We start from the raw sequence: 72089 nt of genomic DNA on the forward strand, positions 1-72089 counted from the left end.
ATAGTAGCTTCTTTCTGTGAATCTTTTGCTACTTATGTTGATATCCCCAAGGAGAAGTGGTTTAAATATCATCCTCCCATAGAAGTAAAAGTAGCTGCACCTATTAAAGTTGAAGAAAAGATTGTCACTTATAATGATCCTATTGTTCCTACTTCTTATGTTGAGAAACCCCCTTTCCCTGTTAGAATGAAGGATCATGCTAAAGCTTCAACTGTTGTTCGTAAAAGCAATATTAGGACTTATACACCTCCTGAGCAAGTCAAAGTAGAACCCAATATTGCTATTTTTAAAGATCTCTTGTCTGATAATATTGATGGGCATGTTATTCAATTCACTGGTGAAACTGCTAGAATTGCTAAACCCTATGATAGAGATAAACATAGACTTGTGGTAGGCGTGCCTGTTATTTTTGTTAAAATAGGAGATCATTGTTATCATGGCTTATGTGATATGGGTGCTAGTGCTAGTGTTATACCCTTTGACTTATACAAAGAAATTATGCATGCGATTGCACCTTCTGAGTTAGAAGATATTGATGTTACAATTAAACTTGCCAATAGAGATACTATATCTCCAATGGGAATTGTTAGAGATGTTGAAGTCTTGTTTGGGAAAACCAAATATCCCGCTGATTTTCTTGTTCTTGGTTCTCCACAAGATAGCTTTTGTCCCATTATATTTGGTAGACCCTTCTTGCGTACTGTTGATGCTAAGATAGACTGCAAAAAGAATGTTGTTACTGTTGGCTTGGACGATATGGTCCATGAGTTTAATTTCTCTAAATTTTGTAAACAACATCGTGAGGAAGAATTGCCTAGTAAGGATGAAATTATTGGTCTTGCTTCTATTGTTGTACCTCCTAGTGATCCTTTAAAACACTATTTGCTAGACCATGAAAATGATATGTTCATGAATGAAAGAAGGAAAATAGATGAAGTATTCCTTAAACAGGAACCTATTCTGCAACACAATTTGCCTGTTGAAATCCTAGGGGATCCTCCTCCACCCAAGGGTGATCCCGTGTTTGAGCTTAAACCGTTGCCTGATAATCTTAAACATGCTTATCTTGATGAAAAGAAAATATATCCTGTTATTATTAGCGCTAACCTTTCAGAGCATGAAGAAGAAAGATTATTGAAGACTCTGAAGAAGCATCATGCCGCTATTGGATATACTCTGGATGATCTTAAGGGCATCAGTCCCACTCTATGTCAACATAAAATAAATTTGGAAGCTGATGCCAAACCAGTTTGTGATCCTTAACGATGTTTGAATCCTAAAATGAAAGAAGTGGTAAGAAAAGAAATACTCAAGCTTCTGGAGGCAGGTATAATTTATCCCGTTGCTGATAGTCAGTGGGTAAGTCATGTCCATTGTGTCCCTAAGAAGGGAGGTATTACTATTGTCCCTAATGATAAAGATGAATTGATTCCGCAAAGAATTATCATAGGTTATAGGATGGTAATTGATTTCCACAAATTAAATAAGGCTACTAAGAAAGATCATTACCCCTTACCTTTTATTGATCAAATGCTAGAAAGACTATGCAAACATACACATTATTGCTTTCTAGATGGTTACTCTAGTTTTTCTCAAATACCTGTGTCGGCTAAAGATCAATCAAAGACTACTTTTACATGCCCTTTTGGTACTTTTGCTTATAGACGTATGCCTTTTGGTTTATGTAATGCACCTGCTACCTTTCAAAGATGCATGATGGCTATATTCTCTGACTTTTGTGAGAAAATTTGTGAGGTTTTCATGGATGACTTTTCCGTCTATGGTTCCTCTTTTGATGATTGCTTGAGCAATCTCGCTCGAGTTTTGCAGAGATGTGAAGAAACTAATCTTGTCTTGAATTGGGAAAAGTGCCACTTTATGGTTAATGAAGGTATTGTCTTGGGGCACAAAGTTTCTGAAAGAGGTATTGAAGTTGATAAAGCCAAGGTTGATGCTATTGAAAAGATGCCATGTCCCAAGGACATCAAAGGTATAAGAAGTTTCCTTGGTCACGCCGGATTTTATAGGAGGTTCATCAAGGACTTCTCAAAAATCTCTCGGCCTCTAACTAATTTATTACAAAAAGATGTACCATTTGTCTTTGATGATGATTGTGTAGAAGCATTTGAAATACTTAAGAAAGCATTAGTCTCTGCACCTGTTGTTCAGCCACCTGATTGGAATTTACCCTTTGAAATTATGTGTGATGCTAGTGATTATGCTGTAGGTGCTGTTCTAGGGCAAAGAGTTGATAAGAAATTGAATGTTATCCATTATGCTAGTAAGACTCTAGACAATGCTCAAAGAAATTATGCTACTACCGAAAAGGAACTTTTAGCGGTTGTATTTGCTTGTGATAAATTCAGACCCTATATTGTTGATTCTAGAGTAACTATCCATACAGATCATGCTGCTATTAAATATCTTATGGAAAAGAAAGATGCAAAACCTAGACTCATTAGATGGGTTCTCTTGCTTCAAGAATTTGATTTACGTATTGTTGATAGAAAGGGAGCTGAGAACCCCGTTGCAGACAACTTGTCTAGGCTAGAGAATGTTCTTGATGACCCACTACCTATTGATGATAGCTTTCCTGATGAGCAATTAAATGTCATAAGTACTTCTCGTAGCACTCCATGGTATGCTGATTATGCTAATTATATTGTTGCTAAATTTATACCGCCTAGCTTCACATACCAACAAAAGAAAAAGTTTTTCTATGACTTGCGACATTACTTTTGGGATGACCCACATCTTTATAAGGAAGGAGTAGATGGTGTTATTAGACGTTGTGTACCTAAGCATGAACAGTAAGAGATCCTACGCAAGTGTCACCCCGAAGCTTATGGAGGACACCACGCTAGAGATAGAACTGCACATAAGGTATTGCAATCCGGTTTTTATTGGCCTACTCTCTTCAAGGATGCCCGTAAGTTTGTTCTATCTTGCGATGAATGTCAAAGAATTGGTAATATTAGTAGACGTCAAGAAATGCCTATGAATTATTCACTTGTTATTGAGCCATTTGATGTTTGGGGCTTTGATTATATGGGACCTTTTCCTGCCTCTAATGGTTACACTCATATTCTAGTTGCTGTTGATTACGTTACTAAGTGGGTAGAAGCTATTCCAACTAGTAGTGCTGATCATAACACTTCTATTAAAATGCTTAAGGAAGTTATTTTTCCGAGGTTTGGAGTCCCTAGATACTTAATGACTGATGGTGGTTCACACTTTATTCATGGTGCTTTCCGTAAGATGCTTGCTAAATACGACGTTAATCATAGGATTGCATCTCCATATCACCCGCAGTCTAGTGGTCAGGTAGAATTGAGCAATAGAGAGCTCAAATTAATTTTTCAAAAGACTGTCAATAGGTCCAGGAAGAATTGGTCCAAAAAACTTGATGATGCATTATGGGCCTATAGAACTGCATATAAAAATCCTATGGGTATGTCTCCGTATAAAATGGTTTATGGAAAAGCATGTCATTTACCTCTCGAACTAGAACATAAGGCATATTGGGCTATTAAGGAGCTCAACTATGATTTCAAACTTGCCGGTGAGAAGAGGTTATTTAATATTAGCTCACTTGACGAATGGAGAACCCAAGCTTATGAAAATGCCAAGTTGTTTAAGGAAAAAGTAAAAAGGTGGCATGACAAAAGGATACAAAAGCGTGTGTTTAATGTAGGTGATTACGTATTGTTATACAACTCTCGTTTAAGTTTTTTTGCAGGGAAACTTCTCTCGAAATGGGAAGGTCCTTATGTTATCGAGGAGGTCTATCGTTCCAGGGCCATAAAAATCAACAACTTCGCAGGCACAAATCCGAATGTGGTAAACGGTCAAAGGATCAAACATTATATTTCAGGTAATCCCGTAAATGTTGGAACTAATATTATTGAAACCGTAACCCCGGAGGAATACATAAAGGACACTTTCCAGAACGTTCCAGAGTCCGAAAAGGAATAGGTATGTGGTACGGTAAGTAAGCCGACTCCAAAATAATTTTTAAGGCAATATTTCTTCGTTTTGGAATATTTAGAAAAATAGAAAAATAAGTAGCAGTCCGGGGAGGACACGAGGCCTCCACGAGGGTGGAGGGCGCGCCCTACCCCCCTGGGTGCGCCCCCTACCTCGTGAGCACCTCGTGTGCCCTCCGGACTCCGTTTCCTTGCACGATACGTATTTTGGTCGGTAAAAATTCATTATATATACTCCCGGAGGTTTTGACTCTCGTATCACGCAATTATCCTCTGTTTTCGTTTCGAGCTATTTCTATTGCAGATCTAGAGCACGATGACTTCTCCCTCCTCCAACAACGAAGACAAGGATGCCTGGCTATTGAAGATAGAGTTGAAAAGAGAGGAACCAGAAGAGATCAACATGGATGAAAGGATCAAGAAGGCTATGGAGGTTCAAGCTCCGGTGGTGAAAGAAGAAGACATCCCTCAATCTTTACCTAACCTTTTCACTCCAACAGAGATTGAAGCCTTCCAGATGATTTAGTTAGCCTGCATACATAACAAGTATCTTACACAGGAGAATATTTTGTTGAAGGACCATATTGCCGGGCTCAAGAACATTATCCTTAAGTTGGAGGAACTTTTACGCTCGATGTGCGATTATCCACCGTCATCATCACCACCTCCATCACCTCCGAGGACATAATCACATGGGTATGGGCACTCCCCTTGGCAACTGCCAAGCTTGGGGGAGGTGCCCTGGTATCGTATCACCATCACAACTCCTATCTTTACCGTTTTTCTTAGTTCGATCCTATTAGTAGTATCTTGATTTAGTAGAATAAAGTCATGGCATGATCTAGTTTTGAGTTTTGCTTTATGATCCTTCTTTGTAATCGAGTCCGTGAGCTATATAATAAAGATTAGTGTTGAGTCAAGGGCTTGAGTATTTTGCCATGATCTTGGGTGATTAGAAGAAAAAGAATAAAAAGAATCAAGAGTTCATATTGATCTTATTGAAAGTAATGACTTCACATAGAAAGAGTATGATGATTTAAAGTTGTTGGGAGTTGGCAAATATAGCTTTGGTCATCGTTGCAATTAATAGGAAGTAATAAGGAAAGAGAGGTTCACATATAGATATATTATCATTGACATCTTTTATGATTGGGAGCACTCATTAAAATATGACATGCTAAAGAGTTGATGTTGGACAAGGAAGACAACATAATGAGTTATGTTTTCTTACATCTGAGATAAAGTATGTTGTCATGGTTCCTCTACCGTGTTGAGTTGCCTTTCCCCCTCATGCTAGCCAATTCTCAGCACTAAGTAGAAATACTACTTGTGCTTCCAAATACCCTTAAACCAGTTTTGCCATGAGAGTCCACCATATCTACCTATGGATTGAGTAAGATCCTTCAAGTAAGTTGTCATCGGTGCAAGCAATAAAAATTGCTCTCTAAATATGCATGACTTATTAGTGCAGAGAAATAAGCTTTGTACGAACTTGTTGTGGACGCAATAAAAGCGACGGACTGCATAATAAAGGTTCACATGCAAGGGGCAATATAAAGTGACGTTCTTTTGCATTAAGATTTTGTGCATCAACCCTAAACGCGCATGACAACCTCTGCTTCCCTCTGCGAAGGGCCTATCTTTTATTATTATCCTCTACTTTATGCAAGAGTCACGGTGATCTTCACCTTCCTTTTTCATTTTATCCTTTAGCAATCTCAGCATGTTGGAAAGAACATGATATATATATATATATCTAATTGGATGTGGGGGAGCGTGAACTATTATTGTTGACATTACCCTTGAGGTAAAAAGGTTGTGGGGCAAAACTATAAGCCCCTATCTTTCTCTGTGTCCGATTAAAACTCCGTAACCATAAAGTATCGCGTGAGTGCTAGCAATTATGAAGGACTAAGTGATAGTTGAGTATGTGGACTTGCTTTTAAGCTCTGACATAGACTCTTTCCGATGTTATGATAAATTGCAATTGCTTCAATGACTGAGATTATAATTGTTGGTGCCCAATAAAGTTTCTGATTCATATTTTGGCTTTGCGAAAAGATCATCACTAGAACATAAGTAATCATATGACAAAATTTATATATGTTGCTGTTTTGAAGTAATCATGATGCCTTCATGCCCGTATTTTATTTTTATCGACACCTCTACCTCTAAACATGAGGACATATTTATTGTTATCGGCTTTTCGCTTGAGGACAAGCGAGGTCTAAGCTTGGGGGAGTTGATACGTCCATTTTGCATCATGCTTCTATGTCAATATTTATTGCATTATGGGCTGTTATTTCACGTTATGTCACAATACTTATGGCTATTCTCTCTTATTTTATAAGGTTTATATAAAGAGGGAGAATGCCGGCAGCTGGAATTCTGGTCTGGAAAAGGAGCAAATATTGAAGGAATATTCTGCGCAACTCCAAAAGTCCTGAAACTCCATGGAATACCTTAGAATAAATAAAGATAAATCATCGCCAAAGATGAAGGCCAGGGGGCCCACACCCTGCTCACAAGGGTGGGGGCGCGCCCCTGGGCACGCCCCCTACCTCGTGGGCCCCCTGGTGGCTCTCCGATGTCCATCTTCTCCCATATGAAGTCTTTCGATGAGAAAAAAATAGAGGAGAACCTTTCGGGACGAGACTCCGCCGCCACGAGGCGGAACCTTGGCGGAACCAATCCAGGGCTCCGGCAGAGCTGTTCTGCCGGGGACACTTCCCTCCGGGAGGGGGAAATCATCACCATCGTCATCTCCAACGCTCCTCTCATCGGTAGAGGGCAATCTCCATCAACATCTTCACCAGCACCATCTCATTTCCAAACCCTAGTTCATCTCTTGTATCCAATTCTTGTCTCCAAGTCTGGGATTGGTGCTAGTAGGTTGCTAGTAGTGTTGATTACTCCTTGTAGTTGATGCTAGTTGGTTTATTTGGTGGAAGATCATATGTTCAGATCCTATATGCACATTATTACCCCTCTGATGAACATGAATATGCTTTGTGAGTAGTTACATTTGTTCCTGAGGACAAGGGAGAAGTCTTGCTATTAGTAGTCATGTGAATTTGGTATTCGTTCGATATTTTGATAAGATGTATGTTGTCTAACCTCTAGTGGTGTTATGTGAACGTCGACTACATAACACTTCACCATTATTTGGGCCTAGAGGAAGGCATTGGGAAGTAATAAGTAGATGATGGGTTGCTAGAGTGACAGAAGCTTAAACCCTAGTTTATGCGTTGCTTCGTAAGGGGCTGATTTGGATCCATATGTTTCATGCTATGGTTAGGTTTACTTTAATACTTTTGTTGTAGTTGCGGATGATTGCAATAGAGGTTAATCATAAGTGGGATGATTGTCCAAGTAAGGGCAGTACCCAAGCACCGGTCCACCCACATATCAAATTATCAAAGTACCGAACACGAATCATATGAGCGTGATGAAAACTAGCTTGATGATATTCCCATGTGTCCTCGGGAGCACTTTTACTATTATAAGAGTTTGTCCAGGCTTGTCCTTTGCTACAAAAAGGATTGCGCCACCTTGCTGCACTTTATTTACTTTTGTTACTTGTTGCTCGTTACAATTTATCCTATCACAAAACTATCTATTACCACTTATTTCAGTACTTGCAGAGAATACCTTGCTGAAAACCGCTTATCATTTCCTTCTGCTCCTCATTGGGTTCGACACTCTTACTTATCGAAAGGACTACGATAGATCCCCTATACTTGTGGGTCATCAGGAATCAGGGCCTAGGCCGACGCAAAATCCTAGGGTGGGCCGCGACCCAACCTAGGCACCCTGTAGATACATACCCGAGCGGTTTACATGCATTTTCGAAACTAAATTAGGAACATTTAGCTGACCAATTAAAAGATTCTGGTTTAATAATATCAGATTAATATTTTACCAACTAAGCTTATTTAGCTTGATGGGTGGAGCAGTGCTGTTATGACACGAAGCACGTATGCTGATCATAAAAGGGGGAAACCCTAAGCATTTTTTTGAGCAAAAGAGGGTTTCCCCTCCGATTTCTATTAAAGAAACCACCACAAAACCAACATGATCAATTAACCCCTAAGCATGATCAATTAAACCCTATTATGACGGTGCCATGGCAGATTTAAAGCTGCAAATCGCAGAAATGCTATTTACCATCCATTGTTTGCTTCGAACTAAGAACTAAATTCTAAGAGCTGAAAAGAAAGTATAGCAACCAAGTTACAATGAATTTTCTAGTTGAGATCAAAAAGTTGAGCAGATATGAAGTACCACCTCTCTTGCGGCGCCGTGTAGACATCGGGGTTGTGATGGTTGTCGGTGGTGTTGAAGCTGATCTGCGATGGTAGATGGGTGCATCGGGAGATAAGTCCCGTTCCGGTGGACGAGAAGGTCGTGTGAGCGGCCCCGGCAAGAGAAGGACGGCGCCGATAAAGCGAGAGGATGCGATGCAAGGCTCCTGGTCCGTCACCGTGGATGAGATATGGACAGCTCTAGCAGTGGACGCCCCGGTCTTGGTAGGAGCTCCGGCATGGTGGAGGACGGTGGTGATGGATGGGGTAGAGGACGACGGCAATGAATGGGGTGGCGGACAGAGGAGGCTGGTGTAGGGATGGTGTTCTAGCGCGGAAGGTGTATGAATGAGAAAATGGAGGGAGAGGTATGGGGAACTATGTTTTTGGGACGCGCCTGTCTGAAATATGGGAAAGTTACGAACTTAGCCCCCGTTGAAAATTTGGATGTCACGTCGGTTGGGGATATCACGGTAATCTTGCATCTCCCCAATATTTGCCCAGAGCGATTTCAGGCGAGGAGAGGGTGTTTTGCTGCCCACGGTTGGCGCCCACGGTGTATGAACGGGGCTGACAGGTAGGGCGGTTCTGTCATGTCTGAGTGAAGTTACGAACCTGCCCCTATTGAAAATATTTGCCTACATCGATTTCGGCCGAGTCGAGTTTGTTTTGCCGCCCACCGTGTATGAATGGGGAAATAGAGGGAGAGACAGTCGTCTTTCGGACGAGCTTGAATCAAATGTGTTTTGCCGCCCATGTTTGCCGCCCACCTGTCGGAATGGGCTCAGAGGCGGTCATGTCATGTCTAGTTGAAGTTACTAACCTACCCCTACTGAGCGTTGTGGAAATCGGGCAGATGCATTGTCCGTGTAAGGGGTAGACATTAATTTCCTTCTCCCAAACACTAGCTTCGGGCAGCCGACGTGGGAGTGGACATTTTACCACTTCTTTTGAATTTTGGGACAATAAGCATCCACGTTTACCCTGGCAACTAAATTCGAATCCATTCTGTATTCCAATACGAATCTTTATAAATCATTCTATGCGTTTTTATATATCTTCAAAAGCACGACAAAGATGTATTCCACTGTCATATATGAATATGATTTACAAATGCAGATACTCGAATTCAGAAGCTAGAATCCAGTTTAAGGTGAATTCGAATATTTGAAACCACTTTGTGTCCATCTCAAGATTCACACGCAGCATAATGTGTACTCCCATTTAGATATGTACACAAGCGATGTCTCAAGATTCAAAATACCGAGTTAATCAACCAATAATGTACACAACCAGCAGACATATAAACACATATAGAGTATATGGATGAATAATATCAACTAACATACATAAGCCAGGCCGCTGTACTTTTTTGCTAGAAGAGCATCCTTTTTTTAGCGAAGCTAGTACATCATCTTGGCCCTTTCAGATGCATGCCACTTAAGGACCATTTATACTACAACTATTGTTGAATGCACATTCAGCCCGATTGGCATATTTATAGGTCTGGCACAACAATCAAAATGAAATGTCTCAGAGTCTTATCAATTAATACAGACTTGTGCTCAAAAAAGTTACAACCCCCCAAAACCAAAAACAATTATTACATGATCTCTAAAACAAATGGTTTGATTGATTACATGAACAAACAACACAAAGGTTATTCAACGATGCAAAGAACATTTCACCCATCATTTACCAAGTCGGAATTTAATTTCCTTTTTTCCTTCAGGACCTTAACAATGCGGTCAGTCTCAGCTTGCTTCATTTTGAAATCCACCAAATATTTAATGGTTGTCTTGAGTACTGCTTATGATTGTGTTGTTTGCTTCCTCAACATGTCAACTTCATCTCTAAGTGCAAAAGCAGAATCTCTTTCTACCAATAGTGTAGCCTCTAGAGCATCAATAGTTGGCAACTCATGATGCACGATTGGGCCGGTGCCACTGTTGTGGGATGATACAACGTCCATGGGGACCTCGCTCTTTGACCTTGGGCTAACCTGTTTTGCCATTAAAGTTTCCATTGGATTCCGAAAAGTTGAAGTTAGCAAAACATCTCAACTGGGAGTTATAACAGCAAACTAGTTAAACAAATAAGGAACTAAAGAGTTTCAATTGGATGCTGAAAAGTAGTTATTAACATCATTGTAACCGGTCACAGCAGCAAGGCAGTTAAACAAACAAGTTTTGCAAAAGGTACTTGTAGTGGCATTGGAGTTTCTCTTGGATCCTGAAAAGTTGAGTAGCCAGTAACATGATTAGAACAACCGGTTGCAGCAGCAAACCTGTTACACAAATATATTTTTGAAAATATACCTGATGTGCAATTGGACTTCCAATTGGATCCTGACAACTTGAAGTTGGTAAGATGATTACAACAACAAGTTACAACAGCAAACCAGGTAAACAAAGAAGTTTCTGACAACATACTTGTTGTGCCAACAGAGTTTCAGTTGGATCCTGCAAACTTGAATGTTAGCAATCGTAAATAAAGTGTTGTAAGAGCCATAGGAAACTAACATCAAACAAGTAAAACTAACCAGTTTTGGCAACATATTTAATTACACATGAACTAGTAAAACTAACAAGTTCTTGGCAATGTATTAAAGTAACAAGTCGGTACCGTTCACCAGCAACACAGACATCTGTAAATTTCTTTGATGTAAGAAAAATGATTCCAACACACATAATATATATATATGTTAAAAAGACAGTGTCCCTCATATAAACCTGACAGTTGTCTATCTATGAACATGCAAACATTACTACTGCTACAAGTGATAATAGCAAACCATATAAACAAACATGGTATCAGAACATAAATTACACGTGAACTCTGCTGCACCCTAGAAGTACATATGACTAGCTATCTACGTGCTTAAGTAGCTATTAAGTTCAGGAAAACAGGTAATTCTTAACATTAAGTATCAAACACATAGATAGGCGCAGTCTATAATAGGATTAACATGCTATGGCACTTTGTAATCAGTAGCAAACTAAATTAAGCCAAGCAACATAATTAAACAATTTTGCAATAAGTGGCTAACTAAAATTCCAAGAAGTAGATAACTAAACTTACGCTAGCTCTTTGCACAGGCACACTAGAACTTCTTTTTCGCTTACAATGTTCTACGAAGGAGTCCATGGCATCAATTGCTTGGATACGCAGTCCCAATACTTCTTTCTTCCCACACTGCATTGGTAAGTCCAATGGTTAATCTGATAAGATGGCGCATCCTTGATATGTTATATGAGGACGGGTTGTCAGACTAGTTGTAGCCACACACATCACACTGGCTTTTACTGCATATTTCATGTGATTACATTTGGCATATTGAGATCTAAGCAATCTACAATAGGATGAAAAGACTGGCATCCTTCACATTATTGGCGAACTCAGTTCATAGAAACAAGCAATTCAACCATTCTGTGGGTAAATCAAAAGCGCCACTGGAAATTTTTCACTACCCAATCATGCACGCAAAAAGGGGCGACGCCACCATAGGGGTTGGTATTGGCGGCCGCCTCGGGTGGCTGGGAAGTGTGCACCTAGTTTGAGTCGTCTAGGTTGGCCCAGGCTAGTTTTGTTTGTCCCAATGCACGAGCATGTAATGTAAAAAATGAAGAAAAACATTTCAATTTGGATGGGCCAATAACGTAAGTGCAAGGCAGGCCCTATAGCAGGCTCGCAGCCCAAACGAGCGCCTCCCATATCGATCAACTGTAGGAAGAATCCCAATTCGTTCACTCCAGCCTCCAGTCTGGTTCGCTCCCAACCTAGCCACCGCTGGATAGACCGACATAGCACTTCCTCGCGCCCTCGTTGGGCCCCGGTTGCCGGGCTTCAAGCGAATGGAAGGACAAGAAGATGAAGATCCAACCATGGGTGTAGCCTGCGTGGGAGGCAGCAGCGACAACACAAGCATGGCATCGAGCTTGAGCAAACGGACAGTCACAGCTTGCAAGAGCAACATGTGCAACGAGCAGGTACATCACATCCCTAATTATATCTAATTCAACTGTTCAATTTCTGGCCAATAGTTAAACCTGACTGTGTTGTAAAACTGCTTGTATGTAGGGAATCTATGAGAAAATGAAACCAATTTCTGCTTATTTTATAACTCCCCAATCAATACTGAACTGACTGAACCTGATGCATCTAATCAAGTTTCCGGTGCAAACATACACGCTCATGTTGTTCTTGAGCCTGAAGTGTCTAATGGACAGACTTCTAATGAAGGATTTGATGCAAACATTTTACATGCTCCTGGTGATGAACATATAGTGTCTAATGAGGGATCTAATGCAAGCATTTTGCAAGCTCCCATTGAAGGATTTAGTGTCCAATAGTGATATGCTATGTTGACAGAGATATAGAGATTTGCACACATTGATGACAAGCAAATAATAGTACATTTTCATGGCTTGAGGAAACGTCGAGGCCATCTGCCAGAAAGTCCCCGTATCATGACAACGTAGCATAAATACTTTTCTAATCTGTTGTTTTAAACTATTGGCATACATGTGCAGGATATATATATTGATATGTGGTTTGCGCACTGGTTATATGTGCAATTACACATCGATATTTTCAGCCAGAGAACGAATAATTCAAGCAGGTACATACCATGTTAGTAGTCCTTGTACACCATTTTGCATTTTGTGTTTTTTGGTGCTTACATCATTTACTGTTTTATAATCTGGAAGTACTTTGGATCATAAGCTGGTTTTCGAAGTGCATGTAGCTACACATTTCTCAAGTTATGTTGATTTCCGAAGTGCAGGTGCCTTCGTATTTTTAAGTTAAATTTTCGCCCCTGGTAACTTGAATTCGTGGATCCGCCACTACACACAAATCATACACACAGGCCAGTACGAATTAAATGAAATGCAGAGACTTACGCTAGCTCGTTGTACAGGCTTACTGCAGCTCTGCTTGCGCTTGGGATGTTCCATGTACAAGTCCAGTTTACCACTTGCTTGGATGTGCAGGCCTTGTGCTCCTTGCATCCCCCTCTGCATCTTTGACACGACGAATGGTATATCAAATAAGAGGAGTCGACCTTGCTGTTATACCGGTGTGTAGGATGTGTACCAGATCCCGTAGCGCCATCATGCTTCGCTAAATAAGGTTTTGCTTGTTTCAAATGATATCTCTAGAAGAAATAAGACTAAAAGTCAGAGTTGCATAGGTGTGTAAGCTAAGAGAGCAGCGAAAGGATATCGAAACATCGTCGGAACAGTCCACTAGGGAGTGATATGTGGATACCTAGTTCGGTCTGACGTTTGGGCATGCTCGCCTAGCTAGAGTGCGGGTCACTTCAGAGCCGTTTAGGGTGATGCGCTGGCGTTGGCTGGCTACACACGGATGCAAATCTTGATTGGTAGTGGACCGCTACGATGCGGTGGACGAGACCGTTGGTGAAGCCCCAATGGCCTCAGGGGGCAGAGGTGCGACGATGTGCTCGGTGCGCTAGCCCCAATGAGGTGGGAGACGATGTCGGTGAAGTGCACCTGATGCGTTGGAAGTCAGTGTCTGTGAGTCACGTCGGTTGCGGCGGCCGACGTTGTCAGTGGACCAACCGTGCGAACGAGGGCGTTGATGAGGTCGCTCCGATGCGGTGGTGAAGCGCAACCGTCGTCTTCGTCGTTGTCGTCCTGCATAGAGGTGGGGAAAGAGACGAAACGAGGGGCGATTCAAACTTTGCTTGGGTTGGCGGCGAATTAGGGGTTTGAGCGCTCTGCGCGCGGAAGGGGACGGCGGAGAAGGGAGATTTTGCACTGGAATTGGGGCCGCTAGGTATTTCAATCCAAAACATGGAAGGGAGGGAGGGGTGGGTGGCTGGGTGGTAGCATCCGTACGACACACGTGACCACCACAGCACGACCCTGCCGGTCTGCCTGGTGCGCCTACATTTGAGACTGCAAACGAATCTTCTTCCATTTGCAAACAAATATGTATGTATTACCATGCCCGTGTTTTCCCTGCAAATAATTAGTCATTTGAAATGAGATACTATAAATTAATTAATGAGGAGTTATATGAATTAGAGTGTGTGTCACATAGCGATCTCCAGCTCTAACGTGGATTTTGCATTTCATGGTATCCACGCTACTTTCTAAATACACAAATTCATATGTGTATGATGAACACCATGGTAGTGAGAAACTTTGGATGGATTCAAACATATGACCTACAAAATAGCACAACAATCGAGCCAATCTCAACTTTTCCAAACCTAGTATGGCATGAATTCAAAATAATTACGGAAGCCATATGCATGGTCCTCAATTCAAATCTTACTATGTACACTAAATTGAAACGTTGAAATTAAGTGTCATACTATCTACATTCAAATGTTGTTTTTCACCCCACCCCCCCCCTCGGCACACACGCTACATACTTCCTGTGTCGATCGATCTTCCTCTCCTAACCACCTTAGAAAGCTATCGGTTTCCAACACACGTTCATTCTTTCTCTCCATGTTTTGATCTCTAACTCTCTCAACTACACAACCCCCTTTTTGCACTTTGTTACCAAATGTATCTACCTCACACACCCGCCATTGCACTCCATGCCGAGCTCTCTCTCTCCCCCTCCCACCCTCTCTCGCTAGATACATGCATTGCCTATGCAGACGCCCCCACTCGTGCGCACGCACACACATTGTCTATCTAGGTCACTCTCTCGAGACTGTCTCACTCTTTCTTCTGCACGACGGCCACACTCGCTCAGTCTCGCTCTCTTTATCTATGTCTCGATTAACCTCACTTTCTTTCACACACACAAATGATATATCCCCCTGTTTGGGCCTCGATCGACACACTCTATACTCTCTCATGCAGATTTTCTATCTAGGTCAGTCCATCCAAGCCGCTCCCACTCTTTCGACCTCATGGCAGGCCAGCTCGTTTGAATCTCTCCCTCCCTCCCTCCCTCCCTCTCTCTCTCTCTCTCTATATATATATATATATATATATGTCTTGATTGACCTCGCTCTTTCTCGGACACAAATGATATATTTCCAAGTTTGAGCCCAATTCGACATATTCATATTGTATACTCTCTCACGCACATTGTCTATCTAGGTCACTCTCTCCACACCGTCTCACTCTTTCGATCACACGACTACCCACACTCTCTCAATCTCTCTGTCTTTATATATGTAATCGATTGACCTTGCTTCCTCCCACACACACAATATATCTACATGTCTGTGACTGGATCATCTCTCAAGCTCTATCTTACAACCGTCACCCTTCCCAAAAGCTCAATCGAACAATATCTCTCCAGAGCATATATATATTTTCCACGAATGCTGGACCACACTCACTTTGTCTCTCCATCTATTTGTCCCTTGGTTGACCTTGCTTTCTCACGCCGAATCTTCCACACATTGAAGCTACTTCTCCATCCCTCACAGAGCCGGAGCTATTTACATTGCGAGGGGGACTCCAACCTTGGATTAATTTGTGAAGGCATTTATTCTGGTGGGTTTAGATTATATTTTCATAGCATTCGGCCCACAACTACTCCAAACACCGTTCCAACCCCCGCACCTCCCCCAATTGATTTGCCCCTGCCTCGGTCATTGCTCTCTCGCACGTCCTTTCTGACCTTCAATGTCGCACCATGGTATTTTTGCAAAAGAAAAACTCTGTAATTCTCTTTACTTATTACTCCCTCCGTCCGAAAATACTTGTCATCAAAATGGATAAAAGGAGATGTATCTGGAACTAAAATACGTCTAGATACATCTCCTTTTATCAATTTTGATGATAAGTATTTACGGATGGAGGGAGTACAAATTAGCTACAAAACTACACACTGATAGTCCACCTATGATGGAACAAATTTCGACCCACAAATTAAAGTGCTATAAACTACACACCGAGGGGCCCATCTGTCATGGAATGAATTTGGACCCACATATAAATTAAAAACTAAAAAGGACGAGGATCGAACATGCGACCACGGCCTTCAAGCCGCACGTCAATAGGCAACATAGTATAACAACGTTTGTTGTACCCCCTCTATTGATATAATGTTGTTATATTACCACAGCCTATTTAATGGATAACATGTTTTAATATTATTTTTAGTACATTAGGGGGACTGGCTTGTTAGCACGTACTATCCGCCTTCACTTACTGGTGAGTTTCATGTCTGCTCTCTCTCTCCTCCCCTTGTATCTTTAGACGCATTGGCAAACATGAAGAACTCATGGGAGATGCTGTCGTTGACCATATCTGGACGCGTTCACAAGTTACGACACCAGTTTCATGTACTAGTAGTACTAGTCAATGTGTACGTGCAATGCACGTGAATTTGGAATTGACTTCCCTAGGAAAATATTTGGAATTGACGTGGTATTTAATATGAAATGCTTGCGATTAGAAGGAATACATGTGGCTTGATGACGTTTTATATTTAACTTGATATGGCTCTAGCAGAACATTCAATCGATCAAACCATAGATTTCATTCAGTTTGACTCTGACTTTACATTCATACGACGATCGATCTAAAATAAACGGAAATGATAAATGGTCAGATTTGAAGCATGGCAATCCAAACTTTTTCATGGAAAATTGATTATGCGGCGGCGGCGGGGGCGTCTTGCAATGGGAAGAGGCTCTTCTGCCATGCTCTGTGTGTCGTCGGGCCACTGATCTACAGCGACGGTGACGGCGGCGTCTTGCCGTTGTTGGCGTACTCCTGGACGTTGGCTCTAGCTTCAAGGAAGGCCAAAATGTTCTAGACCTCGGTCTCCAGGAGCGAGTCAGCTGGCGGGGGGAGGCGACAGGCTTTGGTGCAAGGAAGCGGTCGATGGCGACCATCCATGGCACTGATGGGGGCACTGGCACCCGCATGGGGACAGGCGCTAGCAACAGCGTGGCGGAGACATTCATATGCACGGGCACTGGCACGGGCACGTGTGTCAGTGCACGCGCAGGCGCATGCGCTTGCAGGTGCACGGGTGCGTGAAAGTATGTGGGGACCTCGTGGAACCCCGTGGCATCAAGCTCGGCGACCATGTGCGGCTCCTAGTCCATCAATGCCACGGGGTGGGCGCTGCCGTAGTAGGGGCAACGGGAGCAGGCACAGGCGCGGCGTCTTCCCACAAGGCCAGTTGAAGCTTGTCTTCCTCAGGAAACTGGAAGACTAAGGGCAGACCACCGTGATGCGGCATGGCGTACAGTTAGGACAGGCTGGTTGGAGGTAGACGACAGGAGAATCGAAGAGGAAGAGAGAAGATTGTAGCAATACCGGGTAGTGTGGGGGTTATTTTAAACTGTGGCACCAACGCCATTAAAATGGGGGCAGTCGAGACGAAGGTGGGTGGTGGAGCCTGGTCAAAGGGCTAGCCTCCCAGTGAGCCTGCGTAGCGGTCTGCTCGCAAGCCTCCCGGTCAGTCGGCGCAGTGGTCTGCTCGCACGCCTCTCGTCGACTCACATGCTTGCTCAGACGGCACCTGCCAATGAGAAGCGGGACTCATGGCGGCACGTAAACGCCCACGGTTTGAATAGTGAAAGCGTTCGCCTTAATGAGACAGGTCTTTTGTTCCATGAATTTCCGGTCACTTTTGGATTTTTTGAAATTTAAAATCTAGGATTTGAACCAATATCATAACCTGCATCATGCAATAAATTCTCAAGCGATACATCTTTACAGTTGTACATGTTAAGATTTCTCAAGAAAGGATTTGGTCAAATGTTTTGCTTAGTTACACTTCAAAAAAGTTATATGCAGAGTAAAAGGATAATCCCTCTGTACCAGTGCATTGCCTGATATATTAACTCAAGTACTAGGCACGAACAAACGAGACTCAATTCTATGATCATCCTGGTGTAGTACTCCTAAGTACTACTAGGCAATGGAGTTGACGGCTGACCATGGGTACCGGCGATCGAGGAATTGAACCATGCTCGGCATGGTAGGTAACATTGTCTAGTTACTAAAGCATCCCTCCATTGTTCAATGGTAGTCATTATGGACCGGGGACACGAGGGGAATTTCCTAGGGCTGGAATTCTGGCCACCAAATATTTTGATTTGAAACGCGGAGGCTCGACTTGTTGGGGTGGGCTAATGTGTGTACCACGCACGCGACCGGAAGGACATGAGCCTGGGTATTGTTATTTTAAGGATCAACACGAGCCTGGGTCTGGCTGGTACGCCATTGGGTGCTACTCCTACCATTCAAGAATACGAAAGGAATCTTTTAAATTGCCGAACGAATCTATATGTATTACAATGCTCGTATTTTCCTTGCAAATAGTAATCTCAACGTGGTAATTCATTTATGACGAGTTCTTGAATTAGAGTGAGTTTGTGATATAGTGACCTCAACGTGGATTTCACATTTCATGGTATCCCTAGTAAGTTTTTCATTGCAAATTCAAATTTAAAAGATGAACGGTATGGTGGCGAGAAAACTTTGTATGTATCAAGCATATGACGACACACACACACACACACACGAATACAACAACAATCCAGTAAGTATAGTGCATCTATTTTTCCAAACCATGCATGTATGACACGAATTCAAAAATACTTCCTCTGTTGCTAAATATTTGTCTTTTAGAGATTTCAACAAGTGACTACATACGGAGCAAAATGAGTGAATCTACACTCTAAAATATGTCTATATACATCCGTATGTGGCAGTCTATTTCAAATCTCTAAAAAGACTAATATTTAGGAACGAAGGGAGTAAAATGTAAGACATGAATGGTCTTCAATTCAATATTTAAAATGAACAGGAAACTAAAACATGAATGTTAAGTCTAGTACTGCATGCATGCAAATGTTGTGTTTAGGCGGAGCTATGTAGATTGTCGGGGGTTAATCCCTCGACCTTAGATAAAATTTTGAAGCTCTATTTTGGATTGTTTAGATTATATTTTTTGAACATTATATTTGTCCACACCCTCCCAAACACCTATTGGTTGTGCACCCCCCCCTCCCAGGGAGAATATCATGTGCCTCCACACCTTAGATGCTATATGTTGATACGAGTTGCTTGTAGCTTGTAGATCTGAGACATAGGAGCTCACATGATGTCTTAACATATTTACAGGAAACCTTAATGAGTTTGAGAATTACACACAATTTGTACAAAAAATACCCATATGCCCTTGGATCCCATATCCAATGACCTTGAAGCTCGTATCATCGTAGCATCTAAGATGAAGGAGGACCTCATATTTTCCTGTATGTAAGAATATCATGTGCTACCACACCTTAGATTCTTTGGTCATACAAGCTCTTCAGAGCCGTTGGATATATGATCCAACATCTCCTTGGTGCTTCAAATGGTTTTTTGCATAAAAGCCCCCAAAGAGTTCCGCCACTGCTTACAAGCACAAAGAATACTCAAATGCCATTGGATCTCAGATCCAACAACCTTGAAGCTCGTGTCACCGTAGCATCCAAGCTACAAGAACACCTGATGTTTTCTTGCACAGGAGAATATGAGGTGCTCCCGCACCGTAGATTCTATGGTGATACGAGTTCCCAGAGATCTAACAGCTCACAGTAGGAGGTTTGAATGTTTTTTCAATATATGCCTAGAGAGTTTGGGAATTGCGTAGAAAGTACAAGTACTACGCATGCGGCATCTGATCACAGATCATATGACCTAGATGCTCGTATCACCGTAGCAGCTAATTAAGTTACGGGGAGCACCTAATGTGAGCAACTGGGAGCCGTTGGATCCAAGATGCAACGGCACACACGAGGCCTGCATGTTTTATTTGCAAAAAACCTTGGAGAGTTTGGAAATTGCGCATAATTACAAAGACTACTACCAAGCCATTGGATCTCAGTTTGAGCGACGTAAAAACTCGTATCACCATGGCATCTAAGCTGTGGGGTGGATGCGATATTCTATGCCGCTGTAATTTTTTTTGTTACTTGAAAAATAAGTGTAACTCATGTCGTTACTTGTCTAACCGTGCAAAGTTTTTGTGCAAAAAAACCATCCTACACTAAAATATCGGAACAACACGTGGGGGTCCCACTTGTTATTGATCTAATTTGGACCTAAAACTAACAAACCTGGAAGACGAGATTCGAATTGGCAACCTGGACTACAAAGCGTTAGTCGATAGCCTGAAACAACAATGGTTCTTGGCTTTGTCCCATAATAACTTGATTTTATACAGTATTACGTTGAGTAAAGTAGAGGGAGTGGCTCATCAACACGTGCTGGACCATTGACTCACTTACTGGTGGGTCCCATGTCTGCAATCTCTCTTTCCTCTCCATCATCTCCTTTAGACGCACGGGCACACACGAAGAGTGGCGCGAGCTTGCCGTGGTGTTATTACAACTAAAAAAGCTTGGAAAATAGAGGAATCGCCTAGAACAGGAGACGTTGTGGCTGGTCGAGACGGAGCTAACCACACCTATCCTCCGTGCCACGTTAGCATGATGAAGATGTGTGGCTAGTGGGGTGTTTTTGACCGACTGGCTGGGTCCCGAGGTCGAACCATAGGTAGTATGTATGGTACAGTATATTTTTACACACACTTTTTTCCTTCGCGCCGAGACGTGGCACACCCTACCGCGCAGTTTCGGGGTCCTCCCGGGTGGTGCACGCATATTTTCTTCCTTGCCGAGACGTGGGACACCCTACCGCGTGTTTTCTGGGTCCTCCTTGATCATAGCACCAAAGCAAGTAAATGAGTCATCAAATCACAGAAGACCACCTTTCCCGTCGAGTACATCAGTGAAGCACGGTGGCTAGCTAGTTGGGCTAGTGCGACCGATTAGCTAGGCCGCCGCCACATTTGTTTTTCACCCTTTTTATCTCCTTGCCGGCAGGTAAATTTAAATATCCACTGCAGCATTGCTCTGGTCTTTGGGGGCGGCAGGCGCGTCAGGATTTTTATTTTTTGATTCACGGGAGCAAGCACGACAGCTATTATCACGATGACTCCGCCTGTAAAACCCACTGCTCCCTGATGTGAAAAGTCATCGACTGGTGTTTTCCCATGGTGAAAACCAAAAGATTCACCCCGCTCCTTGGCTAGCTCCCTCCGCCTTCCCGTAGATTGCATTGGTTTCAGCCATTTTGCCCCGTTTGCTTCCTCTCCCCATTGCTTCTACCTGGTTGCATGGCGGCGCACCAGATCACGGAGTCTGTGGTGAGGCGCCTGACACGGGAGCTCCAGGCCAAGGATGCGGAGCTCAGGGCCAAGGACGTGGAGCTCCATGAGCTCACAGAGGAGAGGAGTGGCATGCTCCTCCTTTATGTGTGGGAGTTCACGGAGCTTCAAAAGTGGAAGGCGTCCACCACAAAGATGCTCGAGGCGTTGGTGGTGTTGCTGCAAAAAGCGAGAGATACGATAGGCGGTTAGGCGGGCCGGCTGGAGTGTGTGTGTTGGCCGATCGTGACGAGGTCCAGGATCGCCTCAGCCACTTGGTGGACCATGTTGCCACGCACATGTTGTAGCTACGCGATGCCTATCGTCGTGCCAGTGCAACCATGACATTCGTCGGGCTAAACCCGTTCAACCACCCCGTCGACTCTAACGAGCTGCGGCTTCCTGATCTGGTCTCCTTCTTCACCTATATCTCCAAGGAGCCGAGCCGTTTCCGCGCGATGGTGGGGGCAAAGCTGGACAAGGAGGGGTTGCAGGCTGCCGCCACCATTGCCAGGCAAATCCTTTCAGGGCTCCATCACCGGAATCCATTCGTGCCGTTGGATGCCATCTTTTACGAGCTGGCTCCCGTCGACCAGGAGCAGGCTCTGCGGGTGGTGGCACCCTGCATCACCAACATCGTGCGCCTCGAGAAGTAGAGAGACTTCGGTGTTGTTTAGGCGTCCTCTGCATGGGCATGTCCATGTCTCGGCGCAACATGACCATTGGATCAAACTTAGACGATGCAGATTAGTCACTATAGCAAAAAGCGTGTGGGTGTGTTTCATTGCATTCTCATCTCAATATAGTTGTTCCCTCTTCGTGCATGCTCATCTCAGCACCCCTCTTCATGCATGCTCCTAGTGTATTTGTGTTAACCTACTAGTGTGGACCCATGCACCCTTGATGCACTCTGCCAAACACCCAAAAGTGTGTCGAGAAGGGAACTTTTGCTCCCATCCCATGCACCCTTCATACACCCTGCCTAACACTGATTCGTGCCTCATATGGTTCATGTTCCGTGGAGTACAGTGGCACCATGCTCTCCGTGCACTATAGACCTAATTCTGTTAACATTGATCTCATCGTTCATTCTCGACCGAACAGTAAAAAAAGGGGGTAATATGTTGCATTACTGTTCATATAGTTGACATACGCACAACATCATTTGTTGTTGTCATATCTTACTACACTAGCAAGAAGATTATGTAGTACTACTGACGTATGAACCACTGCACATGCCTAGTAGTAGGATCACTGTGTAAGTTCAAGTGGCTGCCGTGTAGACTACCCCGATCGAAGCGCCATAGTAATGCCCAATGAGCCGCTAAATCACAAAAACCCCACCTTTCCAGCAGTAAGTTGGATGGACGAAGCAACCATCATTTCACTCTTCTCCCTCAGTTTCCTCTCTTGAAGAAAACCCCAACTCACTTCTCCCTATCTTGTTCCTCATTTCCTCAAGAAAACCTGACTTGCTTCTGCCATTTTTCTTTTCTCCCAAAGAAAGAACGGTGAGCGCATCAATGGTGTTGATTCTGGCCAAGGCCCGATCTTGCAACCCCGAAAATGATCCTATAACCCCCTCTCTGTTCTTCTTCTGGGTTTGTGATTATGCTTTCTTTTCTTTTATTTCTATTTGACAGTTTCTTGATGGACCCAGGAGCATCGGCCGAAGTGATATCTATTACTCTGGCCAAAACCGTGGCTCTGGCCAAAACTAGCGAGGCTCAGGGTACGAAGAAGCGCAAGCACCCCGTTGAGACTACCGCAGACAAGCTCAAGGCCATCGCCCTGTCCAAGCCCCCCTCGATCTCTCCGGTATCCCTCATTAAGCAAGTCCAAGTAATATCTTTTCTTGATGATCTTTGTCTCGATCTTGATCGTGCTTTTTCATCTTACACGTAGTACTAGTACTAGTAGTACAACTTTCTAGGTGATCTTGCATGTGATTTTTGTGTGCCAAATGACGGTTCTAAATTCCTCTTTTGACCAAAACATGCGTGAGGTTGATACTGATCTCTTATAGATTACTTTCAGCAACTTTATGAACATCAATGCTACCTTTGAAGAGAGTATATTAGCCTCAATAAGTTGTGTTATGGATATTGCAAATAATCCCTCTGCTCTCATGCCTTTGAGGACATGTTCTAGTGTCCCTGTTCACTCATTTCTGTGCGTATATGTAGTCTTATATGGAGTAAAATATCGAAAATCATCTTATATTTCTGAATGGAGGTAGTAATAAAATATTTGGTTTTTGTTTGAATTAGAACCAAGTCCGTGGTGGAGATGAAGTTCTCAAAGTCATGCTGTGTGAATTGGAAGACCTAAGGGTGAGTTCCACAGCTAAACTATCCAATCGTTGTGTCCTTGTCGCCACGTGTCCTGAACTAGTGTTTTCCAGTAGCATTGTTGTCAAGCGTGTTCTCGAGGGTCTACTTGACCACAACAATTTCCTGGTATTGCCTTCGATTACGAAGGGTGTGGTTCTTGTAAAGCTTCCCGACAAATCTGATGCGGACTGTATTCATCGTCATGTTTATGAGTGGAAAGACCACTCTGTTAGCTTCTCCAAGGTTGACAAGATGGTGATGGTGCCGGTAGACATCTCTCACAAATTCCATGGCCTAGTCAGTTATGTGGGGCACATCCCGTAGGTCGGTGGCAAGAAATAGTCTGCAGAGTTTAATTAGTGCAATTTTGATTGTCTGTAGTAAGTACTATTGTTCAGTAGTTGATTTGTGTGCGTGAACCCTGTATTGTTTAGTACTGCCACTTTTGTTGTCTGTTGAATCCTGAGAACAGTCTATGTTAATGTCTGTCAACTCAATTCAGTCTGTATATTTTGAAGTATCTAGATCATCTTTTTGTGAGGACGGTTTATCAATTATGGTTACACTCCAATATCTATATGCATTGCAGGGTTTATCGCACCCACTAGGATTTGCAGTCCCATGGATGTTCAATCCATACGATTTGTCAGGACCTTTGGACTGTCCTGCTTGTGGGAGTAAATGGGGGCCCTGCATGCCATGCGTAATTGGACAATCAATCTTCTGTTTACAACTTGAACATAGTGATTTCCCAGTAAGGATTCACTCGCGCACATCAAATAAATATTATTGATTTAGTGTCTAAATCTTATTGATTTAATGTCATGTTTTCCTCCTTTTGCTGCAATTTTACGATGCAGGTTTTGCCATGTGACATTCGTCAAAAAATAAACCGTTTGGTTTGCTCTATGATGGTTATTTTTGCAGGTTTCACTTCTTATGTCATGTCAGTAACGAAGGAATTGTCCATCACTTATATTACTGGACACAATTGGATCAGTCTATTGTTTGAGTACAATCTGAAACTCTATGATGAACTACAGTTTGGTTTAGCAAACACGCCACAATTGGTCCTTCTCGCGTTTAAAAGAAATGAAGAAAAAGACTGGATCAAGGTCACAGAGCCTAGTCAAGTTATAAAGCTGATCATAGCAGACCAGAGACGATCGCTGTTGTCTCGCACATCGGTACCACCTGGAGCAACAGATCGATCATCAGCACCTTCTCCGATGGCACTTGCTCTAGCACTGACAGTGGCATCATCTCAGTCTGATCCACCTGAGGATTGGGCACCGACCGCGTCAGCGGATTAGGCTGATCTACCGGAGGATCGGGCATCGACATCGGCACCTACTCCGACACCGGCACCAGCTCCACAAGGAGCACCACCTCCGACAGCAGCAGCGGCACTACCACTCGCACCGGCACAGGCACCAGCAACGTCTCCGGCACCTGCACCAACACTTGAAGTTGCACTTGCATCTGTTCCGGCCCGTGCAGCGGCAACGGAACCAGCAGTTGCACCGGCAACATACTGGGCTGCAGTTTGCACTGCATATACCAAAGTCCTTAAAAAAATCGACATCTCCACCGTCTTGGTATGCATTGGCCGCCCAAGTGCTTTCTTCTTTTTTCTTTCCATGTTGTTTCACATGATTCACTGTTTTGTTCTAACTGTTTGTGTTTGTCTTCTTGTTTGCAAATAGAGAATTCCTAGAGCAACAAGGGAGTCGTTCAACAATCCGGGCGACCGTGGCCAAGTTTCTCTTACCATGCGCAGCCTTGGTGTGAATGAACTTGCTCAATATACCATAAGCACAAAGGAGGGTTGCATGATGATTGAAGCTAAAGGATGGTCAAGATTCAAATCTAAATCAAATCTTGCGATAGGGGATGATGTCAAAATCGAACTTTCTCGGCAAGGAGAGCTAGTCCAAATCTACTTTGAAATTCTTCAGTAGCAGCACGCAACTGCCGAACTTATCTTTCATATGAGATATTTTGATGTAATAATATGGCATGGTGAAACAAGTGTCCTGTGTGTATAAGTAGTACTACAGTATTATTTATCACATAGGATATCGTTGATAGAATTGCAACTCTGATTGCTGGTTAGGAACTGTCATTCGATTTCATTCTAACAGCTGTCGTGCTTTATTCATTTTTCTATATTCGCCATGCGACAACATCTAAAACCTGCGCCGTACCGATCGCTTGCAATATGAAATGCGCTGAGGTAGAACACATGGGCCACCAAAGATGCAGGCCCTTTGGCCTGTGGCCCAAAGTCCAAAACCATAAGCCTGTCTGAGTATTATATTCTCAGCTGAACCCCCATATTATGTTATATATATTCCCCTTGATTTTTCTTATGTATAAAGTTGTGATATAAAAGATTTTTATATTTCTTTACAGAGGGAGTATCTCTCTGTCAAAAATATATTTATGTGTAACTAGTTACTCCTGCCTTTCTACTTCCTTTCGCTAATATGTGGGGCATCCGGCAACGGGGTCCATGTGCCATGCACCAAATCAGAGTGCACAACTACACGGTAGACTCACCCCGGTCGTAGCGCCGCAGTAATTCCCAATGAGCCGTCAAATCACAAAAAACCCCACCTTTCTAGCTTTAGCGGTAAGATGGACGGACGAAGCAGCAATATTTCACTGGGCTTGAATCCCCTTCTCCCTCGTCTTCTTGTTCAGAGAAAACCCCCTCCCTCACTGGGCCTGAATCCCCTTCTCCCTCGTTTGCTTGTTCAGAGAAAAACCCCTCTCGGCGATTGCATGGGGTTTTCTCATGGAGAACCAGGTATGAATTCTTCATCCATCCCCGATAAATCCAAGTCCCTTGGTCGCGGGTAATCCTAGCATGGCAGTCGCCGTCGTTGATGCATTTTTCTTCCTAGTGAATCTAGTATGTTTCATTTGCAGTGCCCAAAGTGCGAGGATCCTACAGGTTTCTGCACCCATGGTGAGACGCCACACTTGTTCCTTCTCATCCTAACATAGGATTTTAAAATGCGCACGGTATGTTCCTAGAATCCTCTTTTCTATCCGGGAGGGTGGGGTTTTTGAACATGCTGTTGACTAATTTGGAAATTTGGATTCCTATATTTGGATAAAAGGTACTAGTACCATGGTCAACACTAACATGAAGGAGGAAATTATTTTTAGATTTGGATAGCAAATACATTGTGTTCTCATATTATTTTTCCTGTAGTGCATTCCTTGCTTTGCCAGAACACATGTACTCAAGATGGTCGGCCTTGCCATAACTGAATACACCAGTTTAATGGTCACATTGAAGACAAGCCATGGATATAAGTTCCGAGTTGGGTTCATGAACCAAGAAGATCGCTGCTTTTTTTATGGCCGAACTTGGATAAACTTTCTCAAGTGTTACGGACTAAAAGTTGGCGCATGAATGTTGATGGAAATAGCAGAACCTGGTCTCATCTTCACTGTGATCTTCCACCTTGACGTCATTCCAGTAGTTCATCCATGTTAGTTTTGTATCTGGTTCTTGCTTGTTGCCTTGATTACTTCTTAATCCACCTATTATGTCTAACTAATCACAATTTAACTTTAGAAGTAGCAACAATTTGTGATTCCCTTCTCTCTCGAAGATGCTACTACTAACTAATATTTCTTATAACTGGTGACATGTGTAGGTTATTTCAAAGTTAAGCATGCTACTCGTTTGTTATTCTATAAGAACTCGCCTATTACTAATGGCACTGAAGTTGACTGGGACGACATCCACAACTTCCTACACTTATTGATTGTCTTGAGGTCCTTGTGGGGCGTTTCAATGGTGGAAGTCAACATGGGATATGTGTGCCATTGCTACACACATTGAAAAGGTCCAACTGTGTCGAGAAACTTATGGTACGAGCTATTTTCTGTTATATATTTTGTTCATAAACTCTTCCTTATACATAGTTTTACAGATGTGATCGTCTTGAAACAGAAACTGCCCAGTTCTATTGTTCCTGTACAGATGCCTGACCATGGTCGGGTCAGACTTGCGCTTGGTCACAACATGATGTTTATGTCGACCTACTCCATTCCCCTTGGAGGTTAAAATATACTTATTCATGGGTGGTCTCAAATAATGAAGGCCCGTCCATCTTGGAGAATCGGACAGAAGGTTATGCTCATGCTTTTCCATGGCTCTAAAGCGAATATCCTATTTATTGACCACATTGCGAGATGAAGCTGCTTTCAGAAGGTTGTGGATGCGCGGGGTGGCGCCTGGGCCTCCTCCTGGGGATTTGGTGGCCTCACTCTTGGTTAACTATAGGAAAAGTAGCACTGTTCAACGCGTGCTTTATACGGTTGAACCTATATAAGTACTCATACTGCTTTCAGCTATGGTTGTTAAGTGCCCCTACTGGTTTCAATTAAGGTTGTTAAGTACTCCTGCTGCTTTTACAGTCTGTCGTGTTTCTTCAGTCTCGTCTTCTTCCAGCCGCCAAAACCAAACTAGCCCCGGTAGGGCCGCCTGCTTCCACCTCCCATGGGTGGCTGTGTCTCAGCGCACGCATCTCCACCCTACCGTCTCCTAAATCGTTAACTGCCGACGTCTGAGGCCTCGCCGTCGTCCTCCGCGCACTTTGGTGCACTCGCCGCAGCGCTGCCCTCTTGCATTGTCAACATGGTCAACAAACAAGAGGAATCGGGAGAGGATTGTACGTGGAGAGGATGACAGTAGGGACCCATCATGTCCATGGCCGTACGCAAGCAAGCTACTGATTTTTTATATTCTCCATTGTCAGCATATAGAAAAGAAAATGCTTCCTCCTAGTGGTTTCCTGACATCTGGGACCCACGATATTGTCAACATATATAGCCAATAGACAAGAGAACAACACAAGATCGGCTGACACCTGGGACGTAGTTGCTCGAGCAGTATCTTTTTCTGTTATTGTTGCGACGGAGCAGGATTTCAACTGGGCTGTGGGCCCGTCTAGCCTAGGCTTATATTTTACGTTCACCACATGACCAGCCCAGCTATTTTTCCTTTCTGAAAATGAGCCCAGTTTATTTTTTCTGAAGAATACCCAATCCAGGCCTACTTATTTTTCTACGCCCTGATGGGCTGCAACTCTTTCAAGGCGGCTGCAAATCTTGAAAGTAATATGAAATGGGCTGTAAATATAAAAACAGACGACAAATTGGCAATTACTTTATAATTTCTGAATTTTTTCACATTTTCAGATTCCAATTTCACTGGGCTTTAACCTAATTTAAATATATCTTCAAAGTACTTTAAATCTGGCTCGACATTTCGGTATTAAAAATAGTTTGGACCCCACCGAAATATGCGAAATTTCATTTAAAACCCTAGCTCTGGCCAACAAAAAAAGGACTGCAATAAATTGCATAAGAAGTTACAATGAGCTGTAAATTATTAAAAAAATAGGGAATTGTATGACTTGTGGGCCTATTAAGTTGACGCGTATGCCATATTTTTTTACTTATTATATACGTCAACAAACGTAACTGTTGGATGTCAATCCAACGGCCGTCGTGCTTCTTCAATCTCTGATCTTCTTGCTCCAGCCGCCAAATCCAGCGCTAGTAGAACCGCCTGCTCCCGCCTCCCGTGGCCGGCTGTGCCACCGCGCAGGCATCACCGCCCCTACTACTCCCACCGCTGGCTAGGCCATCCCTCTACTCACCCACATCCCTTCACTGTTGTGGCTTCGCCGCCTCCGGGTCATTCCCTTCCTGGGTCTCGCCGTCGTCCATCGCGCTGGTGTTCTTGGCACGGTGTGGTCAACATTGTTAGCAAACGACAACATCGGAAGAGGGATGTACATGGAGTGGCTGACATTCAGGACCCACATGGTCCATGGCCGCACACAAGCAAGTACCTCCCAATGACAGCTGGGACCCACCAGCTATATCTTGGCATGGAAGGAAGTGCCTCCTTATTAAGCAAAAAATAATGAGTGCTCCCCATGACAGCTGGGGCCTACCAGATTTGGAGGCTCACTTGTGGCCCTACTAAGTTGACGTGTATGGAGGGCTTTGTCAACTTAGTCAACACACGATTCTATCACCATTGACCGTTGGATTGTTAACATCCAACGATCCTCCTGCTTCTTCAACCTCTGACTTTCTTGCTCTAGCCGTCCAAACCACCGCGTGCTCCTGCCTCTCGTGGCCTCCTGTGCTGCCACGTAGGCCTCACTGCCCCCTACTACTCCCACCGCTGGCCAGGCCATCCGTATACTTACCCACATCCCTTGTTATTCTGCAGCGACGACAGCCTCACACCGTAGCCGAACCAGTTAACCCTCGTACTACCCTCTGCATGTTCCCAGGCTCCGCGTCGTTCCCTGCGTCACCGTCATCCACTGCCTGGTGCTATCTGCGCAGCATTAAACATGGTTAGCGAACGACAACCATCAAAAGAGGACTGTACGCGATGAGGCTGACAGATGGACCCACCAGCTACATCTTCGCACCCAAGGAAGTGCCTCCTTATTACGTGCAAAGAAAAAAAATCCTCCCCCTGTCAGCTCGGACCCACCAGCTACCTCTTTGCATGCAAGGAAGTGCCTCCTTATCCTCCCTAACAGCCGGGACCCACCCAGTCAAGGCTATGTAGCATTGTCATTCTGGTCGCAAACGTGTACGTGCATATTGGTCCATCGGTCTTTCTGCCACGATGAACCGTGGCCTAGTAAGGAGCGGTAGCTGTTTAGGCATTCCCGTCTATATCGTGTACACATACATACGTACATACACGCGGGGTCTCGAATGCCTACTCACGCATACGTACGGCCAGGGATCGTGTACATGGAGAGGCAGCGGAGGGAAGCAACGGCGTCCTGTTCATTGGCAGCCAACCGGCTGGGTCAGAACGGAGGAAACAACGTCGTGTTCGCCGAGAGCCAAGTGACTAGGTTGGAACTCATCCTGTTCATCGGGAGGTAACAGACTGGGTCAGAATGTGTCGTGTTCAATGGGAGCCAACTGGCTTGGATGGAACAGCCGGAACGGGGTCTGGCGTACCGCAAAACAGGAAAAAAACGGCCTTGTGTTCGACCGCCTACAGTCTAAACGAGGTCCTGTTCATCGGGAAGGGTCTGGCGTACTGCAAAACGGAGGAAACGGACTTGTGTTCGAGCCCCTACGGTCAAAACGGGGTGTTGTTGATCGGGAGGAGTGTGGCGTACCGCAAAACGGAGGAAACAGACTTCTCTTCGACCTCTTACGGTTGAAACGGGGGTCCTTTTCACCGGGAGGGGGTGTGGCGTACCGCAAAACGGGACTCCATGGCTACTGTTCATCCACCGTCTACTGCCTCGCTCCGGCCTCCATGGGCTACTGTTCATCCACCGCCGACCTCCTCCAACCTCCACCTGCGACTGTTCATCAACGGGGTCTCCCTTATGCCTCCACCAGCTACTGTTCATCCACGGGCTCCTGTTCATCCAGCCTCCGCCGGCTACTGTCAACCACCCCTACACAGGCTACTGTTCATCCAGCCCTCCACCGGCTACTGTTCAACCAGCCCTCCACAGGGTCCTGTTCATCCACCCCCAACCGGCTCGATCTGGGTCCTGTTCATCCAGCGGCAATGACATCTACCCCCACGGGGTCCTATTCATCCAACCCTGACCGGGAACTGTTCATCCAACCCCCAACAATGCTCATTTTCATCAAGAGGCAGCTGGTCGATCGGCTTCAGTTAGCAACAGTAGCAAAGGAATCGCTCGATCGGGTTCAGCTAACAGCAAGGGATCCATCGATAGCTCGGGTTCACTAACGTGTAGCCAGTGCAATCGCTCGGGTTCATTAGGCGAACACCTCGCTCGAGTCCAGTTAGAGCCTAATGCCTCGCACCCATGTGCGTACGCATTTGAGAGAAAGGCGCAAACCTCCGTGCATCGCTCGGCCCCGACCACCCGCCGTAACCGGGAACTCCCCGAAATTTTCCTCGCCCTCGCTTCTACCGCGATTTTTTCCATCATGGACGGACCAAAGAATGTCATGGAGGTGCGTCTCCGGCCCGCCCAGGATGAAAAGCCCATTTTCTGTCATGATTTTTTTTGTCATAGAAGTAGGAGCCCACCACATCTATGATGATACCGGGTTTTGTCATAATTATCGTCATAGAAGTGTCATAAGTATGATAGAAAAAAATTTCGTTCGGCCCAAAATGTCATGAATGTGTCTTTTTTTTGTAGTGTATCCAGCTTTGGACTAAAATTTGAGAGCACTCAACAATTCAGAGCAGGGCATTTGCAGAGTTTATTGCAGAATGGATGCCAACCCCTGATGAAGAAGTGCTGGAAACAGTTACCCCCAGCAAGGAAGCGCCCCAAGAATGGATCATGTATTTCGATGGTGCATTCTCCCTACAAGGTGCAGGGGCTGGCGAACTTCTTGTCGCTCCCACTGGAGAGCACCTGAAGTACGTCGTTCAGATGCATTTTCCCTGGGAGGAGGCAACCAACAATACATCAGAGTATGAAGGTGATGTAGGGCGGAACCCTAGGGGCCGATCTTTCATGTTTGGAGTGGATCCTACGGGGAGGCATGAAGAACACGTGGAAAACACAAAGGGGAAAACACGGGGAGAAACGAGAGAATCACTAAACCGACAAGTAATCGATCACACAAGGGCTAGATCACCGAACACATAAGGTAGCACAAGATTCAAAATCAACAAAGGAAAGATACAAAGGTAGTCGTTCTTCTCCGTGAGGAGGTCTTGATTGTCTTCCCTTGAAGGGGTATTGAATCCGCTTGGGGGATCTTCTCTGAAGAGGTCATGAGCTCAGAGGAGAAGTAACCAAGTGGATGAGCAAGGCTCTCACACAAAATATGAGCTACACCAATGCTAACTCTAAAACGTACGGGATGAGGGAGTATATATAGTCAAAGGGCGAAGGGGTACATGGGTCACGACCCAAAGGAGCTGCGCGCAGGCAGAGGGCGCCGGATGTCCGGGCGACAAGCCGGATGTCCGGGCGCTCACGAGGTGCCGGATGTCCGGGCTGGAGGGGCCGGATGTCCGGGCCAGTGGAGTTGACTCTTCTATTCACTGGATGGGCGATGCCGGATGTCCGCTCGGAGGGGTCGGATGTCCGCGGCTTCGGGAGGCGCCGGATGTCTGGGGCGAACGCCGGATGTCCGGGCTGTCGGGGCAAGCTTCTGTGCTCCCTGGACGCCAGTGCCGGATGTCCGGGATTTTGGACGGATTTCTGTTGGGGGCTGGATGTCCGGGCTGGACGCCGGATGTTCGGTCCCTGTAGCTTCTTCTGCAGATGCCTGACCTTGTGGATCTCCAGGGGCCGGATGTCCGGGGTCCTGGCCGGATGTCCGGTGCCTGGAGGCTGTTCTTGCCTTCTTCCATTGGTTCTCTTCTTCCATGGACTTGGGGTCTTGACCATCTTCATGTGCATCCTCGGGGGGGGGGGGGGGTCCTCTTGGTACCTAATCTTGCACAACATTCCGGATTGAGGTAGTAGCCATGTCTCGAGAGGATCATATGAGATATCATTAAGGAGAGAAGTCACCTCGGTCTCGAGAGCTCTAGCACGTGCTCTAGTCATGGGTCCTCTTGGGGCTTGGTGAGGCGATGGAAGGTCCATGGGGATGACCGAAGGATGCTCTGCATTATCTCCCCCCCCCCTTGGGAAAGATCCGACCTCAGATCGAAATCCTCATCACCATGTGTCACGCCCAATATGCGATAATATCCTAAAGAGACTCGAAGGTCCCACCAAGGATAGAATCGCATATTGAAACGCTTTGCAAGGTGGATATCATTACATCAACATTACATAATAGATGGGGATACATACAAGAGGCATACAATGCCACACGAATACAACATCATCTTACATAAGAGCATCATCCGACTACGGATGAAACACAAACAGAAACTCAAACGACATCCACCCTGCTAGCCCAGGATGCCGACCTGGAACCTATCCCCTGATCGAAGAAGAAGCAGAAGAAGAACTCCAAAACAAGCAAACATCGCTCTCGTGTCATGATCATCACATAACCTGTACCTGCAACTATTGTTGTAGTAATCTGTGAGCCACAAGGACTCAGCAATCCCATTACCATGGGTATCAAGACTAGCAAAGCTTAAAGGGAAAGGAAGGGGTAAAGCGGTGAGGTTGCAGCAGCGACTAAGCATATATGGTGGCTAACATACGCAAATAAGAGTGAGAAGAGAAGAAACGGAATGGTCGTGAGGCTAGCCATGATCAAGAAGTGATCCTGAACTCCTACTAACGTCAAACATAACCCAAAAAACGTGTTCACTTCCCGGACTCTGCCAAAAAGAGACCATCACGGCTACACACACGGTTGATGCATTTTAATTCGGATCTGGTGTCAAGTTATCTACAACCGGACATTAACAAATTCCCATCTGCCACATAACTGCGGGCACGGCTCTCGAAAGTTTATACCCTGTAGGGGTGTCCCAACTTAGCCCATGATAAGCTCTCGCGATCAACGAAGGATATACCTTCTCCCAGGAAGACCCGATCAGACTCGGAATCCCGGTTTACAAGACATTTCGACAATGGTGAAACAAGACCAGCAAGACCGCCCGCTGTGCCGACAAATCCCGATAGGAGCTGCACATATCTCGTTCTCAGGGCACACCGGATGAGCAAGACGACGGGTTGGCATAGACCCTGGTTGCCCAGGGGGCGCCGGACATCGCTCGGTTTGGACCAACACTTAGACAAGCATTGGCCCGGGGGGGCTAAAATAAAGATGACCCTCGGGTTAATTACTCCCAAGGGAAATGTAGGTGATGGTGAGGCAAATGGTAAAACCAAGGTTGGGCCTTGCTGGAGGAGTTTTATTCAAAGCGAACTGTCAAGGGGGTCCCATAAATCACCCAACCGCGTAAGGAACGCAAAATCCGGGAACATAACACCGGTATGACAGAAACTAGGGTGGCAAGAGTGGAACAAAACACCAGGCATAAGGCCGAGCCTTCCACCCTTTACCAAATATATAGATGCATTAATAATATAAGAGATATTGTGATATCCCAACATAAACATGTCCACCATGGAGCAATCTTCAACTTCACCTGCAACTAACAATGCTATGAGAGGGGCTGAGAAAAGCGGTAACATAGCCAAACAATGGTTTGCTAGGAAGGGTGTCAAAGGTTAGAGGTTCATGGCAATTTGGGAGGCTTGATGAGCAAAAGATAGGTAACGCAGCATAGCGATAGAACGAAGCAACTAGCATAGCAATGATAGTAGTGAGATCCAAGGTGACGGTCATCTTGCCTGAAATCCCGCTAGGAAGAAGAACGAGTCCGCGAAGAAGATGAAGCCACGAAGACGAACCAAGCGTAGACGAACGAATCCTCACGATCGCAATGAAACGAGACGAGAAGAAGCACACAACATAGTAAACACACCACACATGAACATGACATGATGCACAACTAAGTATGATGCAAGGCAAGGCTACATGAAGCTACTCATGGCAAGAGATGATGCAACCAAGAGCAACACATCAAGGCAAGTTTAAATGAGGCCGGGAACAACATATAACAATTCCGGTAAGTCCTCATATGCAAATTTAGAAGTTGGTCCAGAACTGAATAAACCTTATGTTCAAGTTGTTAAACAGCAAGTTAAGATGCACCAAGATGATCTACACAAAATTCTAGTCAAGTTACATACAAAGTTCATTTAATTCGGAGCTACGGCCTAGAAGATATGAGCAAAACAAGATAAACATGGCATTGATGCAAAATGCATACAAATATCAAGCAAGCACCTCAAAACAAGGATGCAACATGATAATATGAAACTACATGCAAAATCAAGCAAGTTTCATATAGAGCACACTCAAAACGGAGCAACGGTTCCACACACACACACACTACAAGTTATAGAAACAATCTGTCCAAAACAACAACTAGGCATATTGCAAGCATCAAAACTATACGCTACATCACATCAACATAAAAACAAAAGGCATGGACATGATGTACTGGTAAAGCATGACAAAACATGAACACTGAGCTATCTCCAGAAATCACTAGAACATGCTCAAACACACATGGCAAGATTGCAAATAATAACAGTTTCAGACTTTGCAGAAATAACAGCAGGTTGCAATGTTTAGAGCTATCAAACAACATGTTACAGGAACTTATCATGGAAAACAAAGGCATGGAATGAATCTACTAAACCCATAGAACAAAAGTCCCTTACTGACCATGAGCCAAAAAGGATCAGAAAATATGATGGCACCCATGTAAACATGGCAAATTATATGACAGATTCATACATGGCAGGAACAACAATAAGTAGGCATGTTGGTCAGCTTGTACCACTCACCATAGAGCAATAAATGGCATGAAAAGGCAAGCAACAACAAGAAGACATGTTTATGAAGCTAAGAATGGCAATAGCAAGTTTATAGGGTGCATGGATCACTAGCAAAGCACGTGGCAACAACTGAACTTAATGTTAACAGGCTGACAGCAACATTATTTTGCAACTTGAGAGCAAGATTACAACAAGCTACAGCAGGCTATAAATGCAACTAAGGGCATGGATAGATATATCATGACATGTATAACAAAACATCCTAGGTGAACATCTCCAGATTATGCATAGAATGACTTGTAGCAGCAGGTTTACATAGCATCACAAAATAACAGATTCAGCCTAGCAAAACAGTAACAGCAAGTACCCTACTTAACAAGCTCGATTCACTCACCACAAGTCATTGCATGACAAGATAAGCATAGAATCAGCAATAAGACATGTTTATGAAACTAACCAAGGCAAGAACAAGTTCATAGCATGCAAGGACCAACTACAACAACCTTGGCAAAATTGAATAACATGTAAACAATCTCTTTGGAAACAGTTTATAGCAAAAGTAGAGCAAGCAAATGACATTCTAGACTACTCCATAATTGAAAACAGGGGCATGAATGGATAGATAATAACCATATGTTCAAAACATCCTTACTGAAGTATCTCAAAATATGCTTGGATCTCTCTGTAGCATCAAGTTTATATGGCATAAAATAACAGCAGAACAGGGACTGAAATCAGCAACATCACGAAGCCTAGTTTGCATGCTTGTACTAGTCACCACATTGATCACTAAAATGCATGGCATACACCCCTGTAAAGATGGCATTATGTAGCACAAAACATATGTAGACATCAACCTCATAGGATGCACACATCAAACATGGAAAAAATGACAAATGAGCATGTTCTGTTAATAGACAACAGACAACATTATATAGCACTCTTGCAACAATGATTCAGGCATCAAGATTAGCTCAAATGAACATGGTGCAATGGAATGAAATGAAGAAAATCTCATGATGAACAATTTGACATATTACACGCATGAAACGGAGCTACGGATGCAGAGTTACGATGCGGTGAACAGGGGACCAAAATGCAAATAATTCGGGGACTTGTGGAATATTCGAGGTCAACCTAGTTTGACCGGATCTGGATCCGGGGCGGCACGGGAACCGAGACAGGCGGCAGCTCTCGCCGGAGATGGGGCGCGCGGCGGCCGGAGAGGACCGGAGAAGGACGCCGGCGGGTCGGGGTCGCCGGATCCGGCCGGACCCTCACCGGAGATGGCACCGGCGGAAGGCGACGAGCGGAGGCCGAGGCCGGGAGGCAGCGGCGGGCGGCGGCCGGGAGGCGGCGCCGGCAGAGCGGTTGGACGGTGGAGGGAGGCGAGGTCGGGGGAGCCTCGGGCGCGGCGGAGGGCCGCGGCGGCGGGGTCGCAGCGGCGGCGGCAGCCGCAGCCGGCACGGGAGGCGGGGCCTCGGGCGCGGGCGGCGGGGCACGTGGGCCAGGAGGGCCGGCCACGTGCCAGGCGGGCCGACGACGCGGGCGACAGAGGTGCGACACGTGAGGGCCAGCAAGACGCGGCAGGGCTAATAGAGCTGCAACCCGTGAGGAAGCCTGTCGGGGTCCAGCTGGAAGGCTACTGGAGGAACCAGAGGCACCACTCACGCCTCTGCTCCCAACTCCCCGGCAAATCACCTTGCCAGAGAGGGGATGCAGATGCAGGTGCTGCCACCGCCTGATGGTGACAGTCCGGCCGATAGTCAGCCAGAGTCAGAGTCATCACCCTCCCTGTCAGTGCCGTCGTCATCACCATCACTGTCCCCCTCGTCACTATCACTCTAGGAGGAGCTTTCATCGTCGGTCAAACTCTCCGCGCAACACCCTAAATGAGCACCCGAGCTCCCAAAAACCTTGACGGAAAGGAAATCGGCCTCCATTAACTTAAATTGGAGGATGTGCCCTTCCGGCAAGCTATGGGTGTGGGCGGAAGTCTTCCAACCGCGCCGATGATACATGATGTGAGGGGCTGGGAAATCCACGTCCACTCGTATGCTGCCATTCCCGCAACCCCTCATGTGCAATCTCAGTGTGCGCGGCTATTCGAGATCCATAACCCTGGCGAATGGGGTGGGAAGCCCGAGATGGCCGCGAACAGGCTTGTACAGCCTGATAATGAACTCTAGTGGCTGATCTCCGACATGACCTTCCAGCAGAGGAGGAGCGTTCGGTGGGGGCATGATCAGAGCACCACCCTTTCCTCCTCCTCCTCGAGCACCACGACAACCGCGACCTCGTCCCCTTCCTCATCCTCTTGTGACGTGTGCCCCCTTCGTGTTGTCCGGAGGAGGAGGGATACGCTGTTGAGCAGAAGCTCTCGTCGCCGCCACTAGAGCGCCACCGCGTCTACGCCCTCTCTCCATAGCGAGCGGGGAATGTTGGAAAGGGGAGAAGGAAAGTGTGTGAGAAAACACACTGTTCCTGCCCCCTTTTATAGAGGGATGATGTAGGGGCTGGCCTCTCTCCTCAGATGCAACAACCCTGCTCCCCCAATAGGGCCTCCCTGCGCCTTCAACAGCTCGGGGAATCAGAGCCGACCCTCTACGCCAACCAACGACGCCTGGTTTTCTACCTTGGCACTCATTACCGAGCACTCTGTGTCCATCGCCTACCATACCCAACGCATGAAGCACACGTGGCGGATGCGCCTAGGGCGGGAGGCGAGTTGGATGGCTGTTTCCGCCCCGTGATCGTGGGGCATGGGCAATCCATGTGCCACGATATGGTTTTTTCGATAACGCTCGGCACAACACGCGGGAAAACCGGAAACAGGCCCAGACTTGAGTTAATAAAGAAGCGAAGAAGATCTCAAGGGGCCATCCACTTCTATGCCCCTGCATGTGCACTAGTTAGGGCCTACCCCGACGATGCCCGACAGCGCGTTCGGGTCAGGCCGGGGGCTCCTAGCGGTGCAACAAACCCTGGGTCTGTTGCCCAGACTGTGCATAGGCACAAGAACAAGATCACAGCACCAAGATCATATTGGAGCACGAGGGATCAGTTCTTCAAAGGACCAACATGCAGATCAAGAGGACCAAGACTAGCCAGGGAAGTAAGATATCGCTAAGGGAAAAACCTCCCTTGCCGGGCAGGCAAGCCTCGCAAATATGGGGTTACGCCCGGAGGCAAGCTTTCGGATCGTCCCGGCAGGCCTGCCAGGGCTTTCGGAGGCAAATCGCACCACTACACCACCTCATCATGACGCACGTTGTCGATCAGTGCAGTGTCAAGCTCAAAAGTGACTAAGTGGATACTATTTGCCACATGGCACACACTTCCTACAGAAGATACCTCCAAGTGACACCCGTCCTGAGACATGTCAAGCAAGTAGGCACGAAGCTGGCAAAACAGCCCGGTAGGGTCTAGCGAGCAAGCCATGATGTGACATTGAGCGACACATTTAATGTGCTCTATCAGCATGCAGAGTTAGGTATGATAGCACTGTTTGCTATCTAATCAGTGCGTAATGACTGATTTGCCACCATGGTGACCCCTTGATCTATAAAAGGAGGCCCATGGCAAACGGAGAAAGGGTTGACTGAAGACCCTCACACACTCATACGCGCGTAGCCATTCTCACCCCGAGGCAACCTTGCCGGGCAAACGTTCAGTGCTCACCACCATCTTTTCCACCATCAATCCACCAAAGCAGGAGTAGAGTTTTACGCCTCGCGGTGGCCTGAACCTGGGTAAAAACATCCTGTGTGACCTCTAGCATGTCGTTCCATGCTTCTCCGCTCTTTGTGCAATGAGCTATCCCCCTGCCGAACCAGAAAGGGGCTCTTGGTCCCATAGGTGGCCGTGGTTTCCCACGACAAACTAGGCGACGACAACCTTCTGATCGTGCCCGGCACGACCGATGGTGTACTCGAGGTCGAAGCCGACCACTTGGTACTTGTCCTCGGCAAGCAACTGCTCCATGGTTTGGATGGAGCTCTCCATCGAGACCGGCTCATTCGTGTACACCACCAATAGGGACTTCCCCCTCATGTGGGTGTCCACTACATGATGTGTGGTGAACTGCCAGCTGTTGTCATCGTCGGCCGCTGGGAGCGCCATTGGAGCCGCTGGATGTCCTCTCTGTATGTGTCGTCGTGGGTCTGCTTATTGTGTTGTGTGGCGCGAGATATGAAGGTAAATGGCTGCAGGAATAAATGGGGGAGGGGCGGCCTGGATTCTTGGCGCGTCCGCATGGCCGTTTTTGCAGCGGGTAACTGCATCGTCGCACCGCGCCCGGCGCAACCGCATGCACATGAATGTGTGTGATCGTGCGCCGGCCCCAAACACTAGCAGCGCACATGGAGGGAGGAGGGCAGAGCGCCCGGAGGGACGCAAGAGCGGAGCGCGAGCGGCGGGACGCGAGCAGAGCGCACCGCGGCCGCCTCAACCGCGAGCAACCACACACATAGAGTAGTTGAACATGCAGGGAATGATCACCTACAAGCCGGCCGGGAGTTGCATCGCTGCGTAGAGAGCGGCCGTGTGCTACTATCTCTATCACATTAGTCCCCTTAATATTTTGTGCCATACGTTGCCCTTAAATTTAAGCAACAAAATGTTAATGCATGCTATAAAAATCATATAAATGGAAACTATATTCAAATACGAATCCAACGATATAATCTTGGGCGACATGCATTTGTATTTTGTTAGTTAAATCCTACTTATAAACTAGGATGGGGGTATAGTAGGTAATTAAATCGCAAACGCATTTTTATTAACCGTATGTGTATGTGGCCTTTCGTCCTCCTCTCGCACGTCTTGTCACCCCGCTGCCGCAGACGGATTACAGCGCAAGCTTGTGCAGCGTGCAGGGGTGTTCTTTTGGCCAAACGGTGGCTCGAAGTGGCGCCAATGAATCGTCAGTGAGCCCATTCCCATGCAACCTCACAGGTTCCTACGTTAGCTTCCCGCTCGACTCTGTAAAATCCCCCAAAATCCCAATGCTTACTAGCCTGCTATATAAACCCTCACGGCCGGCGAGTCCTGTGTCGCATTCCCCCCCCCTCCCTGTAGCTTATCTTGTTTGCTTCTCCCACAATCACCGATGGCACCGGTTCGTCGTCCTCGCTCAGCCACTCCATTGTCATCAGAGGATAGCTCCAGCTGGGAGGCTACACCGCGGCGGCGGTGCAGTCCCCGACGTAGTGTAGTGTGTGTGGCGTCCCTGTTGGGTGTGCGCAGAACATCCACCACACGCTCCACCGCCGCTGCCCGTCGGCAGCTATTGCCGGCTGCCATTGCCGCCACCCCACCATCTGTCGCCATAGCCGGCACACCACCGTCAAAAGCCAGGGCCGTCACCCGTTCCACCGCCATGACCCGAAGGCGGGAGATGGCCATCATGGCTGCCACCCCACTGCCAGCCACCATGGCCATCACCCGCTCCGCCCCTGCAGCCCAAAGGCGGGAGGTGGTGGTCGTGGCCGCCACTCAATCATCGGCGGCCGTGGCCGCCAGCCCACCATCGACCGCCGGGGCCATCACCCGCTGCACCACTACCGCGTGAAGGCAGGAGGCGAAGGGTGGAGGCCCGCACGTGCATCAGTGACCTTGTGTGCTACACCGAGTTCCTGCGGGAGGAGGAGCGCCTCATCGAGCATGCAAAGAGCCTTACCGCCGCCATGGACGAAGCACACACCATCGCAGAGGTGAGGAATCAGGAGATCTATGAGGAGAACCAACACTTCGAGTGGGGTCGTGTGGAGCGGCAGAGGGCGTTCGAGGTGAGCGTCATTGTAGGTGCAGCGGCGGCAGGCACCGGATTGGAGTTGTCCAGCTCGTCGGTAGGCTTCTCCTCCTCTTCCTCTTACTGACCGCGCTCGGCAGAGGAGAGGCTGCCGGAAGTAGTACAAAGCCCCTTCATAGTAGTAGTATTTAGGGTCTATTTTGTTCAGTTCATCAGTTCATCTGACTATAGATGTGGTGAAACTGTACAACGTACTTAAAATTAGCTAGTATATATAGCTGAACTAGCTATTTCAGTACGTGGTTGGCAACAATTGGGGAAAAGTTTGCTTGCCTCAACTGTCAAGTTGAACAGTTTGTATAAAGAACGACTACTAATCTATGAATGAAATCTATGCTTAATTACTGAATTTTAGTTGCAAAAATTAGATAGTGCTAGTGATTTTTAGCGGCATATTTTGACAAATTGTAATGTTACAAGGTTGACAAATGGCAATGTTACTAGATCAACAAATGTCAATTCCAGTTTGACAAATGGCAATATACCCAATATGATAGATGCAAATCTTACCAAATTGTCTATACGTAGTTGCACATGGGTCGTCCAAAACAACGGTTTGCGTTGAAGGGATGTACAAATCCTGCTCCGAACATTTTCTCTTGTCTTAGCGCCGAAGTCTGGCTTTGCATACTCTATTCAATCTGAACCATTTGCGTTGAAGAGATGCACAAATCCTGCGCTGCGAATTTTCCCTTGACTGACGGGTGAAGACCATAGCTCTCACTTTGCATATGGGTGTTCTATCTAAAATGTTTGTGATCAAGAGCTGCAAAAATCCTGCTCGACACATTTTTCCCTTGGCTTCCTAGGGAAGCTATCGGTTTGCATACGGTGTGATGCCCCGAGACCGACGCTCCAGAAGACTTCCAGCTATTCTTAGTTTCGCCATCTGATTTATTTTTTGTTTGTTGCATTTCATCATGGCAACATGTGCATTGCATCCGCATGTTTTCATAAAACTCATAGTCGTCTGTAATTGCCACTTCTCTCTTTGTCTTTGTTGACCTTTTGCCAAGCCCCCTTGTCTCCATTGACCTTTCTCAGACCAACCGGGTTCTCGTTCCCCTCTTGTCTGACCACCTAACCTCTCTACACAGTGCATCGACCACCTTCGCAACCTAGTCTGTAACTTCTTCCGAACCCAAATCGGGCAGTCGTGACCGATGGGTCCAGTTCATCCTCAAACATCCCTAAAATATCTTCGGTTTCTTATTTGGACTCCCAAAGCTTTTTTTTCTCGACCGTCCGATTATGATCGGAGGGTCCAAAGAACCCAAACTCTAACCCACCTACCTATTTAATCAGCCTAAGCCCTAGTCCTGGCCTGTCCAGTCCACCCTTCCCTCTCGCCGCCGCCAGTCCGTTTTCCTCGGGATCCTTCCTGATCCAGCTGATCCACCCACTCCCCATTTCCCTAGTGAACCAACCACAGCTCTCATCCACCTCGCCTTCAGCCACCTACCAACAGAGCAGTGCCCGACCTCACCGTCCCATCCATCCCATCGATCCATCTCCACCAGTGACCACCAAATCCTCCTTCCGTCGCCTCCGTCGGCCACCCAAGCAGTAGTGTAGCGCATGAGCAGCCCCAAGATCCTCCTCTTGCGCCACTACAATCGATCCCCTTCGCCTCGTGCCACTTTACCACTGGCAAGCTTCGCCGGAGATGAGCGCCGACGCCCCCTTCTTCATCTTCCCGTGCTCCTCCCATTTCTCTCTCTCATCTTCCTTCCTATCTCTTTCTGTTAGCAGGGAGCCTGCCATTGATGCCGGGAGCCGTCCTCGCCCTCGTTCTCGCAACAAGTCCCGAGCTCCTCCCGTGCGCGCCTCCACTCGACCCCGTCACCTCCGTCCTCGTCGTCGCGCAGCCTTGCCACCACTCAGCAGCAGCAGGTCGCCAAGCCTCTCATCTCCTCTTTCTGTCCTCTACTTCTGAACTTCTCTGAACTTCTCCTTGTTTCTCTGAATAGGAAGCGGCCAAGGAGCCCCTCCATCTTGAAGCTCCCATGCCGCCAAGCCTTGGAAATGGACAGATCCAGTCTAGATCGACCTCCCACACCCAAGATCACACTGTCCTGGCCCTGCAGCCCCGCGCCCAAGACTCGCAGCCGCCGCGCCTTCTTCCTCTGCTTCTGCATCGAGCAGGAGGAGGACGCCCCTGCCTCTGCCTCGCCCGCTCGTCCCAGCCGCCGACTGCGTCGGGCCCATCTCCTGCTGCCTCGCTTCCCAAGGCCCAGCCAGCGCCCCAGCCAGCCTGCCTCTTCCACGAACCGGGCCTTAACCCAGGGTGAGCATCCCCCGCCTCCTCTCTTGTGCACTTTTGCGCGAGCCAGATTCGGCCCGCATCATTTTTTCCCTGGACGAAGTTAGCTTTTATCCCAGGAGTTACAGTTTTACCGAAAACCTGATGTTCTTCATGCATTTAATAACTCATGAACCGTGCATCGGATTAAAATATTTTAAACATGTCAAATGATTAAAACTTCATCTAGTTTCATAATATACAACTTTCATCCATGTTTGAATTGTTTAAAATGATGTTTGATTAAATTTGCTCAAATGTCATGTTAAAATGGTTTATTTCATAATTAAATAACCGTAGCTCCGAATTAAATAAACATTATATGTAAATGGGGTAAAAAAAAGCATAGTTTAACATGGTAGCATTACTTTGCATGTTTAACAACTCTAAAATATGGTTTAGGAAAGAACAGTACCAAATTCGAATATTGCATATGAGGATTTTCCGGAATTGTTGTTTGTTGTTTCCGGCTTCATTTAAACTTGCCTAGATAGATAGTTTTATTATGCCTCACCTCTTGCCATGTTTAACAACATTTAGTATTGTTGAGTAGCTTAAATGAGAGCGAACTAAATACTTGGATGTGGTGTTTCATCAATATGCAACTCGTCGCATATTGAGCTCCACTTAAATTGTAGTGTTGTTTGTTGCAGTTTGCCATGCCATGCCTCATTAAATCGGACATGCATCATACTTGATTGTGCATCATGCCATGTTTATGTGATGGTTGTTTACCATGTTTTTTGATTCTTTCCGGTGCTGCTTCTTCTTGATAGTTCTCGGTTATATTGCGATTGTGAGGATCCGTTCGACTACATTGGTTCGTGTACTTCATGGATTCGGTCTTCTTCCTAGCGGGATTTCAGGCAAGATGATTGTTACCCTGGATCTCACTATTATCATTGCTATGCTAGTTGTCTTGATGCTATTGCTATGTCGCGCTTCATATCACTTGTTATCAAGCCTCCCATTATGACATGAACAGACTCTAACCTTTTCACCATCCCAGCAAACCGTTGTTTGGCTATGTTACCGCTCTGCTCAGGCCCTCTTATAGCATTGCTAGTTGCAGGTGCAGTTGTAGGTTGTTCCTTGTTGGGACATGGATATCATAGATCTTGGGCTATCACAATACCTCTTATTTAATTAATGCATCTATATACTTGGTAAAGGGTGGAAGGCTCGGTCTTTTGCCTGGTGTTTTGTTCCACTCTTGCCGCCCTAGTTTCCGTCATACCGGTGTTATGTTCCTTGATTTTGCGTCCCTAACAAGATGAGCGTTTATGGGCCCCTCTTGACAGTTCGCTTTGAATAAAACTCTTCCACCAAAGCCCAACATTGGTTTTACCGTTTGCCTAATAACAACTAAAAACTTGCATAGGGACCGACTAGCACCCGAGGACTCTTAATCAACCCCCGGGCCAGTGCTCCTCATGAGTGTTGGTCCAAACTAAAGCACTGTGTGGGGCCGCCCCGGGGCGACCTAGTTTATTTTGGCACCTGTACGCGTCACTCATCCGTCGTGGCTTGAGACGAGATACGCGCGGCTACTATCAGGGTGTCGGCACATCGGGATGTCTTGCTGGTTTTGTTTTACCATTGTCCAAATGTCTTGTGCACCGGGATCCCGAGTCTGATAGGATGTCCCGTGATGGAGGATTGTCTCCGCGGATCGTGAGCTTGTAATGGGCTAAGTTGGGACACCCCTGCAGGGTTTAAACTTACGAGAGCCGTGCCGCGGTTATGTGGCAGATGGGAGTTTTTAATATCCGGTTGTAGATAAAAGTGCATTATATCGACTAGAGGGGGGTGAATAGGCGATTTTTATGAATTCTTCACTAAGGAATTTGCCGGTGAGGAAATTCCTTAGCAAAGAACTACTTGCAGCAGAATAAGTACTCAGAAGTAAGCATGACAGAATACACACATGGTCATCATGATGAAATGAAGACAAACACAGAGTACAGAAAGCATAAACACAGGATAACACAAGATGAAGACAAACAGACTGAAGAAATTGAACTGAGGAAATTGAGAAAGTCTTCAGTCAAAGTCTTCAAACACAGATATGAACAAACACTCAACACAGTAATGAGGAAATGAAAGAGTTGAGGAAATAGAACCAGTAAGGTTGGTGAAGACAATGATTTGGTAGACCAGTTCCAACTGTTGTCTCAGTTGTACATCTGGTTGGAGCGGCTGAGTATTTAAACTCGAGGACACACAGTCCCGGACACCCAATCACTGAGCACACAGCTCAGGACACCAAGTCCTCACCGTATTCTCCTTGAACTAAGGTCACACAGACCTCGTCCAATCACTCGTGGTAAGTCTTCAGGCGACTTCCAAACCTTCACAGACTTCGTTCACTCGGCGATCCACAATTCCTCTTGGATGCTCTAGACCATGACGCCTAACCGTCTGGAAGAAGCACAGTCTTCAAAGGTAACAAGCATCGGATCCACGCAGGATCAATCTCTTCAGTGATGCTCAATCACTTTGGGTTTGTGGGTGTTTGGGTTTGGATTTTCCTCACTCGATGATTTTCGCTCAAAGTGCTCGGAGGATGGGTTGCTCTTAGATGACAAGTGTCAGTTTCTCTTGGAGCATCCAACCAGCTAGTGGTTGTAGGGGGCGGCTATTTATAGCCTAGGGAGCATCCCAACATGATAAGACATAAATGCCCTTCAATGATATGACCGTTATGTGGATAAGATATTTTGGGATAGCTGGCGCGTAGCACAACAACGGTCGGAAATTTGACTCTCAAATTCCTCAGGGCTATCATGTTCCTCGCTGTGTAGGCAATCCGCACTGGCGAATTCCTAACTGCTCAGTCAGAACAAATTCCTCAGCGACCAGAAGAACTTCGTCTCTGTCTCTGAAGAAATTGACTGAACTGTATGAGATTTCCAATGGCTTCACTCGAAGGGATTGGTAGGTGTAGGATTTTGAGTTGAGCATCACATGGAAAATTTTCCTTAGTATTTCCTCGACCCCCTTTAACAGTACGGTGTTTCCTATGACTCAAGAAAGAGAAAAACAAAACTATGAAACCAAAGTCTTCAAGCTTCATATTCCTCGTATGAATATCAAGTCTTCACGGACACACCAATTTCTTCACTTTCAAAGTCTTCATGAAAGTCTTCAGAAATACCAAAATCTTTAGTCGAAGATATTCATTTTTAGGGGTCGGCTTTCTCTGTAAATATCAAACTCCTCATAGACTTATAGACCTGTGTACACTCATAAACACATTAGACCCTTAACCTATAAGTCTTCAATACACCAAAATCACTAAGGGGCACTAGATGCACTTACAATCTCCCCCTTTTTGGTGATTGATGACAATATAGGTTAAGTTTTCAACGGGGATAAACATATGAAGTGTAAGTACTGATATTGAGGAATTTGATTGCAAGATATAGAAGAACTCCCCCTGAAGATGTGCATAGTGAGGAATTTGCTTTTGAAGCAATGCACACTTGAAGAGTTGAATCATGGAGATCTCCCCCTATATCTTGTAATTCATACATGCATTTGACATATAATATGAAGAATTTGAAATGCATGATGAAATATGGTGCCTGAGGAGATTTAGCATGCGTGAAATAATATTAACGAGGAACTAGCATGCACAATCAGAGCACAGTGCATCAAAAGTATTAGAGCACCATCGGGTTTAAGATTACAACTCGATCCAATAAAAGTTTTAGAAGAACAAGAGTTGTAACTTAGCAAAAAAACGCCCATATAATAGACCCGCTTGAAGACTAACTCAGGTTTCTCCCCCTTTTCATCGAATGACCAAAAGGATCGAAACTGAGGACTAACGCCGCTGAAGAATATCAAGCTGATGGAGGAGCGCCAGCGTTGCCTGGGTCGGTTGTCGTAGTAGGGCCTGCTGCAGTGTCGTCCAACTCTTCATTTTCATCAATGTCGCGCGATGAAGAATAGGAGCTGGCCACCAAGGAAGGAACCTTGACCTTCTTGAATTTCTTCGGTGGAGGTGCAGACCAGTCAAATTCTTCCTTGAGACCCATGTTCTTCAGATCTTCAGCGCTATCGATATGAGATAGAACAGCCCAGGTACGGTTGAAGGTTTCATGGAGGTAGTATTGGTTTTTCTTCACATCATTGTGGGTTGAGGTCATGTTGTAAAGAATGGAACCAAACTGACGCTTGACCCATTTACGATTGTGATCAACTTTCTGATGAAGACTGAGGAGTAACTCACGATCAGTCATCACCCTGGGTGCTATGGCTTGAGGAATTTGCTTGGCAGAGGTGTCGGTGGCAGAGTCATGTGTGGAAGAGTCATCATTGGTGGAGTAGGATGCAGCCTTGTGAAATTGACCATCCAATGGACAAATGCCTTCATCTATCACAGCAGTTGCCTTGCCTCGGCTGAGGAATATGTCCTTTTGAGGACTTCAATTGGAGGCAAGAAACTGCCATGGTTCAGAGTATCATCCTTATAGTTGAGTGAAGACCTTGTCCTGATGAATTTCCTAATCCATGGTGCATAAGGCTTCAGCTCAAATGGTGACATAGCAATATTTGCCAGAGTCCTCATGAAGAAATCATGGAAGTTGACGGGAACGCCATGAATGATGTTGAAAAGCATATTCTTCATGATGCCAACTACTTCTTCATCATTTGAGTTGTGGCCTTTGATAGGACTCATTGTCTTCGTCAGAATGCGATAGACAGTCCGTGGCACATACAATAATTCCTTGACGAGGAATTTGGTTCGTGGGGCCTGCCCTGGCTTCAAAGGCTTCATCAGCACTTGCATGTAATGATTTGTAAGCTCAGGTTCATTGTAGATGCAACGTGCACCATCAAGGGGAGGACTGAGTGGGAGGACACGAAGCAATTCAGTTGTTGGTGCCTTGTAGTGAGTATTTTCTGACATCTAGTCCACCACCCATGAATTCACATCTTCATAATTTCCTGTGATGTGCAGTGTCGCATAGAATTGAAGAATGAGTTCTTCATTCCAATGACAGATGTCAGTGCAGAAATTCAGTAATCCAGCGTCGTGAATAACACTGAGGACTGGCTGGAAGCACGGCAGATATTCCATGTCCACGTGAGGAATGTGTGCATGCTCGAAGACTTTGCCTTTGTCAAATAGCACAAAGGAATAGAAATTTGCTTGACTAGCAGTCCAGAAACACCTCTTCCTTATGCGAGCAGAATCATATGGATTATAGTTAGTGAAGAACACATGCTCGTTGAAGAAATAAGCAGCCTTGAACTTTTGCTTCTTTGAGAATGGATCCTTTGGCTTGGGCACAGGAGTGTCAGTGAGTTGCATCACAACCTCAGGAATCACAATCTCAGGTTCTTCAGGCTGAGGAATTTCTGGTTCCTCTTTAGTGGCAGTCTGCATGTTCAACGTATCAGCAGCAGCAGTTTCTTCAGCACTAGTGGATGGAATTTCTTCATGCACAGACGAGGTGGGATGAGTTTCTTCAGAGCCCAGTTGAACTGTTGGTGCAGGGGACTGAGGTATCTGCTGTAGTGGGGTGAAGTGTGGAGAATTGGGATGCTGACTTTCCCAAAAGTCATCAGTCATCACAGGCGTAGTGCATCCAATGTCCACGTCTTCATCTTCAAGTTCTTCAACACCGACATCTTCAGCTGTGAACTGAGGCATGGGCGAGGAAGCAGCAGGAGTTGAAGGGATCGCATCCACTTCAATTTCTTCATCAATCTGCTCTAACGAAGCAGTAGAATGATTTTCTTCATCAGATCCGCTAGGGATCACATATTCTTCACCATAAGGAACAAGGTCCTTAGATGGCATGGTGGAAATCGGAACAGCATCAATAGGGTTCTCAAAAGAGCTGGTCATAGTCTTCATCTTCTTTGAAGCTGAAGAATCTGAAGCAGATGATGCTTTCCTTTTCTTCACTGCAGCTTTCTCTGCAGCCTTGGTCTTCCTTACATCTAATGCAGATGGAAGGGTAGGAGTTGGAGTCGGTGCGGAAGGAGCTGAGGAATCTGGTTGAATCTCCTCAGGCGCAACTTATGCAGTTGCCCTGACTTCTTCATTTTCTTCAGGTGCACCACTAGTGGATGCCCTGGCAGTTTCTTCAGCGGCTGGAATGGAGTCATCAACCCTGGAACTAGCATTTTCTTCAGCAGTCTAAAAACCATCAGTGGTGCTGGCATGTTCTTCAGTTTGCTAAGCAGAGGCTTCAGCTTAAGGACTTTCTTGTTTCGATGGGGCTGCAACATTTGGTGAACTTCTCAGTTAGTTTAACAAACCTGACTTTGGCTCCTTACCAATCAGCATAATAGGAATTGAAATTATCGCTGAGGGTTTTGATCTCAGACTGGATCTTGAGGAGTTCATCAGGTGTCATTTTGACAACATTGTTCTTCAGGAACTTCTCTTTCCTGAACTGAGCCTTTTTGATTTGCCTGGCCTTCTCAAATTTCCATTTTTCTTCAGAGATGAAATGGATCAGCATGTGACTTTGGCCAGGAGTCAAATGAAAATCAGGCATAGGAGTGTTTGGGTCCTTGTGCCAGAGATCAATGTAGTCGAGGATCGCCTTTGGATCCAAAAGCAGTGGCACTGTTGTCCCTTTGGCTCGAGCGGCCCTTTCCTACCTATCTCTGATGATTTCTGCAAGTTCATCATCATCAGCATCATCGTCAGATGGCACTTGGAAGGCAACTTGTTTCTTCTTCGGACTAGGCCGAGGACCTCGTCCAGCAGTGGCCTTTGTCTTCAGCAGAGTGGGGCCAGATGAAGAATTTGGAGTAGCTGATGAACTTGCTGAGACACCAGAGGCAATAGAGATGCATGTAGTCCTTTGGCATGTGGCCAGGTGAATAGGTGTTGAGGACTTTGCCGGAGTAACTGAGGACTCTGGAGGAGCAGGAGCAGCTTGAGGCATTGGCCGTGAGGGCTTTGAAGATTCTGGCTGTGAGGGCATTGCTGAGGAACTTGGCTGTGAGGGCACAGTTGTTGAAGCACTTGGCTTGTGAGCTGGCTTCTTTGCCATTGATTTCCTAGGCTTGTCAGAGGCCTTTGTGGCAGCAGCAGCAGCAGAGTCTTCATTAAATTTCCTTACTGCTTCTTTGGCTTGTCTAGCCAACTTGGCTTGGTGCTTGGCCCATTCTTCAGGAAAATCCTCACCACGCTTTGAGGCTGGTGGGATCAGCTTTTTGACCAGGTGCCAATGGAGCTCTCGGGCATGGAGGATTTAGAGCGAATTTCTTCATATACTTTGGAGTTACATATCTGTACTCTCTCCATTCTCTTGCCCATCTCCTTTCAATCCTCTGTATGCGCACCTTGCGCTGATTTTTGTTCTCCTTTCCGAACTTTGCTTCGTCAGGTGTGCAATAGTCAGCATAGATGTCCTCAGGAATTTCAAATGCAGTCATGACCTCAGGCTTCTTTCCTCCTTTCTATGATCTCTTACCTTCAGCCATATTCTTCAGATGAGGAATTTGACCAATTGAACACTCTAAAGAAGTATGCAACTTTTCTTCAAGGAACGCTGCAAATGAGTTAAGTTGATGAGAACCTAGTGATTCAGCAGCGGACATGAGTACCTGTGAACAGAGTATAGTTGCGAGGAATTTGAAAAGGTCATATGCGTTCTCAGAAGGTTTTTAAAATGAACAAGTTTGAGGAATTTGACTAGATGAGTCTTGAAGAATTTCACTAAGCGTTCTTTGTCTTAGGTTCCAGAGTTGTATAGATTGAGGATCCACACAATTGAGGAATCTTGAAGATAAATGATGCTTAGAGAAACGAATCAAGAATAGATGACTAGTGAGGTGTTTTGTGTGTGAGGATTTGAAGAATAAAACACCTTTGAAGATTTTGTAGAGAAAATCTGAATCAAAGAGGGCAGTAAAAGTAACTTTTAATTACCCTTGTTGAAGAACACGATGAACTGAGAAGTATAGATTTGAAGCTCGTCAGTTCAGATCTTCCACGCCCTAACTTGGCGGAGGAAGACAGCTACGGCGGCGACGGAGTGAAGATTTCCGCACCCGGCGTGAGTACGACGACGAAGAGGTCGAGGCAGTGAAGCTCTTCCTCACCGGCGACGATGGAGTAGCGGCGGCGCTAGGGTTTGAGAAGCTCGAGCGAGAGAGAGAGCGGTCGAGCGGAGAAAGGAAGTGAGGAAGGGTGAGGGGGTATTTATAGTCACAGTGAAAAACTGTTCGCCCGAAGATTTAGGACGAACGTGCCCCTGGCCCTTCTCATTCGCTTGACATGTGTCACACACGTACTAAAGGTGGAGATCGTGTTCGATCGTGGGTGAATAGATAAGTCTGTCGTGGGATACGGGACGGTTTGAGCGGCAAAACCGAAAATTTGGATCATATTAGTTTTAAAGTTCCATTCGCAATTTCTTCAGCTGACAAGGACACAGTGAAGATTTTGAACGGGTTTCAAATAGAACGCACATGAAGAATTTGTGAATAGATTGGGTTGAGTATAGCATAGAGGGGAAAGGGTCCGATCACATTCACTTAGCAGAAAATGCAACTTGAAGAATAACCATAAGTGAATGCTGTAGAGGACATAAACCCATATATATATATATATATATATATATATATATATATATATATATATATATATATATATATATAGCCAATGAAGAAAGACGACGGAAACAGTGAAGATTTTGCAAAGCTGAAGAATTTGAAAAACTGAGGAATTTCAAAACTAAGGAAAAAAACTCAAATTGAAGATTTTCAACTTTTGTGGTGGCGTGTCCCACCGTATAAGAATGATGATTTCAGACACCGCGTACAATTGTCGTAGGGTTCTGAGAATCAAATTCTTCATTAATTTCTTCATACTTAGAGTGTTATTCTTCATTGATTGAAGAAAAACGTTTCTTCATGTGTTGCACATCTAAGTCATCAATTTTTCATAAGTGTTAGGATGTGTGTCGTTTTCAAAGAACATTCGAAGACTCTAAGATATTTAGCTCACACCGCAACTTGCTAAATCTCTTCTCATCCAAGGGATTTGTGAAGATATCGGCTAGTTGTTCTTCAGTCTTCACATGCTCAATAGAAATGTCGCCCTTCAACACATGATCACGAAGAAAATGATGACGAATCTAAATGTGCTTTGTCTTCGAGTGCTGAACTGGGTTGTGAGCAATCTTGATGGCACTCTCATTGTCACAGTAGAGAGGCACATTCCTCATGTTGATGTCATAGTCCTTGAGAGTTTGCTTCATCCACAGCAATTGAGCACAACAAGAACCAGCATCAATGTACTCAGCTTCAGCAGTAGACAGTGATACGTAGTTCTGTTTCTTCGAGGACCAACAGACCAAAGATCGTCTGAGGAAATGACAAGTACCAGATGTTGACTTGCGGTCCACACGATCACCAGCATAGTCAGAGTCAGAATATCCAATGAGATCAAAAGTAGAGCCCTTGGGGTACCATAATCCTAGTGCTGGTGTGTGAGCTAGATATCAAAGAATATGTTTCACAGCCTTATGGTGTGATTCCTTCGATGTTGCTTGAAATCGGGCACACATGCAAACACTAAGCGTTATATCTGGCCTAGATGCACATAAGTACAATAAAGAACCAATCATGGAGCGGTATACCTTGTGATCGAAGTCAATACCATTTTCATTAGTGCATAGATGGCCATTTGTGGGCATAGGAATTTTGACTCCTTTGCAATCTTGCATGCCGAATTTCCTCAGAACTTCCTTGAGGTATTTCTCCTAAGATATGAATATGCCATTGTGCTCTTGACGAACTTGAAGACCTAAAAAGAATTTCAACTCTCCCATCATAGACATTTGATATTCTTCACTCATCATATAGGCAAATTCATCACTATAATGTTGGTCAGTACAGCCAAAGATAATATCATCAACGTATATTTGGCACACAAACAGTTCACCATCATAAGATTTAGTAAAGACAGTAGGGTCGAGTGAACCGGGTGTGAAGCCATTCTTCATGAAGAATTCCTTCAAAGTATCATACCACGCCCGAGGGGCCTGCTTGAGGCCATAGAGGGCCTTGTTGAGTCTGAAGACTTTGTCAGAATTCTTTGGATCTTCAAAACCTGGGGGTTGAGCAACATATACTTCTTCCTCAAGCTTACCATTGAGGAATGCACTTTTCACATCCATTTGTTGTAAGATAATATTATGATGGTTAGCATAAGCAAGTAATATGCAAATAGCCTCAAGTCTAGCAACAGGTGCAAAAGTTTCATCGAAATCAATTCCTTCAACCTGTGTGTAGCCTTGAGCTACAAGTCGTGCCTTATTCCTTACCACAAGGCCATTTTCATCTTGCTTGTTGTGGTAGATCCACTTTGTGCCGATGATATTATGCTTGCGAGGATCTGGACGTTTGACCAGTTCCCAGACATTATTGAGCTCAAACTGATGTAATTCTTCTTGCATAGCCTGAATCCACTCAGGCTCCAGAAATGCTTCATCTACCTTGGTGGGCTCTGTGATAGAGACAAAAGCATAGTGCCCACAAAAGTTAGATAAATGTGAAGCTTTTGAGCGTGTGAGAGGACCTGGTGCTTCAATGTCATCAATGATCTTTTCAACTTGCACTTCTTTTGCAATGCGAGGATGACCTGGTTGACGTCGAGGAATTTGATCAGCATTTTCTTCAGCACCATTTTCTTCAGCATTTTCCTTAGGTACATCAGCTCGACGATCTTCGCATTCTGGAATGAATTCTTCAGTAGATTCTTCGGTAGGAATGATATCCTCAGTAGCCTTGAACTTGATAGAATCCTCAGGTGTTGGTTCATCTATCATGGAAGGTAGGTGCTCTCTTTGCGAGCCATTAGTTTCATCGAACCGCACATCTACAGTTTCAACAATCTTGTGAAGAGTGATGTTGAAGACTCTGTAGGTGTGCGAGTCCTTTCCGTAACCAAGCATAAAACCTTCATGTGCTTTCGGTGCAAATTTAGCATTGTGATGAGGATCTCTAATCCAACATTTAGCACCAAAGACTTTGAAATAACTCACATTTGGTTTCTTGTCAGTGAGGAGTTCATAGGCAGTCTTCTTGAAGAATTTGTGAAGATATACTCTGTTGATGATGTGGCACGCGGTATCAATTGCATCAATCCAAAACCGATGAGGTGTTTTGTATTCATCAAGCATAGTGCGAGCTATCTCAACAAGAGTTCTGTTCTTGCACTCCACAACGCCATTTTGCTGAGGAGTATAAGGAGCAGATAATTCATGAGTAATACCAAGTTCATCAAGATAGCCATCAAGACCGGAATTCTTGAACTCAGTTCCATTGTCACTCCTGATGTGCTTGATCTTCACACCAAAGTTGGTTGAAGCCCTCGAGGAAAATCGTTTGAAGACTTCCTGCACTTCATGTTTGTAAGTAACAATGTGTACCTATGTGTAACGAGGGTAATCATCAACAATAACAAAGCCATATAGAGATGCATCATTAGTCATAGCAGAATAATGATTAGGACCAAAGAGATCCATGTGAAGCAATTCAAATGGTCGAGTGGTGGTCATGATAGTCTTCGCTGGATGCTTGACCTTAGTCATCTTCCCAGCTTCACAGGCACCACACGAGTGTTCCTTGAGGAATTTGACATTCTCAATGCCAATGACATGCTTCTTCTTCGCAAGCGTGTGAAAATTCCTCATGCCTGCGTGACCAAGTCGTCGATGCCATAGCCATCCTTCTGAAGCTTTTGCAAGTAAGCACACGGCAGGTTGTGGTCCTGTAGAGAAATCAACAATGTACAAGTCTCCTCTCCTAAAGCCTTCGAAGACTTTGGAATTGTCAGCTTCCATGATCACAACACAACAATACTTGCCAAAGACAACAACCATATCAAGATCACAAAGCATTAAGACAGACATGAGGTTGTATCCTAAGGACTCGAAGAGCATGACTTTGTCCATGTGTCGATCCTTAGAGATCGCAACCTTACCTAGACCCAATACTTGACTTTTGCCTTTGTCAGCGAAGATGATATGCTTCAGATGTGACGGTGTTAATGGAGCATCCATCAATAGATTCTTGTCACCAGTCATGTGATTTGTACATCCACTATCGAGGACCCACTCATTTGCTTTGGGTTGATCATCCTGCAGATGAATTAGTGCAGCTTACAAACTCATATACTTCATCAGTGAAGAATATGACATCAGTATCATCAGTTCAATTTCATCAAGTAATTTGATTAGATAATCAGTATGAGGACGTGTGAAATGAAAGTTCATTTCATCATGATTCGCCTGCGTCCTTTCAGGCACTATTTAGGTCTCTAGCAAATTCTTCAGTCGTTTTGAGCACGACTGGAGACCTGACCCTGCATAAGAGATTAGTTCTTTTTCTTCACCACCCACATCTGGAGGGGTGGCAAAGAATTCATCACTCTGCGAGCACCATATGAGAAAGGTGGCATGGACGCCAGTCCACTTCGTTTCACATAAGAGGGTTAGGGTAAGCATATGAATAAGCAGAGAAATTCTTCGAGGACTTATGAACATAATGATTTGAAGAATAATGCACATATTCATAGCCCTTAGCTCTACCCTGCAAAACAAAGTTGTTAGCACGATGATGTTCATATGAGGATTTTGATCCTTTTGAGGAATTTGATCCATGTGAGGAATTTGGTCCATATGAGGACTTGGATCCATATGAAGAATTTGGTCCATATGAAGAGTTTGATCTGGGGTTCCTATTCTTCACTGGTGGTGTCATGAGGACATTCACCTGAAGACTTTCAACATAACTTTTGGGAACCCAGATTTTCTTCATAGGGGAACCATTCCTGCAGTTAGTGCCAACATATCTAGCAAATAATTCACCATTCTGATTTTTGAACAGTTTATAGTTGGAGTCAAATGACTCATCAGAAGAATGAGGAGATTCACATGCAAAGCCAGATAAGTTAGATGGATCAACTGGAGGTCCCTTTGTAGCAACCCATGAGGTTTTGGGGTACTGCTTAGGCTTCCAATATGTTCCATTAGCATTGAGTTTCCTCTCAAAGGCAATACCCTCTTTCCTAGGGTTTCTGTGGAGGATCTGCTTTTTAAGCACATCACAAAGAGTCTGATGCCCTTTGAGACTTTTGTACATGCCTGTCATATACAATTCCTTCAGCCCTACATCATCAGTGATACTAGCAATGTCCTCAGATGAGGAATTAGTGATAGCAGAGGCAGGTGAAGAATTTGTAACATTTGAAGCATACATTCAGGTGAAGAACTAGCAGATTCACGTTCAATGCACTTTAAGCATGGAGGATCAAATTCTTCCTGAGTAGCGCTGATTTGTTGAGCAAGTAATGAATCGCGCTCCTTCTGAAGATCTTCATAACTCACTCTTAGCTTCTCAAGATCTTGCTTTCTTTGAAGAAGTTCAAAAGAAAGCTTCTCGTGATCAGATAAAAGAGCGTTATTATGACCTTGAAGGTCGTCAAACTTGGAATGGAGTCCCTGAAGACTTTCAGCCAAGGCTTTTGACTGATCCATTTCTTCACCCAACATATCATCGCTCTTATTTAGCATGTAGTGAACTTTTTCCAAGGCTCTTTGTTGCTTATGGGCAAGGGAAGCAAGTTTGACATAGCTAGGTCCAAATTCATCGCCAGATTCATCATCACTAGATTCGGATAGGTAGGATTTGGTTACCTCAGCTTCGGTTACCTCAGCACCGTTTGCCATAAGGCAAGGGGTAGACGATGATGATTCTGGTTCGAATGACATCGCATTGAGAGATTCCTTGTAATCCTCAAACCAAGGATCATGACGAGTCTGATGACCTTCATAGACCTCAGAGAGACGGTCCCAGATTAGCTTCGCGCGATTGAGATGCATGACGTTCCTGAACTGATTTCGGGACAGACTAGAGCAGATGACATCCTTTGCTGTGAGGTTAAGCAGTGTGTACTTGCGAATGTCATCAGCCTCAACCATCTTGCATAGATCGGTAAGACCGATCTCGGTGACGATCCACAGTTCGCTGTCCATAGCCATGAGTTGCTTTTTCATCATGGCCTTCCACCGAGGATACTCATGACCATCAAAGATGGGGCAGGTAATGTTCCTCGATCCTGCAGTCGACATAACTAGAACTCCAGGTGGTTAAACCAAAATCACACAGAACAAGGGAGTACCTTGCTCTGATACTAATTGAAAGTGCGTTATATCGACTAGATGGGGGTGAATAGGCGATTTTTATGAATTCTTCACTGAGGAATTTGCCGGTGAGGAAATTCCTTAGCGAAGAACTACTTGCAGCGGAATAAGTACTCAGAAGTAAGCATGACAGAATACACACATGGTCATCATGATGAAATGAAGACAAACACAGAGTACAGAAAGCATAAACACAGGATAACACAAGATGAAGACAAACAGACTGAAGAAATTGAACTGAGGAAATTGAGAAAGTCTTTAGTCAAAGTCTTCAAACACAGATATGAACAAACACTCAACACAGTAATGAGGAAATGAAAGAGTTGAGGAAATAGAACCAGTAAGGTTGGTGAAGACAATGATTTGGTAGACCAGTTCCAACTGCTGTCTCAGTTGTACATCTGGTTGGAGCGGCTGAGTATTTAAACTCGAGGACACTCAGTCCCGGACACCCAGTCACTGAGCACGCAGCTCAGGACACCAAGTCCTCACCGTATTCTCCTTGAACTAAGGTCACACAAACCTCGTCCAATCACTCGTGGTAAGTCTTCAGGCGACTTCCAAACCTTCACAGACTTCGGTCACTCGGCGATCCACAATTCCTCTTGGATGCTCTAGACCATGACGCCTAACCGTCTGGAAGAAGCACAGTCTTCAAAGGTAACAAGCGTCGGATCCACGCAGGATCAATCTCTTCAGTGATGCTCAATCACTTTGGGTTTGTGGGTGTTTGGGTTTGGATTTTCCTCACTCGATGATTTTCGCTCAAAGTCCTCGGAGGATGGGTTGCTCTCAAATGACAAGTGTCAGTTTCTCTCGGAGCAGCCAACCAGCTAGTGGTTGTAGGGGGCGGCTATTTATAGCCTAGGGAGCAGCCCGACATGATAAGACATAAATGCCCTTCAATGATATGACCGTTATGTGGATAAGATATTTTGGGATAGCTGGCGCGTAGCACAGCAACGGTCGGAAATTTGACTCTCAAATTCCTCAGGGCTATCATGTTCCTCACTGTGTAGGCAATCCGCACTGGAGAATTCCTAACTCCTCAGTCAGAACAAATTCCTCAGCGACTAGAAGAACTTCGTCTCTGTCTCTGAAGAAATTGACTGAACTGTATGAGATTTCCAATGGCTTCACTCGAAGGGATTGGTAGGTGTAGGATTTTGAGTTGAGCATCACATGGAAATTTTTCCTTAGTATTTCCTCGACCCCCTTTAACAGTACGGTGTTTCCTATGACTCAAGAAAGAGAAAAACAAAACTATGAAAACCAAAGTCTTCAAGCTTCATATTCCTCGCATGAATATCAAGTCTTCACGGACACACCAATTTCTTCACTTTCAAAGTCTTCATGAAAGTCTTCAGAAATACCAAAATCTTCAGCCGAAGATATTCATTTTTAGGGGTCGACTTTCTCTATAAATATCAAACTCCTCATAGACTTATAGACCTGTGTACACTCATAAACACATTAGACCCTTAACCTATAAGTCTTCAATACACCAAAATCACTAAGGGGCACTAGATGCACTTACAGTAGAGAACTTGACACCATATCCGAATTTAAAATACACCAACCGCGTGTGTAACCGTGACTGTCTCTTTTCGAGTAAGTCCAGAAGAGAACACAGTGGGGTTATGTTTGAACGTAAGTAGTTCAGGATCACTTCTTGATCATTACTAGTTTGCGAACGTTTGCGTAGCTTCTCATCTTATTCTTGTAATCGTAAGTTAGCCGCCATACAATGCTTAGTGCTTCTGCAACCTCACCACTTATCCACTCCATACCCATTAAGCTTTGCTAGTCTTGATACCCATGGTAATGGGATTGCTGAGTCCTCGTGGCTCACAGATTACTACGACAATAGTTGCAAGTATAGGTAATGTGATGATCTGACGCGAGTGCGATGCTTGCTTGCTAGAGTTCTTCTTCTACTTCTTCTTCGATCAAGGGATATAGGTTCCAGGTCGGGAGCCTGGGCTATCAGGGTGGATGTCGTTCTTCTTTTCGTTTGATTTCATCCGTAGTCAGATCTTGCTCCTCTGCTCCATGAATGCTACGTATTGATGTATTGTTGTATGTATGTTGTAACTTGTGGCGAGTGTAAGCCTTTATCTTGTATTCTCATCTATTCAGTACATGGTATGTTGTAATGATATCCACCTTGCTATGCGCTCGAAATGCGATTGTGCCCTGATCATGAACTCATCATGTGAGTGGGATAGAACCGCATCTTGGGTGCTACAAGTTGGTATCAGAGCCTTACCGACCTTAGGAGCCCCCTTGATAGATTGAACTGCTTCTGTTGTTGAGTCTAGAAAAAAAACTATTTTGAGTCTAGTTATATTGGAGAGTAGGAATTCTTTTTACTCATCAGCCCCTTCGTCGCTCTGGTGAGGACTCCTGACGTAGATGTTTTAACTTTCCTCTCCTCATTTTCACTAAATATTTTTATGATCACGCGGGTATCTTGGGGTCGTTCCGATCTTTTTGTGACAACAACATTGTTCTTGGTGCCCCCTGACATTTAGGGGTTGTGGCAGTGTCCCGGGGAGTTGAGCTCTGAGGTGTTGTTGTCATAATTTTATCGTTAGAGTTCCAGTATACCTGAGTTCGCCGACATCGAAAATCTCTTCTATGCAGTTAGTGGTGAGATAACCTCGACGCCACCTAGTACTGGGTAGGGAGTTTGGGAGTATTGCCACAACTAGTATAGCGGATGCTTTTCGAAGGTCGAGGTACACGATTTCTCAAGTTTTCTTGGTTATGTGTTGATGGATGGATATAGTGGAGCATATGGCTTGTTAGTTGTGTGATATATATTGTGCCTCACTGTATCCCCAACACCAGATTGCATAAACAGAAAGTTTTGGGAGCTCATAGGTGGGAATTCAAGTAGTTACCCAGGATTTCTTTTCCACAGATGTATGATTTGAGATTGGGGTCCAACATCTAGTGGTCCGTTTTTCACGGTCGATTTAGAGATGCCGCGAGGCGTCTTAAAGAATCCTTGGCTATGCTTATTCGGGGACGTCTTGTTTGTCATTCGTGATGTCTGCTGTACGTCATGCCCGTGGGGCTTCATCACGAACACATTGGGTGAAATCTCTATCATACGTTTGTTTCCGGCATATTCTGCAAGCCAAATCCTTTGTTTTGTTTTGATTGTGGTATTCGAGTTGCTTCAATGTCAAATGTTGATTCCATACCTTCCCTAAGCGGTGTTCTCATATTTCTATGTGAATACCAATCCTTCTTGATCATTGAGATTGTCATGTCATTCCTTTCCAACCGGCGTGCTTCTCTTCAGGCTAATCCAGTCATTTCAACATTCACAAGATCAATTCTTAGCTTTCTCAACAATGTTCATTTTATCCATCCCAAGTTGCCTTTGTTTACCCACCATCCCCCTTTTCTTCAACGACTCATATTTCTTAATCATGTATCCATTTTATTCATGAGAAATCTCTTCATTCCTTTCCTTTCATGTTGTACCCGGTGGTCCTCGTGAAGATGCTCTACAAGTTTATCATTATTCATTCTCTTTTCTTTTCCGGTGGAGTCAATTCAAGCGTCGGTGTTAGTCGTATCTCTTACTATTGTTTCACATGCTTTCCCATGTGGCAATTTCTTATCCAAGGCTCTCTTATTTGTTCACCTCTATTCATACCGGAGTGTAGAAGATATCTCAGAAGATTCATGTTTCCATTCTTAATCCATTCTAGCTATTCGAGGTTGTTACCTCATTCAAGCCATTTAATTCAACCTATGCAATCTCTCTTTAAAAATCGTTCACCGGTGGTTTCTTTTGAGTGGGCCCTAACCCACAGGTCTTTCCCAGGATCTTACCTGACTCTTCTAATTTTTTGGGAGTTGTTCTCAAATTCTTTTCAAAGTGTGACGTAAGAATGGATTCCATCAGTCACATGCCTTCTCCAAGATTGCTTTTAAAGTATCTTCATCTTTGCATCAACCTTTACTCTTTTCATTCTTCCGGAGTGTCTCAACAATTCATGGTGGTGTTCCTCGTCGCCATTCTTAATGTGAAGACCTTAGAAGAGTTTCTGTTAAATCTTGCTCCGTTCTCTTGAAGATTCATGGTTCTAGTTTTATGCCATCCTCTCATAATTGTTTTCAATTGTGAGAATTCTTTCACCCATCCAGAGCAATTCAGGATTCTTTTCAGTTTGATTCTCCAGAGCCCATCATCTCAGAATTATTCATTCTCAGCATTCAGCTCTCGTTCCCCAATTCTATCGGTGCATCGTTCAAATATCCTCTAATCAGTTCATGATCTCTTCATTCTCTCGTATCTGAATTTCCTCAAGTATCATTATTCATTTTCTAATCCTTCCCGGTGTTTCGTTCGTTGGCAATTCTTATGATGGTTTTCTTCTTTCAAAATCCTACTGGTGAGTCGTTCAAGGCTTTCCCAAGTTTGAGCTATATCAATCCTTTCTCAAATGAGATAACTAGTATGCTAAATCAGTTGCTTGTCATCAATGTAAGTTGATGAAGGATAAACATACAGTAAATCTTATTCTTGTTTCCTCGAGGTGATTCAATTCTTTCCGGAGTTCATTCGTGGTATCAACTGTGGATTCAAGTTTCCCATCTTTCTTTTTCGGAGTTCCAACTTTTCTTGGATGTCTCATCACGAAGCTCTATCTAAATCATTGCAAGGCTTCACCTTGTTCTTTCAACTTCTCTTTTCTTTCTATCATTCTCTTTTTACCGGAGTTCTTCATGGAGGCTATACATGGTGTTTCATCAAGGATTTAATTAATTCTCGAAGTGTTATTCAAGATTCTTCTTGGAGGAGCTCAAGTATTCTTCATCTTGCATACCGAAGTGCAGTTCTTTCTATCTCATCTTTTGAGGTGGTGTTATGTCATTCTTGACAATTTCTTCATGTTTCATGATTCACATGTTGTCAAGAATGAGGTATTTAAAATCCATCAACCTCTTCACTGGAGTTATCTTGGTAAAGATTTCACCTAAAAGACTTCCCGAAGGAATGTAGCTATTTGTGGTGCTTATCAATGATCCAAGTTTTCTCCTATCCTTTCGGCGAAAGAAGTTTTCATCCCTTTGTTGATCTCAATGTATCATTGTTTTGTTAGTGGCAGAATTTCACCTCAAGTTTGAGATGTTTTGCATAAGCCCACAATAAGCTTATTCTTTTGTTGTTGATTTTTCAACAACTCTGTTCAACCCTTCTTCGTAAGGATGTTTTTCAAATTCATTTATGGTAGAAGATTTTGTTGTCTTCTCCATTCTTTTCATTCATTTCATTCTTTCATTCCGGAGGCATTGCGATGTTGCTCTCTTCGAACAATCATCTCGTTTTATCAAGATCTTGTTCTTTCCTTTCTTGTGCATTTAATAGGAGTGTCGTTTCCTCCATCCAAGTTCTCTCATCTTATCAAATTCCTTCTCTTTTCACCGGAGTGGCTTCAAAATCTATCTTGTCTCCTAAGCTCTTGGTTATCATCATATTTCTTGTTCCTCTTGTCCGACAGACTATTTGCAATCTTCTTCGTCCTCGTTGTATTTGTTCTCTAAAGTTTTTGCAATCTCTAAGGTTCTTTGGTTTCAATTGTTTGTCGAAGAAGCAACTTTGTTTTACCTCTTCCTTTTCCGCTTCTCTCCGGTGCCATCCCTAGGATCTCGGTTCGAGATCCTCTGTTAGTGTGGGAGAGTTGTGACGCCCCGAGACTGACGTTCCAGAAGACTTCCAGCTATTCTGAGTTTCGCCATCTGATTTATTTTTGTTTGTTGCATTTCATCATGGCATCATGTGCATTGCATCCGCATGTTTTCATAAAACTCGTAGTCGTCTGTAATTGTCGCTTCTCTCTTTGTCTCTGTTGACCTTTTGCAAAGCCCCCTTGTCTTCATTGACCTTTCTCAGACCAACCGGGTTCTCGTTCCCCTCTTGTCTGACCACCTAACCTCTCTGCACAGTACACCGACCACCTTCGCAACCTAGTCCAAAAACTTCTCCCGAACCCAAACCCGGCAGTCGTGAACGATGGATCCGGTTCATCCTCAAACATCCCTAAAATATCTTCGGTTTCTTATTTGGACTCCCAAAGCTTTTTATTCTCGACCATCCGATTACGATCGGAGGGTCCAAAGATCCCCTAACTCTAACCCACCTACCCATTTAATCAGCCTAAACCCTAGTCCTAGCATGTCCCGTCCACCCTTCCCTCGCGCCGCCGCCAGTCCGTTTTCCTCAGGATCCTTCCCGATCCAGCCGATCCACCCACTCCCTTTCCCCAGTGAACCAACCACAGGCTCGCATCCACTTCACATTCAGCCACCTACCAACAGAGCAGCGCCCGACCTCACCATCCATCCATCCCATTGATCCATCTCCACCAGCCACCACCAAATCCTCCTCCTGTCACCTCCATCAGCCACCCAAGCAGCAGCATAGCGCCCGAGCAGCCCCAAGCTCCTGCTCTTGTCCCACTACAATCGATCCCCTTCGCCTCATGCCACTTCACCGCCGACAAGCTTCACCGGAGATGAGCGCCGACGCCCCCTTCTTCATCTTCGTGGGATCCTCCCGTTTCTCTTTCTCTCATCTTCCTAGCTATCTCTTTCTGTTAGCAGGGAGCCCGCCATTGACGCCAGGAGCCGTCCTTGCCCTCTCTCTCGCAGCAAGTCCCAAACTCCTCCCGTGCGCGCCTCCACTCAACCCCGTCGCCTCCGTCCTCGTCATCGCGCAGCCTTGCCTCCACTCAGCAGCAGCAGGTTGCCAAGCCTCTCCTCTCCTCTTTCTGTCCTCTACTTATGAACTTCTCTGAACTTCTCCTTGTTTCTCTAAACAGTAAGCGGCCATGGCGCACCTCCATCTTGAAGCTCTCATGCCGCCAAGTCTTGGAAATGGCCAGATCCAGTCTGGATCGACCTTCCACACCCAAGATCGCGTTGTCCCGGCCCTGCAGCCCCACACCCAAGACTCGCAGCCGGCACGCCTTCTTCCTCTGCTTCTGCATCGAGCAGTAGGAGGACGCCCCTGCCTCTGCCTCACCCGCTCATCCCAGTCATCGACCGCGTCGGGTGTCGGTGACAAAGCCGGTGGATCTCGGGTAGGGGGTCCCGAACTGTGCATCTAAGGCTAATGGTAATAGGAAGTAGGGGACACGATGTTTTACCTAGGTTTGGGCCCTCTCGATGGAGGTAATACCCTACTTCCTGCTTGATTGATCTTGATGATATGAGTATTACAAGAGTTGATCTACCACGAGATCGTAGAGGATAAACCCTAGGAGCTAGCCTATGATTCTGATTGTGTATATGATATATCGACTAGCCTGGCCTTGGTTTATATAATGCACCAGAGGCCTAGGATAAAAGGAGTCCTAGCCGAACACGCCGGTAGGGAGGAGTCCTTGTCTTGATCACCAAGTCTTGTGGAATCTTCCTTGTATGCGGCACCTGTCCGAACTGGCCCATGAGTATACGGCCATGGGGGTCCTCGGCCCAATCTAACAGATCGGGAGATGACGTGGTGAGTACCCCCTAGTCTAGGACACCGTCAGTAGCCCCCTGAACCGGTCTTCAAGTTAGGGAAGTTCCTCGATTCTTCCGAACTGTTCTTCATCTTCGGTCGTCGGTCTTGAAAACTGGTTCAACAAATCTTCTCATCTTCGATCTTGAGGATCGCCGTAGTGCATCCGAAGAGTTTACACGTTGAGTATCCAAGGAGCCCCTTTAAGTTTCCGGCCTTTATCAATGCCTTGTTATTTTTATGCCACACCTCGGGTTTCAAGTTGTTCCCGGGAGGCAGTGTCCTCTTGCGTCCGAGCTCCAATGCTGGACTGCATTCGAGCTATCTTTTTCAGCCGAGCACCAATGTCGGACTGCTTCCGAGCTCCAACACCGAAATGTATCCGAGCTCCAACGCCAGACTGTGTCCAAACTCCAACACCGGACTGTATCCGAGCTCCAATGCCGGACTATATCCAAGATGTCATAGATCCTCTTGGTTCAAAAAAGTTGAAGGAGTTTAGCCGAGCTTAATGCCAGAAATGCCCTCTATGGAGCTAGCCGCTGGCGCCTGAGCTTTATGTCGGACTGCCTCCGAGGTGGTGCACCACCCCGACCGCGGGCTTATTTTTGTGAATATTTTTAACTGGTGCAGTTTATTCTCTGCCGAGGTATATAGCTAGTATATGTATATCCGGTAGCCCTCAAGGTGTGTATCAGTCTAAAACCCGAGATGCACCTGAAGGAAAACATGAAACCGTTGTTCCTAGTAGCCCCTGAGACTCAGGTCGATGCGCGAAATCGGCCTGGGGATCAACTCCTAGCTTGGCAGCATACATAGGAATAAAAATGCAGTGTAACATATTAGAGATAATAGTGATCGGCAAACGGGCCCTTGAGAGAGGGTCTTGAGGAGTTGCCGCAATATATTGACGCTATATAGGTCCAGATGGTTCCAATTGTTGTCCGAAGACGCGTTTGCCCCTAGTTCGGTCAAGCCGAACACTAAACACTTTGAATTTTCTGCATTGAATAGGTAATGCAGTATCCCCCGAGACACTAGTCGGGTGGCAACACCAGATCAGGGGATCGATGTGCCCCTTTAATATTTGTAAAAAATGAGCGCAAAGCCCACTAGCCCCCGAGCCTTAATGTGGGCACGGGTGGCTGAATTAAGGATCGATATCTAGAGTAAAATCACAGATTATGTGTAATGATTCTATGTATCCAAATACTTTACATCATTATTTTGACTCCATTGCGACCGTTTATCAGTTGAAAGTGGCCCATCGTCAGCTTCTACCCCTTGGTAGATACTACGCAGGGTGTTTCTGTCATAACAAAATAACCCTTAGCCGATGTCTCGGTGCCCAAAGGCGGTTGTGTTAGCAGAAACGAGGCAATCAGATATGCGGGCTTTATAACCTCCTCTTAGTCATAGGAGCTTTAAACTGGGGAAGCTAGCTATGAGCCCCCGGTTAGTGATGAGGACATGACTACCTTGGATACGACCAAAAATATTGCATACATGCATATTTGTCAGGTGATTTCTAGTGCAAATTATTCAATAATCTATTTATGTTATCCAGAACAAAAATACTTCACACACTTTTGTGTTTTGTCTAATTGCAGGTGTATGGGATATTTGTACAATTCACATATGAAGATAAGGGAGAAAAAGATGTTTAAGTGATGTTCAAAAAGTTCTCTCACGTCACTTTTGGGCCAAGACAAGATAGAGTCCAAGTCTCTCACGTTCTGGATTCAGATTCGGACTGCACAGACATACCTGACTCAAAACGCCAACAACTTTTTCATACGGACTCCAAATTGGGTGATTCTTTTTTTGTTGGATTCTAGATTCCGTGATCTTTGCAGTCCAATTGGATTCACCTTCAAATTCGTCCGGAGCGTTGAGATATCAACGAAACAATCAGACATTGCAGCAGAATCCGAGTCAAACAACAAGTCCAAAGGTGTTGCATCACCTCCACTTGGGCCCATTGGACTTGTACGACCTAGGGTTAGTTTTAGGCTGCCTTGGGACGTCCTCCCACCTCCTAGGCCGCCACCCCTTGCTCCTATATAAGTAGATCCATCTAGTAGCTTTTCCTTTGGGATTTGTTTAGTTAAAAGTTAGCCAACGCAACTTCGTGTACTTCGTTTGTGTCCAACGACCAGACCAAGACCACTTTCGGATCCCCACCATTATCAATACTTCATCCATATTCGCAATATTCAGATTGTTTTATCATATTCTTGCTTGTTCTTCGATTGCTTGCAGGAATAGACCTTTGTGGTCAGGTTGATTGTGCTCTGGCGTGGTCAATAACCTCTCGGAGTTGGTTTAGCGATTGCTAAGGCGCAATGTCGTGCACGTTGGTAGTCGAATCGTCAAAGTCGTCTCCACCAAATCGATAGTTATCATCTCATCGAAAGATCGGGACACCCCGCCTCTATCAGTTAGTCTTCGGCGACATCCGAGGTCAAGCCATAAACACTTCGGCCAATATTATGAACGATTCGTCATTTAAAATAGTCATCGGATCGCTGACCAGTTTACGCCTATTATGACAGTCAGTTTTCGGCTTTCTCCACTGAGGTGTTTAACCATGCGAGCTGGAAGCACAATCGCAGTGGTTCTCCCTTTGCACACCTAGCCAAACTAAGCGGAACGTAGGAGGCAAGCACAGGAGCCCGGCAACCCAACTATTGATCGAAGACACAATTCGAAACCGATGCATATATAGCAATATCCGAGAATGTTTTTGCCGAATCCCTAAAGGTGTCCGGCATTGCATTGCGAGACTAATGCTAGAAACGCACAAATAGTTTAAAAGTGCCATAAGCTTGGAAAACCAAAAAATATCAGTGAAAACCTGACGTCCGAACAAGATCAAGTGTTCGGTGCCAATCTAAAAATTGGTCTTTAAAAAAAGTGCTTATGTCATGCTTTAACATGACACATCCTATCTCAAGACTTCAAGCGGGTCAGCCTACGGCTTCAACCTCCTATCCCGAAGGTGGAGTACCTCTCATTAGGCCAGTTTAGCAAACTAAACTCTAGCGGCTTTGAGAGAGAAATTAGGCTCCTCAGCTAGTGACCGCATACTTGTGCCGAAAAAAGGAATGATAAATGATAATAATAAAAAAAACTTTGCAACGACTAAGAAGAAGAACACTTATTATAAAATGGCTCATATAAATTTAAGAGCCCCCAAGTGACTTGGGTAAAAGAATTTTATGTATAATGATTCTATGTACCAAAGTACTTATATCATATATGTGTTCACCCGAACTTTTAACGCGTCTTAACCGACCGTCGGCTTCTCCCTCTTCGGTCAAGGGTCGAAAAGTGTTATGTACTCCCCCTGTCGAGAATATCGACGGTGTTTCCGATAACTAGGCAATCAGGCCATAAGGCTGTAGCAGACAAAGCGTGCTCAGGGAACTTATGCTATATTACTGACGAAGTGTAAGAAGCATCTTCGAAGAAAATAGTACCCCCACCGATACCTTTCTTCGGTTTCTCATTGCTACTATGAGACTTGTGCAATAGATTTTTTGTACTCATCAGTTCCGTTGTGTGCCGACCATAATTGAAAACCATAAGAGCGGTAGCTTTCGGCTTCACCCAGTCTGAGGTCCGGCTCGGATGACCCGATCGTGACAATCGCAGAGGTGCTCCCTTTACTCCCTAGCCGAACAATCCGGAACGTAGGGGCAAACACAGGAGCAAGGCAACCCAGCTTGCAAATCTCTTAAGTCAACATGGTGCATATTGTGGCGTAATACACGAACATGAAACGAAGCCGTACAAGTGTAATCATTTGCAAGAGGAAAGGCTTCATAAAGGAAGCCCCCAAGTGAACTAGGTATTTGAATTTGTGTGTCACAAACAAGGTTATGACAAGGAATTTTTTTTCACAAACAACTTTTTGCCAAAAAAGTATAATGCTTGGTCGAACCGAACACAAGTTAAAAATTTAAAACTTTGAGCATGAAGGCAACTTAGCTGGTTAATGTGTTCGGCATTGATGATGTGGTCCGAGCTTGATGCGGGACAAGGTTCCATCCCCCAAGCCGGTCCCGAGGTGGCGGAGCAAACAGCCCGGCACTCCGAAATGGTGACATAGCACGGCCAATGCAGGCCGGCAAAGTGACGCCGAAGATACCACGTGACGCAGTCAAAGTCCATTACCTGCACATGTAAAATAGTGCAGCGAACAATAATAATATAAATATATAAAAATCCTTGCGTAATTAATTTACGCAAGATAATTCATTTAAAGATGTGTGGCCTGGCGCCGAAGTTAATGTCGATGCAGGGCGTCAGCGTGATGTGGCAAAGACGTGGCAAAGCCTAACTTCACAGGTCGGTCCGAGTTCGGATGCGGCGTTCGCCGGACTATGTACGGAACCTGACCGAACCACCATGCGACCGTCGTTAGTGCGGCCATCATTTGATAGACCTATGTAGAGATGATGGAACAAACCAGAGTAATAATATCTTGGGAAAAATAAACCCAAACAAGCAAATATTACTAGGATTAATAGCACATGGTTTATTTGTTGTAGCAATCCGAAGAAAGTTGACTCCCAAAATTGGGACTCGATCCGCACACCCATTGCCTGATGAGCGATAAAGCGACGGCATGGCGATGCTGGCAAAGGTTGGCTTGCCGAGGCAAAGCCCTCGGTACAGCTAACGTGACGAAGTTGGTCAGCTAATGACGCTGAAGTCTCTAGAGTAGGTTGATGAAGAGATGGCGAAGCCCCCGGTCCAGCCGAGATGTCGAAGCCTCGATGTCAGCCGATGAGTCGAAGTAGGTCGGCATGATGGACATCGGCTTGAAGAAGCAACAGTGCGGCCCTGCCGATGCCAGTCGTGACGTGGTCAATGCCGGCTTGATGAAGTGACCGTGCGGCGATGCCGGTGTGCCCGCTCCATGTAATTCATGGGGTGGCGATGTTGGTGATGATTTATCCTTCGCGATGTCGAACTCTTATTCAACTTGCCGAGATGATGATCCAAAGAAGTTGAGCTCGGCTCAATAAGTGACAATGTGTCTAGCGCAGGTTGGCAGCCATAGAGCAACGTTGTCGGGCTGGTTTGACACTAGCGCGATGGTGAAGATCATATTGGAAAAGACTTCAAAATTAGCGGGATGTGTTTGGGAACAAAACACAATACCCCATACAAAAATTCCTTCAAAAGGATGTCCGAAATCTCGTTCATAAAGAAGATGAATTCAGGTCAGATTCGTTCTCGCATAGAAAACAGATCCGAAAAGTGATGCACTAATCGGAAGGTTCTCGGAGTTTGGACGGTCGGATCGAGCTGAAATTTTAAGGGGTGGTAGATATAGGAATTCCGCAGTCGATCCACGGTTGGATCTTCCAAAGGACGTCCGAGCTAGAAGCTGGACACCACGCCCTAAACTCATCCAGATTCCCGTCTAGATTTGACGGGGCTCCGGTATATCATGGATTGCCAGAGATTCCTCCATTGGAACTCGACGAAATTTTCCAGGGTTGTTGTAGACTCAATTCCGCATAATTTGACCAAAGCAATCGTTAAAACGACACTTGAGGAGGCGGTGGCGGCGGGTACAAGTTCGCTGTCCAGAAAAACAGCACGGTTGCCCGAGGGCAATGTTGACATTAAGCTCCCGGGCTCCCTGGATGATTCCTCCATGATCTTGATAGAGATCGGAGTTGATCTGGATGAAGGCCCTCATCCGAACATAATGATTGGAGGTAGGGTGCAGTCCTCGGTCCAGCTAAGGTGACCAGTCGAGCCGGTAACGAAGAAGCCGACGTCGCAGCTGGTGTGCAGTCGAGCCATTGATCCTTTTGCCGATCACACAGCGGAACTCTCAATGAAAGCACCAATGTCGGTGTCAAAACCGGCGGATCTCAGGTAGGGGGTCCCGAACTGTGCGTCTAAGGCTAATGGTAACAGGAGGCAGGGGACACGATGTTTTACCCAGGTTCGGGCCCTCTCGATGGAGGTAATACCCTACTTCCTGCTTGATTGATCTTGATGATATGAGTATTACAAGAGTTGATCTACCACGAGATCGTAGAGGCTAAACCCTAGGAGCTAGCCTATGATTCTGATTGTGTATATGATCTATCGACTAGCC

This window comes from Triticum aestivum, chromosome 2B, assembly GCF_018294505.1.
Source record: "Triticum aestivum cultivar Chinese Spring chromosome 2B, IWGSC CS RefSeq v2.1, whole genome shotgun sequence".
NCBI classification, from domain to species: Eukaryota; Viridiplantae; Streptophyta; class Magnoliopsida; order Poales; family Poaceae; genus Triticum; species Triticum aestivum.